The 56,818-nt window shown below is 35.4% G+C and overlaps 4 protein-coding genes, 1 long non-coding RNA gene and 3 other non-coding genes across 9 annotated transcripts; 5 read left to right on the top strand and 3 right to left on the bottom strand.

Moving 5' to 3' along the window:
• Positions 1–6,056: 6,056 nt before the first annotated feature.
• On the top strand, positions 6,057–8,105 carry LOC110790090 (reticulon-like protein B4). Its single transcript, XM_021994836.2, has 5 exons — positions 6,057–6,473; positions 6,840–7,020; positions 7,127–7,271; positions 7,381–7,450; positions 7,543–8,105. The coding sequence occupies exons 1-5, from the start codon at positions 6,155–6,157 to the stop codon at positions 7,710–7,712; spliced, it is 885 nt and encodes a 294-aa protein (XP_021850528.1). The 5' UTR covers positions 6,057–6,154; the 3' UTR covers positions 7,713–8,105.
• A 651-nt stretch (positions 8,106–8,756) lies between these two features.
• LOC110790097 (golgin candidate 4) lies at positions 8,757–19,540 on the bottom strand. Of its 2 annotated transcripts, XR_002533708.2 has the most exons (16): positions 19,000–19,460; positions 18,738–18,836; positions 15,412–15,540; positions 14,876–15,055; positions 14,426–14,564; positions 14,286–14,350; positions 13,303–13,467; positions 13,083–13,160; positions 12,859–13,005; positions 12,106–12,402; positions 11,937–12,002; positions 10,868–11,070; positions 10,090–10,144; positions 9,781–9,966; positions 9,325–9,686; positions 8,757–9,006 (listed from the first exon to the last, which is right to left on the bottom strand). XR_002533708.2 is itself a non-coding variant. In XM_021994850.2 (15 exons), the coding sequence occupies exons 1-15, from the start codon at positions 19,213–19,215 to the stop codon at positions 9,375–9,377; spliced, it is 2,337 nt and encodes a 778-aa protein (XP_021850542.1). In that variant the 5' UTR covers positions 19,216–19,540; the 3' UTR covers positions 9,135–9,374. The 2 variants fall into 2 exon arrangements, 1 of the variants encoding a protein (XP_021850542.1); XM_021994850.2 differs by lacking the exon at positions 8,757–9,006 and having other exon boundaries at positions 9,135–9,686; positions 19,000–19,540.
• Positions 19,541–23,009: 3,469 nt separating this feature from the next.
• On the top strand, positions 23,010–26,980 carry LOC130468066 (uncharacterized). The gene is made up of 2 exons (XR_008928425.1): positions 23,010–23,169; positions 25,931–26,980. It is a non-coding gene; the product is annotated as an uncharacterized lncRNA (long non-coding RNA).
• On the top strand, positions 23,830–23,922 carry LOC130468203 (small nucleolar RNA SNORD24). Its single transcript, XR_008928623.1, has one exon. It is a non-coding gene; the product is annotated as a small nucleolar RNA SNORD24 (small nucleolar RNA).
• LOC130468423 (small nucleolar RNA snoR145) lies at positions 23,967–24,111 on the top strand. The gene has a single exon (XR_008928812.1). It is a non-coding gene; the product is annotated as a small nucleolar RNA snoR145 (small nucleolar RNA).
• Positions 26,981–27,006: 26 nt separating the features above from the next.
• LOC110790106 (U11/U12 small nuclear ribonucleoprotein 59 kDa protein) lies at positions 27,007–33,776 on the bottom strand. The gene is made up of 8 exons (XM_021994866.2): positions 33,392–33,776; positions 32,958–33,303; positions 32,765–32,848; positions 31,669–31,734; positions 31,170–31,242; positions 29,833–30,215; positions 28,249–28,289; positions 27,007–27,868 (listed from the first exon to the last, which is right to left on the bottom strand). The coding sequence occupies exons 1-8, from the start codon at positions 33,559–33,561 to the stop codon at positions 27,790–27,792; spliced, it is 1,242 nt and encodes a 413-aa protein (XP_021850558.1). The 5' UTR covers positions 33,562–33,776; the 3' UTR covers positions 27,007–27,789.
• Positions 33,777–33,866: 90 nt separating this feature from the next.
• TRNAL-CAA (transfer RNA leucine (anticodon CAA)) lies at positions 33,867–33,950 on the top strand. Its single transcript has one exon. It is a non-coding gene; the product is annotated as a tRNA-Leu (tRNA).
• A 12,104-nt stretch (positions 33,951–46,054) lies between these two features.
• LOC110788945 (probable membrane-associated kinase regulator 6) lies at positions 46,055–47,278 on the bottom strand. Its single transcript, XM_021993586.2, has 2 exons — positions 46,938–47,278; positions 46,055–46,849 (listed from the first exon to the last, which is right to left on the bottom strand). Exons 1-2 carry the CDS (start codon positions 46,971–46,973, stop codon positions 46,220–46,222), a joined length of 666 nt encoding a protein of 221 aa, XP_021849278.2. The 5' UTR covers positions 46,974–47,278; the 3' UTR covers positions 46,055–46,219.
• Positions 47,279–56,818: the final 9,540 nt, after the last annotated feature.

Below are 56,818 nucleotides of genomic sequence, written 5' to 3' on the forward strand. Positions count from 1 at the left end.
TGCCAAAATAAATTAAGAACAAGTTGTTGACTTTATTTTAAAACATGGTCTACAATAAATTTAATGTGGACCAACTCCATTTAAGAATGGGTGGATGTTTAAGCGTTTTTTATCCTTTGTTTTCTCCTGATCAAGCATTTTTATTTCCTTCGTATGCTCTAGGTAGTATGGTTGCATCTTACGGAGAGTATTATTTTATGAGTTAATGTTTTATTATTTAATTCACTTATTTCATTGAGACATGGTTACGAGAAAAAGAGTTGACTTTGAAAAAAGTTAAGAAGTTGAGTATAGGGGAATTGTGACAAGATTAGACCACTTGATCGAGCTACTAAACAACAGGAAACTGAATATAGGGGAATTGCTATAGAACCTCTAAACACTAATCTCCAGATCTCCCATCTCCATTTTCTTCATTTCTTTAATTATTAACTTGAACTTTTTGAAAACTCACTTTTCAATTCCTCTATGTTTTTTAAAGTAGTCAGACCAAAAGAGAAGGAAAAATAGTAATTGTATTAATGTGTTTGATTAATTAGCTACAAAACAGATAGAAGAGTATAAATACAAACTAATGAGGGAGCTAAACTAACTTCCTACAAAGTGATATTACCCTTGTACCCTTATATTTATTTACAACTCCCATAGTTTTCAATCAATCTTCAATCTCAGGCAAATGTTTCTACTTTTTGTATTCATATCTAACAAATTAGTTATTGTTTGGTTAGTTTCAAAGAGTGGATTTTAAACCAACCAGTCTAGACCTGAAAATTCCAAGTTCGACATTAACCTCAAGTGTATGTGGGGAGTATTGAACTCATTATACAATAATGGTACGTATATGGGATTTGAACTATATGTATAATGTATATCTATTATTTGTAGTGATTTAACTTCACCCATTCTTATATCTGGAACTCGCACATTTATCTATCTATATATTGTACTATATTTAAAAAAAAAAAAAGTGATACATTAATGTGGAGCCGGAAAATATTACTCTCTAATATGTCTCTTTTAATATAAATAGTTAAACTTTTAATATAAATATTAAAAAAAAATACATCAAATATTTTTAGTTACTATCTTTATTAAATAATTTATTTCTTATTTACACGTTAGTTAAATCAAATCCACGTGATCTCAAAAATTTATATACTATACCAAAAGAGAGAAATCAATATGGTGATGAAAAATGTCACCCTATAATGCGTCTCTCTTTTAATTGAAAAAAATAATTCAAATATTTTAGTTCAGGAGAAATATTACGGGGTATTGATTTTCATTATAAGGCGGTTCTGTTCGACATATTTTGACTTATTTCAGACAAATTCAATGTTCTTACTTAATTTGTTGGATTTTTATGATGAAAATTGCGAATTTCTTTAGATTGTTGATTTTTTGGTGGTTAAGCATTTACAAACATAATTCCCTTGTGCCATATACCTATATGATTGCTTGTGAATGGTGAGGTGAAAACAAGAGGCAAATGAAGCTTGATAAAGATTTTAAGTTTTTATATAATCCCGCATGCATCGCGTAAATATAAGACTAGTATCATATAACATACCCTATCTGGCTATCTCATATGATATTATGCCCTCTATCCTGACCATATATACCTCCTACATGCTACTAAATTGTAGGGAAATAGAGAGAATTCGTCTTGTAATTTGATCTCCGCCCATATCTTAATACAACAAGTCCACAACATACCTCTTACTGATATCCCCGTCAAATCCGCTGAATTAGTTCATGTCTCAAAATATTTTACCGTCTCGATTTACTCGCTCCACTTTTCTTATAAAGTTGTCTCAAAATACTTACAAGTTGCGACACTTCTTATAGTGTAAATGCGAAATATTTGTTGAGGAATGGAAAATGCATGATATAAAATTATGCGGTATGCACTAGTCATTGTGTAAATGAGACGAGATTCTCTATAAACCATTCGAACTTAAATGCATATAAAGCATGTGTATGATTTTATAAACTCCATAATAAATAAAATTGAACATGAACATAATATACACTTTCATTTAAGTTCACGGGCAACTCGTTTACTTATATGAACAAGGAAGCCTATTTATATTCATGGAAAAAAACATTTTGGAAAAATAAAATAAAATAATTATATTATTAGCATTTTACCCTTGTACAAATTTTCCTTTATAGATAAAAATAATATGTTTGCCTTTTAACCTCCTAAAACATGAAAGTGTAAAATAAAATCACAAATTTGACTTTTATGATTTTCAAAAGTTAAAAGTCAAAACTCTTTTTTTTTTGAAAAATCTCGTGTATGGAACTGCGCTTGATTAAGAAACGAGTCGTTTATGATCTGGATTCCCGAACACAAAATATCCTTGACAAACCGAGTTTAAACAAACTTAGAGCATGAACTGGTTTTCCAAACACAAAAAAATATCCTTGACAAACAACAAATTTTAGAGCACGAGATCGAGTTCGACTCAGATAAGCTGAGTTAATATCTAACATGGAAAAGGTATTACTTCCTCCGTTCCGCAAAGGATGCATCATTTCTATTTGTACGTATGTCAATACGCTTCTTTAAACATTAATATCTCTAAATGTATAAGTAAAAATTATAAAAAGTTGATATTTGGAATCCTTGCATTAATATGAATTTAACAAGATCTCACTTGACTATGTTTTTTCTTACACAACAATGAAAGAAAAAAATGATTGTCAAAGTAAATTGATAAATAGTGCGCAAATGAGAAACGAAGGAAGTATTAGGATGAGTAGGCTCCGATCGACTCGTTTACATACGTAGCTTTACTTTTGCTAGCTAGACAATAGGCCTTATTTTGGCTATTGGACATTGGGTCTCGGGCTCTTGGCTACTAGGCCCAACAATCCAACAAATCCTTTAACCCATAACAAGTCCATACTCCCCTATATATGGCCATCTCATTAGAATGGAACCCTTAACCATGACACCGTACCGCGGTACCGTCCGTTCCTAATAGCCTAATTTGGTGGCCTAAGTTGTTCAGTATGCCTTTCATGCACTGTCTGACTCCGGATATTGATAAGCTACGGGGTAGTTTAGTACTCCTCCGGCCCTTTTAGAGTTTAGTGATCCGTAATTAGTTTTACATGTATGTTAGCATAATACTCTAAAAGGGCTAATGCTAATTATAAAGATGATTCTTTTTTTGTGCTATAATTATGAAAACAAGTAGGGAACTTGTTTGTTATTTTTTATTTTTGGTGTTAGCATCCGGTTCACTTTAGGGTTAATCCGGATTTGAGGCGAGTTTTGGGTTGATAGGTTTCAGTCCCCTCCCAATTATTGTTGCGGGGGATCGAACACGAGTCCTCCCTACCAAATTCAGCCTCAATCACTTGTTTGTGATTGTCGTGTGAACAAATGTGTATCTCGAATTTCCTAAAAAATGACATTTTATTGGGCGGTTTGGATTATATATTTGGGTGCATAATATTCAACGTGCACCTTAATAAACATTCATTTAGCACCTAATGAATATGGAGAATGATTTCAATGTATGCGTACAAGTGAAATATTTTTAATATAGTTCTCGATTTGAACTATATATTCACTATTTGTTCTTTGAGTATATACAATATGTTATTTATATTTGTGCTAAATGTTGTTCGTTTAAAAACAGGGTGCACGGGGAGCATAGTGCACCCGGGTACATAAACGACATTTTGCATGAGTTATGAGTTTATAGACCTTAACATTAGATACACGAACTTGTTTTTGCTTTTGCATCAAAATTATTATAATAGTTTGACTTCTGCCTTATACTCCCTGCGCCCCGGAATACTTGCACCGCTTTCTTTATAAAGCCGTCCCAGATTACTTGTACCGGTTCTATAAATGGTAATTTTTTATTAATATTATATCAACTACCCCCTTCACATGTCATTTTGTGGTCACATGCACTCTCCCCCTTACCCCCTTACTCCTTTAAAAAGTTGTCACATATCCCTATCTATATTAAAAAATACCCCACTATCAACTACTATCTTATTAAATAATAATATATTACTTTGTATTAAATTATGTGCCGGTCAAACCGGTTTAAGTATTCCGGGACGAAGGAGTAATATATTTATTTACTTCCATTGCTCTTTAATAATATTTGCAATTTAGATTGAACAAAAGCAAGGATAACAATAGAAGCATAGAGTCATTGTTGTTTTTATGGATGTCACATTGAGTTTGGCCCATATCTTCTTTGGAAGAGTTATAGACTTATAGAAATAAAAGGTACTCCCTCCCGGTTATTGTTAAGTTCCTTAAACTTGACTTTGCAATCATTCATATACACTAGGTTTGAATTTAATTTTTATTTAATATATACTTCCTCCGTTTCAGAAAGTTCTTTACGCTTTGGAAAATGTGTCCAAAGTATAAAAACTTTGACCGTAAATTCTCACCATTATATACATCAAAACGTTACATGTAAGATCTTGTTAGATTGGTCTTGGGATGTATTTTCAGAATATCAAATTTTTATAATTTTTTCACATACGAAATTGGATATATTAGTAGTCAAATGTTGCATTGGAGTTCGTGCAAATAGTAACTGTAAAGATCTTTTTGAAACGGAGGTAGTAAGTATCAAATGTTATTAGGTAAAATGTTGTTTGATCAGCCATAACGATTCACAATACTTATTTCATAATATCAATTTTTTTATAATTTCATGAATAGGAAATTAGAAATATTTAATAGACAGATAATTCACTGGCAAATGTGTCGGTCTAATTGATGCTTTAAAAAAAACAATTAGAGTTTAAAATGAACAAAATAACAGCCCCACGTACATTTCAAACCTCAACCAAATACTCTGCAAAATATACAAAAAAATAAGTTCTCCCTATGGAGCAATCTTATTGTGTGTCTCGTAGTATGAAGACTATGAACATAGTCCAAAAATAGAAATGATGCAATAATTGCAAAAATTTCAAATAATAGAAATGGATAGTTAAAGAATGGATGAAGTATGAATTATGGAGTAGCGCCCATGGTGCATGGCACAAGGGCGTGTTCGCTGGCACTCATGGCATAACACCATGGGCGCTGGCACCATGGACGCTACTCCATATAAACAACCAAATGTTTGATCACATGTTTTTATTTACTCCGTATATAAGATTACTCAAAGTAGTCTTGGTTATCTTGAGCTCAATCCATACGCCCGATCCGAAAATAACGAATTTGGATAGATTTTTGTAGGATAGAAAAGCGACTTAAAATTTGTACCAGCCCGACACGATGGAATGCTATTTAAGTTACGTCGCGACTTGTACCTACTACCCACCCCTCCTTTTGATCCGGTCTAGTAGAAGTAAATGTTTGGATACAAATTTTTGTTACCAAATTAATTCCACTAGTCAACTGATTATAGCTAGCAAATGTGTCGTATTCGTGTTTGGTTTCGTGTCGGTTTTGTTTTGTTCATAATACGAAATATGACAAATTAATCTAAACGTGTCATGTACCGGTTGATTTTGTATCTTGTAGTACCAACTTCATGTTTATTCTCAAAAACTTAATGTTCGTGTCTTGTAGTTGACGATCGTGTTGTCGTATCGTGTCAGAGACCGACAAACTTTTTTTTAAGTTTTATTTTACTTTTGTGGTAAAATTGGATGTCGACCATTACGAAAGAGTAACAGCCAAAATGTTACGGAGTACTCCGTAGTCCGTACTGCTACTACAAGTAAATAAAGCACCCATAGGCCATTTCCACCGTCCACGGTCGGCACCTCCATTACCGTCAATTTCAATCCCATCAGGAAAACATCCCCATTTTCATACCATCGCATATAAGTTATAACGCCGTTAAGTTATTGTCTAAAAAGGAAATTCTCTGTGTCATTCGTTTCCTTTAACTTTTTGAAATTTGAATCTGTTTTCCCTCACTACACCCCACTCTACCAAAGTAACCAAATCACAAGATTCGACTCCCTTTGATTTAATCCAACGGCCATAAATCCTCCTCATGACACCCATCTCGTGATCCCCAATTTCTTTATAAAACCCCCCGCTTTTTCTCCCTCCCTCCCTTAAAACCCTCATTTCTTCTTTCTCACTTTCCAGAAACTTCAATCAATCTCTCTCCTCTTTTTGAATCTTCTTCTTCAAGCCTCAATGTCGGAAATCACAGACAACGGAGCTCCACATCCAGAGGGGGGAGAATCGTTCATGGAGAAGATCGCTGAGAAACTTCACTTCCATGACAGTCACGATCAAGAGAAGAAGCACGAGGAGGAAGAGAAACACGAAGAAAAGAAGCATCACGATTCATCATCGTCTTCCTCTTCTTCTTCCTCAGATTCCGAATCTGATAAGCCTAAAAAGACGTCGTCTCCCTCTGCTGCCGCTGCTGCTGTTTCTTCTGCTCAAGCTAAGATCAATCGTCTTTTTGGCCGTGAGAAACCTGTTCACAAAGTTCTCGGCGGTGGAAAACGTACGATTTTTCTGTCCCCCTCTCTCTTCTAATTTGATTTTGAAGCTCGTTTATCATGATTTACTTCTCATCTGAGCTTTAAACTTTGATTTTTTTTATTATTATTGCAAAAAGTATACTTCATGTAGTAGCTTACTTCTAATCTGGGAATACTTCGTACATGATTTACTTTTTGACTTGATGTCAGAGAGTTAGGTTATATTAGTCGATTAGAAATTGTTCATGTAGTAGCTCGTGTTAGATTAATTTATTAGTTAATGCTATAATCATTATTTGAAGATACTTTAATTAACAAAAAAAGAAATCTACGAAGTATAAAGTTTTGATTAATTAGAAATGATGAAATGAATGAGAATGACGGTGCAGCTGCTGATGTATTCCTGTGGAGGAACAAGAAGATCTCAGCCACTGTATTGGGAGGAGCTACTGCGATCTGGATTCTGTTTGAGTTGATTGGATACCATCTGCTCACTCTCGTTTGCCACCTCTTGATTTTCTCACTTTCAGTCTTGTTTTTATGGGCGAATGCTTCCACTTTTATTAACAAGTAATCTCCAAAGGCCCTCTCTTAACTACATTTTGTGTTCATGTATTCAATTATTTTATTGAATAGTTTGATTAGTGAAGATTAATGATTCGAATGTGAACTGTAGGTCATCGCCACCTCATATTCCAGAGGTTGCTCTACCAGAGAAGCCTATCCTTGAGATTGTTGGTGCCCTTAGGGCTGAGTTGAATCGAGGACTCTCGGTATTGCACGATGTTGCTACTGGAAAAGACTTGAAGAAGTTCCTCGCTGTATGAATCACTCAATCACTCACCTTGTTTATTTGTTAATCCTTGTATTGGAGGAGCTAGGAAAGTTTGTCAATATGAGTTTGATGATTGTATCATTTGTTGTTTGCAGGTCATTGCAGGATTGTGGTTTTTGTCAATTGTGGGCAAAAGTTGTGATTTCTTGACCCTCTTCTATATTAGTAAGTGATTACATTGGTTCTCATTGCTGTTGGTTTGTGATTATGATTCGAGGAACGATGATATTAAGCATTGCCATTTGTGTTTGTCACAGACTTCGTATTGTTGCACACCGTCCCTGTTCTCTACGAGAAGTACGAGGACCATGTTGATGCTTTCGCAGAGAAGGCGATGGGTGAGGCCAAGAAGCATTACGGTGTGGTGAATGAGAGGTACATAAGTAAGATTCCGAGAGGACCTTTGAAGAGCAAGAAGGCAGAATAGATATGTTAAAACAAGCCTTAATCCACAAACAAGTGTTAGGTTTCCTAACTCTTGACATACCCAAAGGGGCTACTCACCTTTGGCGTTTTCATTTTGGCTATTTGCATTTGACTTTTGGGGGCCTTAGAAGTGTTATTGCTGGGTTTAGATTATTGGAGTTGCCAGTTTTTGTAAGCTTTGTGGGCGTTGCTTTGTTCTTGGTTATTAACAATTATGGCACAGTAGAGTTACCTAATCTTGTTTATTCGTGGATATGGTTCTCTTGGCTTTGATAGGTAATAGGTTTTGCTAGAGTTTATTTGTGATGTATTAGTCACATAACATTGGTCTTTTGTTACCCGTGCTAAGCAAAATATATACTCCGTACAATTGATTTTGGTACTTGCTTATTAACATTGGTATCTCACTATCATACTCCTTTCCCTTCTGCTGTGGTTAAAGTCGCTCTTGGATATTGTGATTTGAATGTAAACTGCTGCATTTCGACAGACTGGGGACTTGAAGCAAATTTAATGGCTTCAGTGTCTCAAAATTGGCTGGTTATACGTCACAATCTCGGTAGGAGCCACCATCGGACACTGGCCTGTGGGTGTACAACGTCCCAAGGAGTGTGCCATGCCCTATACTTGTGAATATTACGGAGTAGTTGCTCAGTTTTTCTCTTTGATGTTTACTTGTGAATCATTTGTCCTTGTCTGTATCCTATTCATCAACATGTCCTTGTACTATCCGAATGTACCTTGTGTTGTCACTAACTCGACATGTTAATTGGTCTATCTATCATCTCAAAAAAGTATATTCACAGGTACTCTCCGTCTCTCCCTCCCTAAAAAATTGCTCCATGTACTAAGTAGATGTTATTAATTTGTGGTCCCCACATGTTTCTCATAACACACTACTCCTATTTGCTTTTGTTTATACTCAATTCTTAATGAAGTGGATTTTATGACAATCTTTTAGGGACAGAGGGAGTACGGGGTTAGGAGTCTGACAAAGATTATCAATATCAAGTCTTAGTCATTCATTGGCATAATGTTTGGACTTAGGAGTCTGACAAAGATCAGATCACAAAACGCCTATACCAAAACAGAGCTCAAGTTACTCCGTATTGAATACCAAAGCGCTGATGCTGATATACACAACGCAAAACTGGTTTGACACTTTCTTAATACAACCCAAAGATTTGACAATGAAAATCATCCCAAATTGGATCATGGTTTACAACTTTACATGCATGCTCTATCCTTGAAATTCAGAAGCGTTATATTTCAAACTAAATTGGTCATTTCTCCAACTGCATAGGAAATCATAGAAGAGTTTAGTTTTACTGCTTTGGACATGAGTAATATAAGACTCTAAAATGGAATAGAAGTCCAAAATGGGGTGGGGAACAGTTTTAGTCCTGAAATGCAATTCGCATACTTGGGGATAACCACTCTATGAGACCTTATTGTGAATAAATGAAAAATTGTGATACAAATCAGTTTGAAGTTTGGCTATATCATCTACATAAGAAATATAATGAGGATCTATTTGCAATTGAATCAATATTATAAATGAATTAAAGATTACACAACCAAAACAACAAAAAGAATAAAACAAAAACTTTTACCTTTTGGCTAATTACACATGACATTTTGTATTCAGGCAACAGCTTCGCAGCTAAGGGAACTGCTTGCCTGAAGGTGTAAGAGGAACTGTGGAGAACTCAGAAGCAGGATTATCATACGGTCTAGAGCTCTGAGCGGAATATAGTGATCTTGATGTATCAATAGATGGATTTATGGGAGAAAAGATAGGAGGTCTTCCGCTAGAGCTTGCTCTTCGCTCAGGCAAAGCAGAAGGAGCAGCTGAGGTGCTTGGACTGCTACCATTAACATCTCCCTTCGATCCTTCAGTAGATTCTGTGGATTCTCTCTTCTCTCTCTCTTCAGATTCTTTAAGAAGATAATCAACCCATAGATCTGCAAAGGACTGAGGGAAAAGAACAAATAGCATTAGCAAAAGCAAAAGCAAAAGCTTCAGGTCTGACCGGTAAAACATTTAGTTAAGAGTCAACCAGCTTTACCTGATTTTCTGAAGCTGTATTTGTAGGTGTCCCTGGAGAACCTCCACCCATAAACCCACCAACAAAGCGGCCTGGCAAACCCAATACACCACGAACTACACCTTTTCCAGTTCCTTGCTGAGCAGCACCTATCCGCTGCTTGTCATCTTCTGAAAATCCCAGCATGCGAACCATGAGATCAAGAACCTGCTCAGAGTCAATGGTTTTCACTATCAGCAATCAAAACAAGAATTTTGATAATTTCAATTCGTGTCACACCACAGGCCACATTAAAGATTGAGGTCGTGAAATAATACTGTACGGCTGTACCTCTTTGCTGTGGTTTCTCTGAAAGTATGTCACAAGCAACTTGATGACAATGCGCCTGAAAAAGATCATAAATGACATTTCCTTGTTATTTCCTTCTCAAGAAAATCTTCATAAAAAAAATAGCAGGATAACTAATTGGCATACAAAAAAAAATGGAGTTGGATGGTTTGGTACGTAGAACATTAGTCATGAGGTTAGAAATGTCATTTTCTCGTGCAAAAATGATGACAATCTTGATAAAAATCAGTTTAGTGTCAAGGCACAAGGGGGGGAGGGGGGGGGGGGGGGGGTCAGTCATAAAGAGACACGTGACAGAATCATACAGCTCATTCTCAAGCTTTTGGATGAAGAAAATCGCCACTTCAGGTCTATACTGTTGGTTGCATATCCATGATTTATTGAAAAGGCAAAAAATAGTTTACTCCATCATAGCACCCTCTATTGAAGGAACATGGGCGAACAGAAGACAATGATTCCAAAGTTTGTCAAAACCATCCTATCCACGTTGAGAATTGATCTTGATGGAAGTGAGAAATTTTGTGCAGAATGGAATGTCTAATTAGCAAAATATATGTCCAACATGATTCCAAAAAGGCACACTAAATATGTTAGGCCTCTGAAACTGGCATGTTTCTATGCATCTAGTTGGTTTCTAAAAATACTGTTGCCACATACTACGTACAATACTTTTTGTATGCTTCGTATAATAGAGGAAAGATCTAGCGTAAGATTGAAATTCAGTGCATGGAAAAGTAGTCCACATTTCCCAAATGCTAACCTGTCGACTAGAAAGTCAGAATCCACAGACATCCTATTGAGCCTTGTCATACTTTGCTCTAGTGCACGCCGTAGTTTCGCATTGTCTTCCTCAAGCTTATTTACCCGATTCTTCCATTCTGCTACTAAATTGTCTGCTTGTGCAAGCTTGTCTAAAATGTCTTCCTTTTCCTTGTTTGATACTTCAACTTGCCGCTGTGATTCCTGCAGACATGGCATGTGATTTTGTGGAAAAGTTGTAGAGGTTCTCTTCTCTATTTACTGAGCAATACTGGGCAGCACGAAGGATTAACAACAAATATATACAGACAAGTTGTAGAAAGAGCAAGTTCAACAAGTCTGAAACCCCTTCGGAATACCTACATATGCGGTCAAATGATACATACATTGAAACATATAGGGGGTGTTAGGTTATGAGAGGTTTTGGAGAAAAAAGTGTTTTTGGAGGTGACTTAGAGGTTTGACCATTCAAAAAGCTAATGGGAGTGTTTGGTTATGGAGGTTTTGAAAAGTGTTGAGGGATGAAAAAACTAATTTTGAAAAAGCTCAATATAGGAGCTTTAATTGGTGTAAAATGACAATTTTGTCCATTATTGAATAAAGTTACGACCCTTACCTATCTACATCATTTTACGTCAATGTTCTTAATGGTCATTTACTCATTAACCATCTAACAACTAATTTACCAAACACTTTACACAAACAACTAATTCAATCAGCTAGTCAAACTAGCAAACATCTATAACTAGCCAACCAGCTAACATCTAACCGCTAATTGCTAAACAAAGCCATAATTTTACAAGTATTTTCAACACGTGATTTGAATATAGTATAATGTTAAAATTCAAACCGTAGAACACGATAGTGAATTTATGAGTTTCTTTAAGAATTATGGCAAAAAAGTGTTTTCAGGATTCAGCAACATAACTTCAAAAAATTCCATCCATCAGGTTTCGAAAAATTAACTAAGTCTGAGTAGGGGGGAAAAGAGAGATACATAGACTATTTATATGCTAGTTTTACACATGAAAGATGCCAACGTAGGAAGCTTCCAATATGAGAGCCCATACCTGCAAGCATTGTGAAAGTTTTGAACACTCCTCTCGGGATAGAGATAGGTCGCTTTCCAAACGCTCCTGTAATTTTTTTTTTAACAAAGTAGGGCATGAGAGGTCTTCAAACAATGCATTCTGAAGCACATAACCCAAAATCAAAAGAAAGAAGACTACAAGCGAAGACCTTAGCTTCGATTTCGGCGTAGTATTGTCCAAGAGCAGTTTGCAAGTTCAAAATTTCTGTGTTTTTGGCATCAATGGCACTCATGAAGCTAGCAAGCTTCTTCTTCAAGTCCTCAATTATTTCTTTTGACTTCTGTAGTTCATGATCTTTCATCATCTTGATCTCTTCCTGACTTGTACGTGCTTGCCCCAGAGCTCTTTCAAAATTTATGATTGTAGCTTTTTGGTATTCAACATGCTGTTGAAGCTCCTCAATAATTTTACTATCCTCATCCATTTTTTCTGATTCTTCCAATTCCTAAAGGGTGTGAAAAAATACATAGCTTTAATAATAGCCACATAATGCCAGATATTAACAGGGGAAACAAAGTTGCATGATATATACTAGATTTCAGCTCAGTGCACTAGAAGACTGACATACATTTTTTACACCCACCTAAAATGAAGGGTTCTGATTTTAAAAAAATCATGCTCAAGTTGGTTAGAGAAGGCAGAAAAATACTGCAAAACTACCCTTGACTAAAGAAATATACTTGAACATGTATCCAATAGATTGTTGTTTTCTTTTTGACTTGATGAGTATGATCACCAAAAAGTAATATGGAGCGAGTCCAGACAAAAGAAATGTGGAGCTAACCAAAGTACTGGTAGTGGTCAAACAATGCTAAAAAACTTAGAATAGCCTCAAAATATCATTCAAGTACTACCAACAAATAAATTCATATTAAGAGGTAAAGATTCTGAAGTTCACAACCTTATCTAGTAGGTGTTGCTTAAGACGAGCAAGCTCCTGCTTGGCTTTATCCCTTTCTCGACGTGTTTCTTTAAGTTCCTTCTCAATCTGTTGAAGAGAATGCTCCAATTCAACTTTACTAGGTAAGCTTGCAGATGCATGTCCACCCTATATGTATAGAAGTATTAGTTTAGGTGAGATAGCATCTGCAGTGAAGACCTACATGGAATAACAACAATATTTACCTCACCCAAACTGCTAGACTGCAACTTCCCTGCTTCAGAAGTATGTTTAAGTGCAGATTCAAGCTTTTCCTTCTCCGCCTAGAATCAATTTGAAATCAGTTCCCCATTTGCTACTAACATGATACTCTGTATGTACTATATGCAATTATGCAAACAACAAGTAAAGATGACCATATACTATGTATGTACTATATGAAAGGAACAAGTAAAGATGACCAACCTTTAGCTCAATATTTTCCTTCTCCAGGTTTGATATTACTCTTCTCAGACCGTCTGTATCATCTGTTCCTTCATTCTGCCTCCTATGAAGCTCCATTTGTAATCGTTTTATTTCAGATTCTTTTTCATCCACCTCTTGGCGTAGCTTATTCGCCTTGAATGATGCCTGCCAAATCACATACATTATACCACAATAATAAATATTAACAAAAAGATAAAAGTCAGATAAGAAACATATGTGGCATATGCCACAAGACTAACGGACCCAGTTGACTAACATCTAAAACCTTTCCACATAAAATGATATTTAAAACCAGCTCTATGACTTCTATACATATATCTAATCTGAGCAGCCAAAATAAGCACTATAGTTTACGTTTTTTAGACCTTCCAATATAATAGAGATAATTTTCTAGGCAATGTGCATGGGATGATGTGAGAGAAGGAGATTGTCATGACAGACAGAAAGAGAACTTCATTGTTTTGAGCTGCCATTGTCTTAGAGGGTGACACAAATAAGAACTGGAAATGGAGCTGACTGAACGCCATAACTTTTCATTGAGTTAATATAGAGGAATCAGAGGAGACTTTGAATGTGATGAAAGGAATAAGTAAAATTTCACTTCAAACATGTCTTTGTCTTCAATCTAAATTTCTAGATATAGTAGATTAAAAAAAAAATCTAAGGATGCAGGTTATTTGCTCAAGGCTCCAATATACATCCTCACCATCGTCTCAAAAAGAAAAAAGAACACCACCACAAGAAAATAGATGGACCAATAGCAACAAGACGCAATAGTGAAAGAAAAGCATTCTGTCACGTCAACAGATATTCCACAGAAATGCTCAAATTTAAAGCTACACCCGCACAGGAAAGAATTAATCTAATTCCACCTCAAACACTTACTATTCAAAGTCTATTTTCGAGAAACGGAAACACATTTATATTTATCAACCTGAATCAAAATGGAATTCATAACTTACTTCATTATGTCCCGATTTCAACATCTTGAGCTTCTCTGTTAAAGACCCACTCATCTTTACTTCATCTGAAAACAACAGGAATGATTAATGCAAATTAAGCAACAGAGGAGACGGAAGGAGATTGTACATGCAGAAGAAACCTTGCAATTTGATTTTTGTATTAACCAATGCTTCATGCTCTTTTTCCAATTCCCCTCTCAATTTTTTCATCTGTAACTCGTGATCATTCTGCATAGCAGCCAGCAGCCTGTTTTTCTCTTCTAACATATCTGCAGGCTCCTACAAGTCATTCATTCTTTGTCAAGGCTATTTCCCAGTACATGATATAACAGACAGAATAATCTCAAAATGAGCATATGGCTATTGCCAAGATCTACAATCATATTACTAATGTGCCATACTTCTCTACAATGCTGATAATTAACAACAAATAGATTGCAGAAAAAAATACAAGAATGGAGGACAGCAAATCAACTAGTTCCGTATTGTTCATTCACTTTTCAAGTTACCATTGTGAGTGCGCTTGTGTAATTTGCAAGTTTGCTTGTGCATGAGTTCTTAATAGGAATGCAGAACAGAAGGTGCATTACCTTTTCATGACCTGGAATTGGATATTTGGATGCTGAATCAGCTTGATTTGTATGTAAAAAACCATTACTGTTCCCATCCTGTTTAGTGACAACGCCATTTTGCCACTGGTTTCCACTAGTACGATTTCGTGCTGAAGTTCCATGCTTGTTCTGACGGTTGGGAGATTGCTCTCCACTTCCCTACGATTAACAAACCAGTTGGTACATTAACTACAAAAATAAAATGCATAAATGGAGAAGCAGACAGGTGAATCATCTACCACTAACTCAAATGACACACAGTACCATACTGCACTATGAAGTTGAAGCGTAGAATATAATCAAACAAGATATACCACTCCCCAGACCTTGAACGTAGAAACATGGGATGTGGAGAAGTAAAAGGCAAAAGATGCTCAGGAAGTGACGAACAAAAAAAAAAGAGAAGCATTCAAATGTAGCAAATTTAAACAAGATTCTCCTATTAGAGAATAATTACGATATTAGGTTTCCCAGGTTTGCATTGGAGAATTGGTGAAGAATGCTTCAGACAATACCTTCAGCATGTTCAAACTACTTGTTGATGCTCTGGAAGCTTCACTACGTGTTGTACTCAGGGCAGCATTTGTTACTTCCAGATTTTGTTTTAATGAGCCATTTTCTTGATTCAGTCTGACTATATGACCCTGTTAAATCAGTTAGAAATTTTCATTTAAAATCTCATAGGGACATGTAAATCGAAGTATAAAAAAGAAAAAGACGGCAATATTTCCATACAAGGGGAAATCATATAATTATATAAATTCACATAAAGATAAAATCCAAAAGGGCAACAAAGTCATACGTAAACAATACAGAAAGGAAGATGAGCTGAAGAAATTACTAGAAGCAGCATCCTAGAATAAAGACCATGTGGCTCAAAGAATCGAATATCCACAGTACATTGTTTGTCGGTCACTTTCACGGTTAAACGGTCGGTCAGCTGACAACATTAACTCATCGGTAAAAAGGAGGCTATGGACTATGAAGCTTTCAAAAAGAATATTCACATATAGCCTGTACTATATGACATACTGAGCAGACACAAAAATGGTGATCAGGTTGATGAAAGAGAAACTGTAAATTCAACCACTTGGGACGAATATCTGACATCATCAGTTCTTACACATAATAATGATGAGCAAAAGCAACAAGAATATTTGCAAATATATGAAGAACTTTAAACATTCAAGCCCCTAATATTTTTGAATTTTTACGTGCCTTGTGTATAAATGTTCCCTAAAGTTAATTACACTCCAAACAATCCATAAGAAAAAGCACCCCAAAAAAATCATCTTTTCCTCAGTAGTTATCACTTATGATATAATAGGATTGCTACCCTCACAAGATTTTTCTTTCTAGGATGGTGCCTGGGGGAGTGAATAAAGCAATTACCCCATAGTTCAAAAACAATGTGCACACATTCACATCAAATAGTTATGAGACTTTTCACAGTGAAGAAGGGATCCTTCTCGATGGTCTTGATTACAGGACTAGATTGGCTTAATATTGCTACAGAAAAGGTTGAAAAGTTCTAAAACTTGGTTTATCATATGTTTACGGTCGCTACACAACACACAACCTCATTTCAAAAGTAGATGCGGAAAATATAACTTCACATGTTTTCATACGAGCCACCAATCACCATCTGCTTTTGACCATTCGACTTCTCTAAGCTGCACAAAAAGACTGGTGCTATGAATTAACATAGCGTGAGCACCACTAACGGCAGAAAATAGGGAAGAAGATGATGGTTTGATTGATAAACTGAAATTACAGCAAATGTGGATGATAATTCAACTTTTGGGAGTTGGATTCTCTCCCAATTTAGCTAGGTAACCCAAAATACTCAATATTCAACATGCCTTTACCTATCTCTGATGTGCTCTATATGTAGGACTTGGTTCCCTAACCAGCTCCAAAAACTATCCATACCTAACTACTTCGTATAAAGATTCTACCTGAAGTGGCCCTCTCCATAATATAGATCCGTAGCAACTTGCTAAGTGGAAAACTGATAAACATGCCATCGCTGGCACTAGCTGAACTTCTCACTCAGAATATTTTACAAGTTAAACACTATCAGCCTGACGTACAAAATTAATCACAAATATTCACTCAAGAGGAACTCCTTCCCTAACAAATATCGAAAACCCAAAACCTAACAAGTAATGATTAGTTATGTAATACTTCCTCTGTTTCAAAAAAAATTGCAACACTTTGATTAGCACGTTTGCCAAGATACAACTTTGACCATAATTATCTCTAATTATCTTGTTCTAAATGAATTTTAAAATTTAATATTATGAAAGTATATAATGAGATCAATCCAACGACATTTTATTTGATAACATTTGATTTTAATAGATTAGTAAAATACATGGTCAAAGTTGGTATATGAATAGTGGAAAAACTAAAAGTGTTACATTTTTTTGTGAAACGGAGGATACAACTAAAAGTATTATTTCACTATTCTACAACAAAAACAGTAAAAAAACAGTAATACTTTTATTTCACTATTCTACAACAAAATCAGTAAAATAAATCCATTCTATCAAATGCTGACCTGCAGCAATTTTTAACACATGTCAGGATACCTCCAAGCATAACTATTCTCAATAAAAATAGTACACACCAAATACCAATTGCCTAAACCTCAAACACAATAAGGATTCACTTTTTCAAAAAAAAGAAAAAAGGTGGGAAAATCCTTTATGAGTATCAGTAAGTACAATGCCAATAATATGTGTACCCTTGACACAGCAGAGTAACACACTCCAAACCACTTCAAAGCCCCATGAAGCATATAAATATCCAATAGTTTTAACTCAAAATATCTGCCTTTCTTCTCCAAACCTAATCGTACAAGTAACAACCAACAGTTCGGGTACTTTTAGGTGACTTTCATCTTATTCCTAAATATTCCCTCCATACCAAAGTCATTATCCTAGCGGGCTTATCACACACTACACATGCCAATAAGTATATGAATGAGCAAGACAACAAATTAACCTAATGCTTCATGAGAATTATACAAATATTTACATATGCATGTCAAGAAGTGTACAACTAAGAAATAATATGAAATCTTAATGAACATGATGATCACAATAACATAGCCGCAAGAGTGAAATATAATAAGCTGAAATGGCAATTATTTGGTAAATCGAACGTACGGAACTCACTCTAAAACACGAAACTAATCTTTTCTTTCTCTAGAATTTCTCAAATACTCCCTCCGTTTTGAAATCATGGGAACAGTTTATCTCTTCACGCTTACCTATGTAAATGTTATCTCTATTTTTGTATTCGTAAAAATTATACAAAGTTGATATTCCGAAATTGCACATCGAGACGAATCAAACAAGCCCTCGCACGACATATTTTCCTTATCATAAATCATCACAGATGATAGTCATATTGAAATTTGTGAATAGTGTCGAACTATTTCAAAACGGAGGGAGTATTGATTATGATATAGGAAAAAAGAACTAACTAAAATTTAGTCATGAACTCGACATTTTTATTCTGCTATTACCAATTGCTTGACATCAAACTCTATGTCTCGGCATCTTGCACAGGACGGATCATTCTGAGGGTCATTCATATATCTTCCGTTCTAAGGCTAAATCACTTAAAGATGCAATTGCATTCTAATTTCAACATTGACAGGTTTAAACTTAGCCAGTAATTTAAGAACTGACGCGATATATCCAGTGAGGACGATAATACGAATAATGCTATTAAAATTGTTCCAATTTTAATAACAAATATTACTTTGGAATCTAAAGAACAATATGTGCTGAGTGTAATTGGCGATCGAAGTAAAAAAAAAAAAACATACCTCTTTTTCTTTCAGCAAAGCTGCATAATTGACTGAGAGTGCCTTAATTTCCGCCTCAGAATCCCTAAGCTTCTTAATCTCCGTTTTATACCGCTCAATCTACATGCACATTATCAATGAGAACAAGATGATCAAAAATCATAATATTTCAGCAGGGATTGAAGTCGTCGACTATAAAATTTAAGAATTAAATCAATTACAGCGAATTCGAGTACTGAGCTCAACAATTGAAAATTTGAAGTGAAGAACAAAACTCAGGTACCTCGGAAACGTACGGAGAATCGTTTCCATTCGACATAATCGGAGAATCTGAAGGCGGTTTGGAATGAGCAAGACTGTGTGAACGCCTGCGATCAGAGTAGGGAGAATCGTAGCCATGGATCGAGAGTTCATCTTCTTCGTCGTCGTCGTCGTCATCGTGGACATCAAGTGCAATTTTATTTAGGTTTTCTTTCAAATCAGCAATCGAACTCCACATCTTTTCGAGTTCAATCAATCAATTGGATAATTCGATGGCATGAAATTGGAAATGCGTTTGGGAATTGCAGGGGAGTTTGAATTTGGTGTGAAGAATTTGAGGAGAGGGGGTGATAGATCTGGAAGAAGTTGAGGCCTGGTGGTGGTGGACTGGCGGTAGGAGAAAGGTGGTACGGACTATGAAGTAAAGTAATATAATTTGTTGGGTTTAATGAGGGAGAAAGCACGTTTTAGTGGTTTGGACTTTGGGACTAGGCAATCACTTGGCCAATTGTCAAATAGGCATGGTTACTCGACATTTTGACAACTTGCTAGTTGGCCATGTCGGTTACAAAAAGAGTAAACGGGTTAGGGTCCCAAGTTATCAGGTCAAAAAGTAGATATCAGGTCCGGTTTAAACTACATACGCTTTCAATATATCGGGTTAAGTGGGTCATGTAATATTTGAACTCGTTTTTTTTTTTTACCAGGTTGGTTGTTTACACGTTCAAGATTTCATTTGCATCATTGCATGTGTGTGGGATTCAGACTTGTAATAAAACTAACACCTTGAACTTTTAAAGGGTTTTTATGGGTTTCTCCGTATTTGTTTAGTTATGTTAACTCAGGTGTTTGCCTTGATTAGTACAAGTAATTTGTTCGCCATTTGTTGTTCACATTGCCTACCATAACTAAGCATGAGAAACGCTACATACTCTGTATTCATTATACAACTATCAACTTAGATCATGTGAATATTCACTCCTACAATAGTCTTTTAAGAAACCATCAATTTTCTTTGTCTTTTCGCCCAATATCACACTATACTCCATACTCGGCAAAATTGTTGTAAGCAGTGTTTTTAAAAAAATGTCTATTATTTTTAAAATTAATGGACAAGACACTAGACAACATATAGCAGAAGAAATACGTCGGTTATTTTCGAATTCTGGTTTATACCAATCCATATGTAAAATACAATACCAAAAAAAGAGAATCGTATACATATCGACGAATTTGAAACAAATACTTGCAAAATGACCAGAAATCGAACCCGATGAAAATAATTGTTTTGAAGTAAATTAGAATACCACAAGAGTATGAAATTGTATTTGTATCGCTAGAAATCGAACCCGATGAAAACAATTTCATCACTAGAGAAGTAGCATTGTAGATTGTTATACTTTATACCCAATTACCAAAAATTTCTCCATGTCTGGACAATTGATTAATTTTAATAAGTTTTCTATAGTATTCTCAAAATTAGTTATTAATTTCAGGAAAAAATAATTGGCAAATTGTTTAAATATGACCCCTATATCATTTTTGGGTCGGTACTTAGGTGTCTTGTTTAGTTCTACGTCTTTCACTAAACATTATTTCAACATCTTATCGTGAATGCAGAACAAAAAATGGATAGTTGGTCCTCGAACTTAGGTTCAAAGCAGGCAAAATTGTTTCAATTCAAAGTCACTTAGAGGCTTTTCCCTCTTATGTTATGACTATTGCGTGTCTCTCTAAAACAATCACCGATACTTTAGATCAAGTAAACCGAAACTTCTTTTGGAAACAATCATCGCAAAAAACAGGTATTCTCATTATACCGTGTGGCAAAAATTGTCAATATAAGAGCCAACGAGGTTTAGGGTTGCGGAAGACAAAAGTCGTTAATTCTTTTTTATTGGTTATGTCGGGGTAGACCCGATCAAAAGGCGGGCGACCCTAGGGAATAAACATTTGGCCATTATGTCGGGTCGAGCCGGGCCAAGTTTTGGACCCATATTGTGTACCCAAAACCCGCTATTCCGGGTCAAAATTAGCGGACTTTCGGGCCATTTTTGGGACTAGCCAAATTTATAACTAATTTTGTTGTTTTATGTTGTCCAAAATTCGCATTTTTTAAAAGAAATGTTCAGACCGGGCCCGAAAATCGGGCCAAAACATTATGTCCAAAACCTGCTAATTTTCGAGCCAAGACAGGTCGGGTCGGGCCCATGATGATCAGCTCTAATTCTGGGTTTGAAAGTATTTTGCGATCACAACAACTTGTGGGTACAATCTATTCGTGTCAAATACAAGCAACTTAATTCTTTTAAAAAAATGTAATCCCCAGTCTTAAGACTCATGTATTTGTAAGAAAACTGTACAAATACGAATTCCCCTTCTTAAAGGACTTTGATGGAAAGTAGCCAAGTAGGGTCTGGATCAAATATGCTTTTTATTGTTAGATGAATGTGTTCCTCGCCCAATCTGGTTACTTAAATTTGGATGCATATGCCATCCAAAACGCGCACTATTGATCATTTTATTATTGACAATTGATTTTGGGATACCTAAGCTCTTTCCTTAATACTTAATAGTGCATCGATCTTGAAAATATGATTAAAGAATCTTTTTATTTGTGAATGAGTAGTAGATGAACCTAGTTGTTGGAGTTTTTAAAATAATGGGGAACTACAGAACTAGTATTCGGTCTGGGCAATGCCCCAAATTATTATGTGTATAAAAATTAACTATTATATTCTTTAGTTAAATTATGTTTTAATTTTTTTTCACAAGATAATTATTTAATATTATATTAATAATAGTTTTGCAAAGATAACATGAAAAAAGTTATAGCTCAATTGGATAAAGCTCTTGCGTTTGAAACTTGAGGTCGCAGATTCAAATATTATGCAAACCATATTTCTTATTTTTAAATGAAAGTGTATTGATGGCATATACTTATGGATTGAGGGGAGAGCGACACATGGCATGTAGACGTTTGTAGAAACGCTTTTTAATATATACTCCGTAGTATAGATTTATTGTTAAATCTTCCACTTGGTTAGCCCACAATTTGTATTTTACCTTCAGACGTGATTCTCTTGCATTTGAAAACTAGACATTGCTCCAAATATCTAAATATTTGCGTGATAATTACTTCATGCTACGTGATCCTCCTGCCGGTGTCAATTTGACTTATCGTAATATTGACGTACATCTCTAATGAATCCCCCTACATGTTACTCAAGTATAATCACAGGACCGTTTATTGTTGCAGTATCTAGTAACTACATAATACTGGAATACGAATACGTTGTCCGTTGGATGGAACACCGTATTCATTCATCCACTATCCTTTCTCTTTCCCGCAATGTTTGATGTGATGTCAACATTCATGTAAAAAAGATTACTACTTCACTTTGGAAGACCCGTAAACTATCTTATATGAGTATTTATACTGGAGCTCTAATTATTTTGAAGGAATGGGACACCCATACTTGATTTGATTCATTACATGTTGATGTTAGTACTCATGGTACTTGTACTCCTCACCCTCATAGCAACCATCAAGATTGCATGGTCGCCCCCGACCCCTGATTCTGTTATAAATATTTTTGACAAGTATGTTTGCAACAACATTGGATTAGCCGATGTTGTAATGAGAGATGGTATGGGTAACAATATCGTTAGTCATACGTACAATCTCGACAAATTGTCTATGATTCTTGTAGAAGCAATAGTTCTTTGCAATAACTTTTGTTAGTTATTGAACATAATATTCGATAACTTATTAATTATTAATCTTTTGCATGAAATAAATCATAATATTTTTTTTTTACAATAAGCATTATTCTGTTAATAATTTTCTCTCTCTCATCTTAAAAAAAATTAAAAAAATCCATTACCCTAAATCTGATTAGGCCTCCACAATTCCACACTCAGAAAACTGGGCCTGTGACAGAAGCCCAAGGGTTATCTGACCTTCACTTCCTTCAGCAGTTCAGCCCCTATATAAAGCATCACCTTCACTCCTCAAATCATCAAATCATTTTCAGTCGCGCATTCCACCACATTTCGCTTTAGGGTTTCATCTCGCCGCTCTTTCAGCAGGCTATTCCTCCATTAATCTTCCGAGAGGCTGCAGTGACGAGAAAGATTACAAAATCATTTGATAATCTCTTTTGTTTATGTGATATCTCAATAATCTATGGTTCGTATTCCCTGAGCATCTCTCTCAATCTTCAATTTCCATTTTCATCCATTTTTTTGAAAACATTTTCTTTCGATTTGATGTTAAATTTCACGAAGGCACCTATAGGAGGGCTTGCTAATGAATTGCATTCATCATCCAAGTTAACCTTCGAAAATCTAACTTTTTCTTGAAAACAGATTGACGGTTCCGAGTTTTTCTTTTGTTTCGGTTCCGTCTCATTATTTTCATACATTTTTTCTTGATTAATATTTTTTAATAATTATATTTTGTATGCCTAATATTGCAAGTTCGCGGATCTACCATGTGATTTGTCGAACCTATCCTTAGGCTAAATTGAAACATCCAGTATATGTATTAATATGTATATTGGACTCCCTTTAGCTCCGATTTTTCTTCCTTCAAATTATTTTTTGTCGGCGTAGGATTTTTCGGTGACAAGGTAGATACATTCCATATTTTTGAATCCTTTAATTTTATTAATGAAATGCATAATGATAAATGATGACCATTAAAGACGGATTCCCACTGATGTTTTTTTCACAGTTTATTCTGTGAAAAAATTGATTAGAACATCTTTCCTGATACGTTATGCTATTTTATCAATATACCAAATACTGATATTTACCTTATTTTAAAATTGAAGTCTAAATAAATGGTGGCCGGTGATGTATGATAATATTTGCTACTCTTGATGGCATTTCTACGGAAATGTCACTTGATGATTTATTATCCACCAAGATCTCTGAGGTCATAAATTTTATTTCTAGAAAATGAACGTGTTAATTAATGTACAACGGCGAAGGTCCCAGCAGGGAGGTGAGAAACTCTGTAATCGAGACCTCTCTAACACAATTTTTAACCTTCGCATATGAAATGCCGAAATATAAGATGCCCAGATGTTTAATGTTTGGATCATCTCGAACCCTCGGCTAAATTTTGAATTAATTCTGATTTCAAACTGTATTTTCTTGGATACCTGGCATTGGAGATTGGTGAGATAGATTTGATGAACACATCAATTAAACAAATAAGTTAGTATTGACCATTGAATGGCAGAACTTGGTACGACAGCAACACTGAATTTTATCACAATCGACTTATTTTACAGCTGACGAATTTACCCGTTAAGTCAAAACCTATTACATAAAACGAATTTACCCCTTATTGGAACCGATGACATGAATCAAGTTCACTTTTAATAGAAACTGTTACTTTCGACACCGATGTACATGAATTTTACCGCCTTACATGAAAGACCATTTTGATTGTTTAACTAATTGGTTATATTGGTTAACTAATTAGCTTAACCAATTGATTTTATTGCTTAACGTATATGACATCAAGGTGGTCTTTTGTGTAAGACCAAAACTTGAAAATTGCTATTACGTGGACGTGAGGAGTCCATGACACTAATTTACCAGTAAATGAAACACACATGACAAGAACGAATTTAATTACCTTTGAAGGCGATATGAATTGAACATGAATGTACTCGCAACTGAAGCTATATTATGAACATGAAATTAACCGTAATGAAATCCGATAGGACATAAACTTAGTTTACAAGCAAATGATCTAAACACAGATTTGAGATTCTATGAAATACAGGATATGAGGACATGAATGACAAGCTGTAACTTGAATGAGATCAAAACTGTGGGTAGGCTATTAACTTGGTCCAACAAACAAGAAGGGGTACATAGAGTTTTCATCAGAATTGATAGAGTTCTAGCTAATACTCAGTGGGAGGATATGTTCCATTGTTCCCCACAACTTAGGCTGCTTTCCTCTCTGAGGGGGATTATGATCACTGCCCTATGATTCTTAGTTGCTACAGAGATAATGCTCAGAAGAGGCCTTTCGGGTTTCAGAACACGCGGGTCACTGCTGAAGGCTTTCTACTCATCATTCAGGCTAATTGGGACAAAAATGTGAGGGGGTGCCATATGTTTAGGTTGGTCCAGAGATTAAAATGGACTAAGACTGACTTGAAGCTCCTCAATCCTCAATCCTCAATCAGAAGGGTTTCTCCAACATTGAGACTACTAGTATTCAATGTCACCATGAGCTACTGCGGGCTCAAACCTTACTGCATAATGACCTTACTAATAGCTACCTCGCTACTATAGAGATGGCTTGAGCTTGGGGATGAGAACTCTAAACTCTTCCATATGAGCATCAAACATAGAAGGAAACATAATAGAATCAACTTTATTCATGATGCTTATGGGGTTTGGATTTAGTCAGTTGATGGGGGTTCAAAAGGCTTTTAATCAGTTTTACTCTTCTCTGTTTGGTGTGAAAATGGACAACATTACATCAGTGAAGTCTATAGTGATATATCAAGGCCCTAGACTTTCAGTGGCACACAATGAATATCAGGTTTGCTCTATTCAAGATAAGGATATCAAGCTGGTCTTGGATTCTATCCCTGTCATCAAGGCACCTGGTTTGGATGGCTTCAATAGCCAATTCTTCAAGTCAGCATGGCCTATCATTGAAACTGAGTTTTATCAAGCCATTAAAGATTTTTTTGCAACAGGGAAACTTCTGAAGGAAATAAACGTCACATCTATTTCACTGGTTCACAAACTGCCTGTTCCTACTTCAGTTAGTAATCTAGAACCATGAAGTTGGTTGCCTCTCATGCTCTCTTTAAATTTCACACTAGATGTATGTCAGTGGCTCTAAACCACCTGGTGTTTGCAGATGACCTGCTCCTCTTTTGCAATGCTGACACCTCTTCTCTTATGTGCAGCTTATGCTTGAAGGACTAAAGCTTTTCTTTGCTACTACTGGTCTCCAGGTTAATCCAGCTAAATCAACCATCTATAGCTGTGGATTAGATAAGCAAACTAAGGATGAGATGACTAGTATTTCCGATTTCAATTTTGATCAACTCCCATTTAAATATTTGGGAGTACCTATCATTGCTAGAAAAATCAAGGCTGGTGATTGTAATTTTTTGGTGGAGAAGATGGTGGCTAAAATCAAAGTGTGGAGCTTAAGACACCTCTCCTTTGCACGGAGAATGAAGCTCATTAATTCAGTCCCGATGAGCATCATTATTTATTGGGGGCAAAATTTTCTTATTCCTAACTCCATCATCAAGAAAAATAATGCAGTGTGTAGAGCCATACTTATGGTATGGGGTCTATGATGACAACAGACCAGGTAGTGTAAAGTGGGATAAACTCTATATGGAGAAAGACCAAGGTTGACTTGGGTTCAGAAATTTGGCTCTATGGAACCAGGCATCTGTTGGGAAATTAGCCTGGGCTATTGAACAAAAGCAAGATAACCTCTGAGTTAAATGGATGCACTATGTATAAATCAAGACCAAATACTGACAACATTATCAAGCCCCTCTTGCTGCCAGTTGGGCTGTGAAGTATGTTTGTAAGGCTAAAAAGGCCTGCAATGATGCTATGCACTCCTCTTCTTGGCTTAAAGAAGCTAGATATTCTATCAAGGGGGTGTAGAACCAGCTCAAGATCCAAGCCGACAAGACTCAATGGAGAGCTAGGAACTCTGATGTGTGGGAACATACAGTGCTAGCTATGACTACTCTGTTGTACACCTTACAGTTTGATGTTAAGCACATAGTCCTAAGTATAGTGACAAGAAACTAAGTGATCTAGATAGAAAATGGTTATTAGCTTTGTAATCATTCCAGTCTCTTTAGATTCAATGTGTTGAATCTGTTGGTTTGCTCAGGCTGGCTCTTAGGGTGTTCTTGCCTAAAAAACAAAGAGGCAGGGTTTCCCATTGCGCAAGCTCTAAATCGTATAATATGGGATCATGTTCAGTCTGCAGTGTACTAGTATGACGACGTATGTGCAAGTTATCTGTCACTGAATTATTTATTTCGAAGTGCAAAACAAAAAAAACAACGGCGTAAAAACGAAGATGTCGAAGACAAGTTGCAGTTGCCAGGGTGTATGAGCTTGAGAGGCCAGTGAACGAGATACCTAACTAACAGACATCCTACATACTGTGGAGTCAGAGTGAAATGTTGTACGTAATTCCTGAACCAACCAGCAGACCATGATCGTACCAGAAGGAGAACCATTCAGCAGACCAGCGGAGTCAGAGTGAGTAAATTATTCAAATGTACACACTTTGTGAAATACAGAAATATGTGAATTCAATTGAAGTATGTACAGTTTAGCAAATCAAATTACCAATTATAGGTCTAACACACGAAAGATGACCTCGCGATGGGTCAAACTGGCTGGACACCTTCAAGGAAGAATATCTTAGTTATCCCCTGGGAGAGCACTTTTGGATGTAATCGCTAAAGCGAAGCTTTTTAATGCTAAACTTGACCCATGGGTGAAGACAGAATCAAGGTGGTGGTGGTGTTTGACATGCTGGAGAGCATTTCATCTGCTCTCTCTCAGTCTATAGAGATCGTATTTCCTTATCATCATTGTTATTTGATCTCCGTCCCAACACAGAATGCATCAGTACAATTATCCATATTCAATGGAATCTAGGCAGCAGCAACAACAAGATGATGCTGATGCACCTTGCTGTTTATCAAGGATGAGAACAATTGAATATCAACAGTTCTTCAGAAACTTGCAGAGTTGCAGGGCGACTAATATTAAGATATCATCTTTGCTGCACAAGATATGATGCCCATACTTCGTCTGCTGGAAGGGGTGGTTGAATCCAGTGACCAGGAATCCGACTGAAACACGTATAAAAATACAAGTCACTGTGAGCATGCTTGAAGAAACACAAAAGCAATAAATGAAAACCACTTGAAGAGAAACTTTGCTATCCATCGCTTGGAAGAAGGTGCGGCATTGGAAATGTTTCAGTGCTAGTGATACTGTCAAAAACTAAGATAGTTGTACCATGTATTCTTTTAAGTGAATTCGTCAGCAGTGTCTGAAAATGATCTAAGATCCTAAGTTATACGAAGTATTTAGTAATCTTTCCCTATTCATCAGCGAAAGTTCTTATCATTCTCAAACCATACTAATTAAACATAGAAGACAAAAACTGAACCACAAAGTTCCTTAACATAGAAAGCACCACAAGTGTAGGGTGGAGGATAGTTCTTACCTTCCCCCAGGTCTTAAATATGCATCCCATGTTCTCCGAACCTACAAAAAATGATTAGGGCCCGAATAATGTCAATAAAAAACACCATTCTTAAAAAAGGAACACAAAAAAGTAGAACAAAAATAATCCAGCTTTTTATGCAGTTATTGATAATCCTTGAAGCTCGTTACAAAGTAATCAAGGTGCAACACGAACCAGGTTGATGGAAACTCCAATGCCAAGAGTTGGAAAATCTCTAATGCTAACCGGACCTATGTATTAGAAATTGGATAACTTCAACGACATAAACAGGAACAGTGGACTAGTGGAATTTAGCACAAGCAAACAAGCAATTACTGGCTAGGTCTAGCAGAAGCAGATGCCCAAAATCCTCATTGTCCTCACATCTATGACCAAGGGAAATTTAATTTACTTCCCTTGATCTCTAACCTTTTTCCTTACTTATTGGGGAAGACTCTGAAAGAGTCACAAGTCAAACATAGGCATGCCACTGGTCAACAGACTCTTGATCCCCATGGGACTGTAATAATCAAGTGTAAGGGAAAGGGCATAATAGGTAGTGAGTAATATTAGGTCGAAGACAAGTTAGGTAGATGTAGTAGAATGGTTATAAATAAGAGCATATTAGGTTATGAGAGGCATGTTGAGAATATGGTAAAGCTTAAGCTTTGGAGAGTGGTGACCACAAGTCACTAAACTTGGAGCCTCAAGTCACTAGTTTTGAATCCCATTTCGTGTTCGTTCATCTATCAATCAATTGTTACATAATCTGCCACTAATTTTCTGCTCAAAATTATCAGTTCTTAACAGGGACCCTGTCTTATCTTTGTTCTAGAAGCCATTATTAACCTATGTGACCTTGGGAACTTCGATCCTGTCAGCTTATCTATAACGAAATTCATAGTAACGGCATAAAATTATAAATATTGGTTCAAGACAGAGCAGTTGAATAAAGGGCACACCACATTCCTGTGAGGGTTCCTAAAAAAATACACGCATACAATTATGCTGGTTTCTATTTTTTCCCTAAACACGGCTCAATGATGGATCTCAGATTCTCAGTGCCAGTCAGGTTCTAAGGTACCTAACATCTACCTAGTCTACATTACCGATCCTTGGCTCAGTGATATCTCGTTAATACGGCCATAGGCTTTGGGCTTTAGCTCAAGTCAGTGTGGCTATCATATTAGGGGCCTCAGACATCATCCAGGATCCACATCACCCAAAAATCCAACATCAAGATTCAACAAACTTGTCTGGTACTCTGGCATGCCTCAGTCAGTTGTAAGCTATGGCATGTCAGAAACATTCCATGAGCATAGTAATTTTGGGTCACAATGGCTGTACAGACTAAGAACAACCTATAAAGATCCCTATTCTGACCCATGCACCTCTTTATCAAAATTTCACCTTCGGATATTAAATCCGAGGGTTCCTCATAATCCATTCAAGTATTCCACATACGCATTCACACGGCCTACTACAAAGGGTGATCTTAAAATATTTGTTAAGAGAGAGCAAGAAAGAGTTGCAACAAAATCTATGCAAAACCTAGAGTGAATTTGTAAACCAATTTTAGATTACCTCAATGAGAGTACCCATGTCAGTATTACTTCCATGATAATAGTGATAGAACTCTGGGGGTAAATTAGCCACATAGTCATAAGCACCATGGCTTTGTCCATCAGAGCCTTGCTTTTCAGACTCTTTGCTAGTGGATGCCAGAGAGCCAAGTCCACTTCTACTTTCAGCTCTCTGCTCTTGATTTTCTTCATCATCATAGTTACTTCTTTCATCCTTTGAATCTAACTTGGCACCCTGGGAAACCTTTCTAGATTCTTCAGCAGCTGCAATAGCATCCTTGGCTGCATCTGTGGCTGCAGCAGCCTTGGCTTGGCGCTCTTCCTCTTCAACTGCAGCTTGAATTCTCTCAAGAAATTTGTCATCTTCTTCGGGAAGAAAGTGCCCTGCATGATTGTGACGTCAATAGTGTCAGCATAAATTATCATGAAATCATGGAAGGGGAAGCTTTCTTCAAGGTAAAGTAAAGGACTCAAGATTTAAGAAAGAGAAAGGCTTGGTATCAATTGCAAACTTGCAAGTTACACTTGTCATTTCTTCATAATACTAGATTGGGTTCTCTTTTTTTCAATTTCTGAAATCCCAAGTTAGGTAATCAGGTTCAATAGATGTTTGAGGTCTAACAGCCAAAATTTCGCCCCACGGATCTGTTTGATATAGTATTAGGAAAATATTAGGTGAAGTCTGATTAATTTGTTAAATCTACGAAAAGTCAACCAGAATAGCGCCAATGGGGACATCACAAGAGTGCTGGGGTTATGGATAACAGGGGAGATGGCGATTGTTTATTTTTTCACGTCTAATACGGAGAGGAGAGAATAATCACTAAGGATTAGAGTGATCTCAATCTGACCAAGTGGTAAAAAGGCATGAACAAAATTATAAACCAAGCGCACAGTGAGAGTGACAGAAGTTCCTTAACACCCATTCCATTCCTTCTCTGACAAACAACTCCTAAGTAGAAAGCAAAGCCTGACTTTTGAAGTTTATGCCATGAGGAAGTGGCACAGATTTACAATATAGATACATAGAAGGCTAGTAACCTTTTTAAGCATGGTCATAACGAGGAAACCTACAAGTTCATGATAACCTACTAGCACCTCTATAGAGATATGAAGACAAACAAAAGTGGAACGACCCAGCAGCTATGTCTAAAATTAAATTATTTACATTACAAGTTGAGGTGCATTTTCAACACGCAAAGTCGCAAATATCATTCTTGCATAAGTGTTAAGCTTGTTGGTGTATCGGGTTATGTGAATAATCATTAGCTCACTAATTTTGATATTTTGCTGGGTAATTGAAATATGTAATCACTTGCAAGAAGTCCTAGCACATACCTTGTTTTTTTAACTTCTGTATCCTGACAGACCGCAGTTCTTGCAACTTCTCAACCATCAGAGCCAGCTCAAGCTGAAACATGTTTGTTTAATGATTAATTGTCAGAAACAGAAGAATATATCTATAACCAAAAAAGTTCAGAGTTATATGCTACATGTATGCACCACATAGATCTCCTGATAGGTCTTGAAACTGGACATTTCTCAGAGAAGGCTCCACTACCAAAATGTTTGCATATTACTTCCGTACTTCGTATTATATATTGCAACAAATGCAAATAAAATTATTCCGAGAGTTGAGTGGAAAGGCAAGAAGGTGACCAGATGACAGACAGAATAAACAAATAGCTCATATACTTTAGTTAAGCTTAGAAATCACTGGCAAATTTTACTTTGATGGAGATGGAGGATATGTTGATATCAAAGTCACTCAGCTTCTGAGCATTTATTTAAGCTTTAGAACGAATAAAACAATGCTTCTGAGCAGGCATTTTCTCACCTCAGCTTCCAATTTCTTCCTTTCCTCCTTAGCCTTCTGTTTTGCAATCACCTTCATTTTTTCAACCTGCATTTGGAAAACCAGCAAGAGAACCAAATCAAAACACATAACAAATGACAGGATGAACAGCCAGTCAGCCACTAACAAAGTTAGGGGATCAAGTAAGCATTGGTCTCTCTGTTCACAGAAAGCATAATATTCCATAAGACTATAAAGAGTGCAACAAGAAGAAAAAAATGGCGGTACGGCAGGAAGGTGGACATTATGTGAAGATGGCAAGTGTTCCAAACAATTTAAATACATCTGTCAAGTAGGACTATTCACACAGCTAAGACATCAACAAAGTATCTAAATCCATCTACGCAGAGATTAACTCAGCTAAACCTAGAGAATGAATGCAAAAGTTACGACACAATTGATATATACTTATCATAGACAAAGACAAAGATGACTAAGAAGCCGAAAGTTTAATTTAAAAATTCAATAGAAATGACAGAAAAGTAAAAACTAGAATCAAGCAACTGAAAATAAGATTCATGGTAGTTCCTCTTAGTCAAGCTGCCGTGTCTCCTGTGATTCTTTCAATGAAGTGGCCAGGGAAGTGAGATTCAAGCTATAGAACACATAGTCATATGCACCGTCCTCCAATTCAATAATATTTATTGATCTCACAGCTACATTCTGTGATATTATGCTCAACACGAAGCTTCCAGACATCCGTTATATCTAAACTGGTACTGGGCCTACTGGCATAGTAGCATATGCGCCATATACAAGTTCTAATGTCAAGAAATACAGGAGTATATACATTGAAACAGAAAGAAGCAGAAAAGCTGAAAAACAAGACTAAACAGGCAGTTCACTACCACTTAAGAACTACCATGAAATACCAATACCATGCTCATAGTGCCTCATTCGAGATGAAGTTCACCATGAGTGCATACACTTAACCAATTATCTTAAGGCATTCTGTTTAAGCATCAAATGCCACAGCCCTCAGAATTTGCAAGTCACAAAGACAAGTAAACGCAACACATGCTATCAACTACGAGTAACAATTAAACTTAAAATAGCAAGTTAATGCAACACATGATACCTTTTGTTGCGCCATATCCTTGGCAATTTCTTTAGCCCTCCATTCATCAGCTTCTCGATCGAATTTCTGGAATTGCTCGCCTGCCTGTACACCATAAGAAAATCAGCTAACAGAAACAAACTCCAAGGCTGACAAATCAGGTCAAAAGCTTGAAATGATCAATTGAAACAATAATCAACAACATAAAATCAACCTTAGCAAGCACTTCTGCAACACGCCGTCTCTTCCTCTTCCTCCACAGCTTATTCCGTTTGGACTTGTTAACCTTGTTACTCAATCTAACAACAGCAGACTTCTCCTCCCATGGGATCCCAGCATCAGTAACAAACCTAAAAGGCTCAATCAAAAACCTTAATTTTGACATCAACCCATTTGCAGCCTCCACTGAAATCAATTCTTGAGCACCCAAATCAATCCTATTATCTTCAAAAAACGTAGAAAATTCATCAACTTCTGAGCTATTAATTGAACAATCAACATTTCCACCATTACCCCCCTTTCCTTCCTTAACCTTCATCAACATCTCCATCTCTTTTTGCCTACCATATACAACCCAACCAAAAATTAAGTAAATTAAACACAAATTTACAATAAAGAATAAATCAGGGAAATAAAAGCAAAACTTACAGTGCATTTGCGAGAGAGAGAGTTTCATGTAAGTCTTTCAAGCGGTGTTGGACATTAAAGGGGTTCCAGAAAGTGCTTGAAGGAGGTGGGTTTGGAGGAATTGATGGACCCCATTGTTGAGGAGGGGGAGGATGAGGAGGTGCCATTGATTGATACTGAACTAGGTTCATTGCTGTAGAGAGGAGAGAGAGAAACGCAGTGATCAACCACCAATTTCGGACCAAGTTGCTTGAAATGAAATGTGCAGAAGATGTATTCGGACGGTGGCGCTGAGGGTGGAGGACTGGAGGTTGGGTCGGCGTCGCCGAGTCGTCACTCAGGGTGAGTTAAAAACTTAAAACGTTCTGCTGGCAGCTGGCGGGGTAGATGACCGATGTACCCTGATGCAGTGATGTTAAAACGTTAAACATGAATGTAGGCAAAATTTATATGTTAAAAGATTTATATAATTCAGCATAACAAAAGTATCAAAAATGTCAAGATGGCCGAGTGGTCTAAGGCGCCAGACTCAAGTTCTGGTCTTCGTAAGAGGGCGTGGGTTCAAATCCCACTTCTGACAATTTTTTCAACTTTTTGCGTCACATTTTTCCTTCGCAATTATCATAAACTTCTGCAAACTATCCACCAATAAATAAAACGTTCGCCTTTTTCATTCTTTAATACACGGTTTTGGTTATGGGTGATGATAAAGGTCGCAAGTTGCGACAACATTTACTTGTCGCAATCTTACGTGTTCGAATCTAATCGGTACATATAGGCGCCACGTAGGTTTGCGTCATCACAATATTTTTGCTATCAATGCAATATTTTTACTATGAAAATATGCAAATAAGGAAATCGATATAAAGAAAGAAACAAATTATAATATTAAGATTTTCCTACTTTTTTTTGAAATATATATAATAGGTTATATAATTTAAATATTTTAGTTTCCAATTTAAATCACGACACATAAGCATGACATGTCATCATTGTGACAGGGCTTAAAGGTCGCATGTTGCGACCTTTATCATTTTCGTTTGGTTATACATAAAACCTACCCCTACAATGCCATACTTTTAACGTTGTTGCAAGACTAAGATTCAAAACACGGAAGGAATGTATTTTATATGGAAGATATGCATAGTTTTAATCATTTACAATGAACCAGGAAAGTTCAAAATACATAAGCAAGGGGGCATTTAGTGACCAAGGTGATTGAATCAGTCAATCAAAAGGTGACAAGGAGCATGCTAATCAACTAAATCATGCCAATAATCAAAGAAAAATGGCCACCTAGTGAAGGTCGAAAACCATATTCATCCAATAAGACAATGCAAAGACACATATGATTCCAGATGATGATGTATAGCAACAAATGTATCAACAAGGTGATTTCACATTTATACTAGTGCAACAATCACCTAACGTACAGTTCTGAACATATTGGACCTCGATTTTTTAGAAGCATTCAATAATAATGCACAAAAAGATGCCAACAGATGTAGATGCAATGATGGAGGAAATGCATGATTTATTTTATGAGTTGGAGCCTAAAACACTAAGTAAGTAATGTGTGGTTTCCCTACAATATGTTTGCAATCAGATATTAAATACGGAATGGTCAATGTAATTTTTTATTTCAGAAAAATATTTATAACTTGTATAGGAAATTAAAAAATACTTTTACATTATTTATATAGGAAATAAAATTAAAATTGTTCTTCAATGGGCGAACAAAATTTTTCCCACAATCAAATGAATACACCTGCACTTGATTTTTATAAAAAGAAAAAAAAAATCAATTTTTGCTAGTAATTAGTGTGTATCCGAATCACCTAAATTAACTCATGATTCATGAATATGCATTAACATGGTACAAGGAATATGAACTTAGAAAATACGGAGTAATATTATAAATTAATGTATATTCATGAATTTTATACGGAGTAATACATTAACTCATGAATTTTATAATACATGAATTTTATTATACATTAATGATTTTTTTCGGAAAACTAACCTAATATGGAGTCCTTAAAATTAACAATAATATTATGCATTAATGTATTATAAATTAATAAATTTTTATTTACAAAAATATATTGTTAGATTATAAATTAATGTATTTCTTTAGTTAAACAAAAATATATTAATAGATTATAATTTTTATTTTATAATTTGTAATTTACAAGATAAAACGAAATACATAATTACTATACATATATTGATATATTAAATATTTGTTTCCTTCTTTTGTATCGACTGTATTATATATATACTTAATTCCCAATTTTCATACGGAGTAGTAATAATTTAGTATTGAAGTAGTTTGATGACTCATGACATATGTGGCGCCCATGTGACACCATTAAAAATATGCCACGTAGGATTGCGACAAGTTTCAATTGTTGCAAATTGCGATCTTTATCATCACCGATATAAGTATATATAAACATATTGACTAATTAATTGACTCGTTGATGGTCCTAAAAGCTTGGGTTAATTGGTAGGGCAGAAACATTAATTGGCTTAGTGCGAGCTTCACGTGGACTCGGCATTCATCATTTTGACTTTACATCACATTTGAAGCCATTATGTGTTTATGTCGTGTACAATACAACCTTTATTAACTTATTACTCCGTAATAGGCTGTGGCTTGTAAACTGAGTGTGCATGGAGAAATTAAACCGGCTTATAGGGTATAAATCACAATGGTAATTGTAAGAATGAACCCAAAATCTACCATTGTTTTGGCCTTGCTTTAAGGGGTAGTAACAATGATATTTGCTTGCCTTTAATTTCCAACATGTCCACGCACCCTTGCTTGTCCCTGGTCCCCTTCTTTGTCTTCGTTTGTTTTACAAATCTATAAGGATAGGTTAAAGGTGCATTTTTTTTTTCATCTAATAAGACATGAATTTATCTGGATTTATTAGATTTAACTGAAACTTGTTTATATTTGATTAAACTTGATTGCATGAGAGTAAGCTGATTGAAATTGGTTGAAATTTATTGGACATTAATGATTCGGTTGGACCCGATTGAAACTTATTGGACATTAATGTTCACGTTGGACCTAATTGAAATTTATTGGACATCATTGACTTGATTGGACCTGATTAAAACTTATTGGGCTTTATTAATCTGGTTGTGTTGACCCTAAAGTTTTGATGATGACAAAGCAAACTCCTGACAATTGGTTAAGTTATGTTGCATAATAGGTTCCGAGATCCTTAGAGGGATAATGCTAAGTTAAGGAGATCCTGAGTTGGATAAACTAAGCAACGTGGAATATAAGCAAGTAATTGATCCATGTCAGACACTACATTGAAGAAATAATCATTAAGCAAGACGAGATCCTTAGGCGAGTTCCTAAGGCGAGATCCTCATATATTATGTGGATCCTCGATGTTCCAGAGAAGGAACAAATTGGGAAGTCTTCGAGTGAAGCTTCTAAAGGTGCAACATGAAGACTACAACGTATGAGTTTATGTTTAGGATTTATGTAAGTATTTAATATTGTTTATACGTAATTTGGAACGAAAGGAACCTAAGTATTTTGGTACGTTTTAAATGAAATATGTTAACTGTAATTATAAAAGAGTTTTAACTTGGAAAATCTTTTTAATAAATAAAATGAATTTAATTAATAAATGAAACATAGGATTCTGATTTATTATCCTTGTTTCTCAAGTAAAAGATTTTCCATGTTCCTTGAAACTCTCCCCACGTATTTCTGTTTAACGTACATTTAGTGTTTTGATTTAGTCTCCCTTGTTTCTCTCCAACTATGCCCATGTTACTGAGCAGTAACTGTTAGTGGGTAGTTGAGGAGAACATGGGTACCCAACCTTAGGTAAAACTCTCCTATAAAAGGAGAAGAGTTTTGGCTTTTCAAAATACAACTGATTTCTACAAAATCTATCTTAAAGAGCTTAAACGTTTTAAAAGAATCAGTTGGCAAAATAGAGTGTTCCTTGAGTTCCTTATTATTATAAGCTTTATTACGTACTAGAATCTATCTATCATATTGTATTTTGGGTTTAAGGATTGAGTGATCCTTGAGTGACTTAGAGTTAAGTCAAAGAGAGAAAGAGCGACTAAGAGTTTAGTCAAAGAGAGAAACAGTGACTTAGAGTTAAGTCAAAGAGAAAAGGAGCGACTTAGAGTTAAGTCAGAGAGAGAAAGAGTAGCACAGTAATCGAAGGGGATTGCTGTGGGGAACTCGTGTTCGAGAGGAACTCGAGTTAAAGAGTGTATTTGTAATAGAGTTATTGCATTAATACAAAAGAGTATTGAGGTTCTTCTTGATTAGGGTCAAGAAGGTTCCTCCGTTTTATATCTTTCTTCGCTCATTGTTCTCAGTCTCTTTATTGTTTAAATTCCGCAAGAAACTTACTCAAGTTCCCAAGAAACAATTCACCCCCCCTCTTGTCAAGTGTTCCTACTGAACTATCAGTTGGTATCAGAGCCGGATCTCACAAAAATACAGGAAACCCTGTTGAGAAAAAGTTCCTGGAAAGTATGAACGCTTACGAGAAACTCGAGGAAGGTTATTCCACTCAAAGACCTCCAATGTTCAACGGAAAATTCTACACCTACTGGAAGAACAGGATGGAGATCTACATCAAGGCAGAGAACTATCAAGTCTGGCGAGTCATAGAAGTCGGTGATTTCGAGGTAACAATGATCAATGCTCAAAATGAGGTAGTTCCTAAACCCATGTCTGACTTTACTAAGGAAGATTTTGAGAAATTTGAAATCAACGCAATGGCTGTGAAAATCTTGCATTGCGGCCTTGGACCTCATGAACATAACAGAGTTATAGGGTGCAAGAGCGCAAAGCAAATCTGGGATCTCCTTCAAATAACTCATGAAGGAACTAATGAGGTCAAACGTTCAAAAATTGATTTATTAATGTCTAAGTATGAACGTTTTGAAATGCAACCAAGAGAAACAATACAGGAAATGTTTACTCGTTTCACTAATATTACTAATGAACTAGTTTCTCTTGGAAGAAATATTCCCTCTGATGAACAGGTTAGGAAGATCCTAAGGAGCATGCCACAGGATGATAGATGGAGAACCAAGGTCACAGCATTGTTCGAAACAAAGGATTTCACCAAATTCAACATTGAACAATTGGCGGGATCCTTGATGACTCATGAATTACATCTAGGAGCAGCTGTTCCTGAGAACCTAGGCCTTGCTCTCAAGGCTGAGGAACAGGAGGACTCAGAACCTGATGAAGATGAGGTTGCTACGTTGGTCAGAAGAATGAAAAGATTTTACAGGAACTCTAAACCTGGAAATCTAAGAGGAAGGAACTCAATGAGAAAACTAAGCGGTTCCAAGTCTGACCAAGGATGTTTCAAGTGCGGTGATTCTGACCATCAAATCAAAGACTGCCCTCAGTGGGAAAATGAAAAAGGGAAAGGCAAGGGAAAGGATCAATATAAGGAAAGATTCAACAAATCCACCTTTGCCAAGCCCAACTTCAAGAAGGCAATGATCGAAGCTTGGGAAGAAGCCACTGACTCGGAAGAAGATGAGGATCAACCAGAAGAAACAGCAAACCTTTGTCTTATGGCAAAGATCGATGAATCAACACAAGATCCATCAAGTGAAGTAAGTTCCTCAACTCTTCAATCTCTGTCTGTAAATAAATTAGTGGAATTATTGATAGAAACTCTAGACATTTTTAAAAAGCTTATCGTAATAAAGGCTCAAAGTGACAAGGCAATGGAACTTAGCAAAGAACACACAACCTACCTCGATAATGTTAAATCTGATGTACATGGTAGGTTCTTTCAGTTGCCTGACAGGAACACCTCTCTTAAAGACTCTTTTAAAAGAGTTGAAAATGTACATATTATGCTTGATGAAACTAATGAAGTTCAGGAACAGAAGGATTTCGAAAATGGTTTGATTCACTTCACAGATAACAATGAGGAAACTTCTCCAGCTAGACAACATAAAGAGACAGTTGAATCAGGAGTTCAAGAAATCAAAGTGAATCAGGGAGTTCCTACTCAAGAGGAACAAGATCTTAGAGTTCATGATCCAGAAGTTCCTGTTCCTGAGGATCACCCTATTATTCAAGAGGAACAAGGAACTCGAGGATCTCAAGGAACTCAAGAAACAGAAGTAACTGAGGAAAGTTTGAATATTCTTGTGGCTCAATCTCAACCTAAGCCATGGAAACATCAGAGTTCCTCTCCAATGGATCTGATCGTCAGCGACATTGAAAGAGGAACTGTGACAAGATCTGAAATTAGGAACTTCTGTACTTTCCATGCGTTCCTCTCCATAATCAAGCCAAATAACCAGAAGGGGATAGAACTCAAATGGATGTACAGGATCAAGCTTGATAAATGTGGAACAATGGTCAGGAACAGAGCAAGGTTAGTTGTTAAAGGCTACAATCAACAGGAAGGTACTAATTTCGAAGAAACTTTTGTTCCTGTTGTTAGATTAGAAACTATAAAAACTTTAATTGTTTTTGCAGCCTTTACAGAAATTAAGTTGTACCACATGGACGTCAAACGTGTCTCCATAAATGAATTTTTTAAAAAGGACGTCTGTGTGGAACAACCTCCCCATTATAAAAATCATGAATTTTCAAATCACATCTATAAGCCTGACAAAGCTCTCCATGGGTTAAAGCAAGTTACAAGATCGTGGTGCGAAATATTATCTAAAATCCTTCTGAAAAATGATTTTAAACGAAACAGATATGACAAAACTTTATTCTTAAAATCAAAAGGAACTGACTCACTAGTTGTACAATTTTACGTTGATAATATACTGTTTGGTACAACTAATGAAAATTTGTGCAAGGAACATGCAAAGTAAACAAGCAGAAAGAAGCACGGGAAAATGAGATTGGACCTCGGGATGATCAAGCTGAGATAAGTAAGCAGGAAAGTTCCTCACAAGGTATGACTTTTATAGATTTATGCATAGCTACTATATACCATTATAAATACATGTGCGTGAAGCATAACTGAAGTTTACCATTGTTAAGGAACAACAAAAAAATTAAAATTAAAATATGTATTTAATTAGTCAAGCAATATGAGATACGTAATTAAAACAGTTCCACTAAAATAGGAGGATCATGGATATATTCTTTTTGTTACAATTTTCTTCCATCTTTTATTTTTCCACAAATTATTTTTATTATTTTTATTTCTTTTTATATATCCATATTTTTATTTATTTTTTTTTCATTAAATTTTATTTTTTCCAAAATTAAAAGCTAATGGATCACACCTATGGATCTCTCATACCCAATTCCACCACCAAATTCAAATTTCACCAATTCAAACAAAAGAAACCCTAAAAATCAAAAACCCCCAAATTCAAACCCTAAATATCAAAAATCCCCAAAATTAAAACACCAACCACCACTACCGGCGGCCTGACTCGGCTAGCCATGACCACCGGCCAAGTCTCACTCAGCCCAGCGACCGGACTCGACCCGGCCAACCGATCGAGCCCAGCCGCGGAGCCCACTGTCGCGTTGCCAGCGAAACTGACCCATCCCTCAAAGAAACGCGAGCCACCAGCGTCGGTGACCCACGTCCCTTCGCTGGTGGCGGCTGATGACCCAAACCCGGCTGTGTCCGACGCCCACCTAGCCACGCCGACCATCGTCCCTAAACCACCCTCCAATGTCAACCCCTCCTCCAGCAACGATCCAAACGCCGAGGTGCCTCACCGACCCGCCAAAAGGCAGCGGTGGTCGTGGGGGGTCCTCAAACCGGTCGGGGAATGGGGATGTTCGTTCTCAGGGGGAATTACACCAAACCGTGTTTCTTCGGTTGAGGATGCATATTTGGTGAAAAGCTTTGCAGTTTATAAACTTGGTGTGAAAAATTGAGGAATTCGTTGAAATACTAGAACATCAAGAATGGGTTATGATGTATATATTAAGGGGAAGACGTTGCTTTATTTTATTTAAAAAAAAAAAAAAAAAGAAAAAAAAAAGAAAAAAAAAATAGTATGAAAGGGTTTAAATGGTGGTTCCTAAGGTGAACAGTTCTCTGTTGTTTGTTGATATATATTATGATAATGAGAATGATGATGAGAAAGTGGAAGAATGAAAAGACGCAATTGAGAAAGGATATGGATCTATATGCAGTTGAAAAAGGAACAACCTAAACTTGCTACATACCCAAGCCATCTTTCCTGATCCTATCCATTTGTGTTACATTACGTTTTTTATTTTTTTGGAACTTTTTATTTTATTTATTTTATTTTTTTTGTATGTAACCATCTGTTGGGAAACATACAATTTCTCTTCCTTTATTTCTGTGGAACTCCTAAAAGATCGTATCTCTAAAAACTTGGCTTGTTAATTATTATGTTTTATATTCGAATTTAGTACGTTGGAACTTAACTTTGAGGCTAACTTAGTTTGCCAACCGTTGATCGGAGGGCGCTATAATCGGTATATATTAGTACTGTATTTTTCTACTTTTTGTTAATGCCAACAGGGGGAAATGAATGCAAACTTAACTTAAATTGATCACTTGAGTCCGTCTCACTACTCTCTTCTCGATGTAAGTTTATAAAATTTTATTTCTCGTTTTAAATTTTATTTTCGTTTATTAAAATTAATTTCAATTTTCCTTAATTTCATTTAGGAAATTTAGATTAATTTTTATAAAAATACTTTATTTAATTTATTGCTTTATATTTATGCTAATTGATTATTGCTGCATTTAATGAAAGTTTGCTTTTGTTGTCATCACCAAAAATGGGGAATATTGTTGACCCTAAAGTTTTGATGATGACAAAGCAAACTCCTGACAATTGGTTAAGTTATGTTGCATAATAGGTTCCGAGATCCTTAGAGGGATAATGCTAAGTTAAGGAGATCCTGAGTTGGATAAACTAAGCAACGTGGAATATAAGCAAATAATTGATCCATGTCAGACACTACATTGAAGAAATAATCATTAAGCAAGACGAGATCCTTAGGCGAGTTCCTAAGGCGAGATCCTCATATATTATGTGGATCCTCGATGTTCCAGAGAAGGAACAAATTGGGAAGTCTTCGAGTGAAGCTTCTAAAGGTGCAACATGAAGACTACAACGTATGAGTTTATGTTTAGGATTTATGTAAGTATTTAATATTGTTTATACGTAATTTGGAACGAAAGGAACCTAAGTATTTTGGTACGTTTTAAATGAAATATGTTAACTGTAATTATAAAAGAGTTTTAACTTGGAAAATCTTTTTAATAAATAAAATGAATTTAATTAATAAATGAAACATAGGATTCTGATTTATTATCCTTGTTTCTCAAGTAAAAGATTTTCCATGTTCCTTGAAACTCTCCCCACGTATTTCTGTTTAACGTACATTTAGTGTTTTGATTTAGTCTCCCTTGTTTCTCTCCAACTATGCCCATGTTACTGAGCAGTAACTGTTAGTGGGTAGTTGAGGAGAACATGGGTACCCAACCTTAGGTAAAACTCTCCTATAAAAGGAGAAGAGTTTTGGCTTTTCAAAATACAACTGATTTCTACAAAATCTATCTTAAAGAGCTTAAACGTTTTAAAAGAATCAGTTGGCAAAATAGAGTGTTCCTTGAGTTCCTTATTATTATAAGCTTTATTACGTACTAGAATCTATCTATCATATTGTATTTTGGGTTTAAGGATTGAGTGATCCTTGAGTGACTTAGAGTTAAGTCAAAGAGAGAAAGAGCGACTAAGAGTTTAGTCAAAGAGAGAAACAGTGACTTAGAGTTAAGTCAAAGAGAAAAGGAGCGACTTAGAGTTAAGTCAGAGAGAGAAAGAGTAGCACAGTAATCGAAGGGGATTGCTGTGGGGAACTCGTGTTCGAGAGGAACTCGAGTTAAAGAGTGTATTTGTAATAGAGTTATTGCATTAATACAAAAGAGTATTGAGGTTCTTCTTGATTAGGGTCAAGAAGGTTCCTCCGTTTTATATCTTTCTTCGCTCATTGTTCTCAGTCTCTTTATTGTTTAAATTCCGCAAGAAACTTACTCAAGTTCCCAAGAAACAATTCACCCCCCCTCTTGTCAAGTGTTCCTACTGAACTATCAGGTTGGACATGATTGAAACTTAAATATTGGGTTTTATTGAACTGGTTGGACCTTATTGATACTTATTGGACTTTATTGACCTGGTTGGACCTTATTGGCATAATTAAACTTTATCCAATAAACCTGATTGAAACTTATTGGACTTTACTAACTTGGTTGGATTATTTAATTGAAACTTATTAGACTTTATTAACCTGGTTGGACCTTATTCACATGATTAAACCATATCCAATAAATCTGATCGAAACTTATTAGACCCTTTCGACATAATTGAACCTTACTAAGCGTATTTGACTTGACCAATGTGTAAATAGCACCTCTAAACGCATTCTAAAATGAGAGTATTGTTTTATCCCAAATCTCTAAAGAATATGTAACTTTGTTGGTAGTCCCTTATAGTAGTGGCCTTATCTAAGTTAGCCGGTTGGTAAACCGCCAATATAGGGACAGCAAACTAAAAATAATAGCTAGGGGACAGAAAGTGAGGTTGTGTCCAAGCTAAGATGTTCCTTATAACTCCCACACAATATCTCTATTCCTCATCTAATTGGCTCCCTTGGGGTTACGTTGTTTTACACTAACATAACAATAGCTATTTAGCTAAGGTTGTGGTCACCACCCTAGCCAAATTATACTTGTGTTATTTAAACTAAAACCATATTCATTTCATAAACTAAACACAAGAAAAACACGAGAGCATATAATAATATGTTACTCCCTTGTTTTGCATATAATTTTTGAAACATTGCAACTCCTTATAACCTAATCTATCCTGTTTTTGCCACCTTGGAATCTTCCTAATTGTTGGTTTTACAAACTAATTAAAGTATTTGAAATTCTAGCTTCTTTAGGAAAAACCAAATTACTCTACGAAACTCCTTCATTTGGTAAGCTAATTAGCTAATTACTTTACTCTTAACAAAATAAAATTTATGTTTAATGGGTATAGACAACTTAAAAGTAAAACCATTAGGTCATACATTTAAGTGGATGCATTTATCTTCTTCATTTGGTAAGGTAATTAGCTCATTACTTTACTCCTAACGAGATTACAAAACAATTTTTTCAGGAGTATCGATAACTTTTCAGTTTTTGGTGCGAATGAGCTACAAAAGGCAATGTAAATTACAAATGAGGGCGGAGGGATTCGAACCTGAGACCTATTATGCACAGACCCTCAGTCTTAACCACTAGACCAAGACAATTTTTTCAGGGGTATGGATAACTTAGGTCGTCATACGAAATATATTTAAATTGATGTCTTTCTCCTTTACCAAAAAGAGTTTGATCCATGTAAGGGAGGTTAGAAGAAAGTTTTGTTTATATTACCTTTACGCATTATCTTTATATTCTTAGAGTATATATAAGAGTTGTGGTACTTGTATACTCTGTTTAGGTTATCCTTTAAATAGAAAAAGTCATTTGAGTGTTAAAGAAATTATTGTGATAAGGTTGTATGATGCATGTATGCGAGACTTGATATTGACAATAATTTCATTTTTTCATGCATTGTGTACACCATTGTAGTGAGTTAAGTTTTTATCTAGCTGTATTTTGATGATGGTTACATTACTAGTCCAAATAATAAAAACTATACATGAAATGTTATTTTAAAATATCACAATTCTTAAATTATTTCGTGTATAAGTTGAACAAGTTAGTGCAATCAACCTCGAGCCTCAACTATGAAAATAAAAACATTTAAATTATCAATTTTACATGTATATAAATTACTCACAAAATAATTATATAGCATCGTCAAAGCTTTACTGACGAGGAATCAATACATTCTCAAGGGAAGTAAGTCATGTATTCCGTATTAGAGTTATGTAGTAGTTGTTCAGCTACATACGTACTCCTAATGGATACGGAGCAGTAGTTAAGAAACTCTCCTATGTACCAATATCATATACGCACTACTAGAATAATTGAGGGTTACATCCTAATGGATTAACTTGGTAAACCAAAATGAAAAGTGATGTTCATTATTTGCAAGATAGACATAAGCCCAACATAATGGCTAAGAATTAAGATGAGGCTTGCTAAATTACAAGCGCCTTCTGTTCAAATTATTAATAGTGCGCGCGCGCTCGAGTGGTGGACCCGCCCAAATCAAAAGCTGCAATGTTATTATTGCAATACCAAATCAATTGCTGCAATTTTATTATTGCATTACCAAATCAATATCTGCAATTTCTCTTTGCGGGGCCTCTTCAATTAGATAGCTTCAATCAACCATTTGAAAGAAATCATCTCCTTCTTTCAACAAGTTTACAAGCTTTGATTATGCTATTATATATATTGGTTACTACTTACTAACATTTGTAAGTTAGTTGATCATGAGTGACATAATATAAAACTAATTTTGGGGTTTTTAAGCTTTTTGTTAAGTTGGTGCTCTGACATGGTATCAGAGTCAGCGTGACGCAAAGTTTACGGGTTCAAATCTCATCCACCCCTCCTTTTAAAGTGGAATATTTCGCGCTGGGTACGAGGATGCTTATGTTGCATATACACGCTCCAAGCCCAAAGAGCTTTCATGTGAGGGGACGTGAAAGAGTATAAAACTAATGATGGGGCTTTAACCATCAGCTTAACATTTTGGTTGAGTTGGTGCTCTGACAATGAGTTATACTAGGATAAGTTTCAAAAACTACATGATTAAGTTTCAAACATGTAACATAAAAAAAAGATCGTGACTAGGCAAAATATATATATTACATGGTTAAACTAAAAAAAAAAAAGAGAAGTTAAGATTGATTAATTAACATAAACCATTACCAGATGTTTTACAGTAAAGAATAGCGTCACGAATGGAGGTTTCATCAATGTCGCTCCAAGCAGAACAATAAGGTGAAGTTTCTCTGATAGGAGAAACAACTTGAGGAGTGTTATTAGTACTCCAACTCTTTACTTCCCATGCTATCCTATTCACATCATCAACTCTTCTCCTTCCACCCCTGCCAATTGATTCCCTCATCGGAATCAAGCATTTTACATACTTGCTGATTATCTTCCCTGGAACAAATTTACTCCATTTTCCAAGGAACATCTTTCGAAACGACGAAGGCGATGGATGATGATGACGAATAATTATGGGATTAACAACAAGCAATGGAGAAGGTGATGAAGAAGAAGAAGAAGAAGAAGAAGGGTTTATGTCGATGGATTGAGGTAGGATGAGGCCGTTGGAGAAGAGTTTATCAGCATGAACGAGTGATGAGGGATTGGTTTTCGACATCGAAATATCGAAATCGAAGTTGTGGTTGGGTTCATCATGATCTTCTGGAAGGAGGACAGAATGGTTAATGTTTGAGAAGGATGATGATTCTGTTGCTAGCCAACTGTATGAGAAGCTCTCTGTTGCTAGTGGTTGCTGTGAAGTATCCATTATCTTGATTTTTAAGGGAGAACTGAAAGTTAGTAAATGAATAGAATTACAAACTAGAAAGTCGAGATGATGATGAATATAAGGGGTGTACCGTGTACTGTGTACAGTTAGTTTCAGAATGTTCCATGGTCGACGTGTAGATGGGTCAAGGAAAAGACATAGATTTTGTCATTTCTTGGTTCGTGAGTTGACATTTATTGGAGGACCCTAGAGAGTTTAGAGTAGAGATCGAGATTTGGGGACTCCAATTTATCTCATTGGGTTTTTATCTCACAATTATGGAATACGGATCCTATAGTTCGTGTTTGGATGTAGAGATTTTATTTGAAATTATGGAATTGATCAATTCTATTGTTTGGATGACTTGTAATTTGAAATTACAATTGAAACCATGTCATTTCAATTTCTGGAAATGAAATTCTAAAGTTTTTTCAAACAACACGGTGGATTTGCAATGATTGATTTAGAATTCTATAGTTTTATTGGATATGAGAATTTCAAGTTTTGTATTTGAAATGCAGAATTTGAAATGAAATGGTCATTCTCAAACACAACCTTATTTATTTTAGGCATGTTGAAAAATATTTATGAGACTAGATTTTTTTTGTTTCTTTGAGACGATTATATTTGTTTATCCTACATTATGTGATAGATTAGACTATAGTTGGAATAATTAGGGAGATTCTAGAGTGGGTTTTGCCTAAAATAAACCAAGCAATTGAAAAGGGGAGAGGGAAATAAAGAAAACAAACATGGTAGCATCTTATCTGCAATATGTTCAATTCTTGGGAAATTGCGGTATGTGTTGATTTTAGAAGGGGGGTTTCTTTTATTGGCTTGTTGAAATGAGATAAAGGAGGAAATATTTTAAAGTATACTTCTTTCGTTTCGTTTCGTTTCGTTAACTTATAACTTATGTTGTCTGGAGCCTTAAACCCTTCATTTTATCTCAAATATTCATATCAGTTTTTCGACACTCGGATATAATATTAACAAACTGACATTTCACTCTTTATTAGTTTGTCACTTTGTTGCAATGAGAAATAATTTTTAAAAAAGTATAAAATAATACTCCATACAGGTTGTCACGGAAATTGGCAAAGAGTTTCGGCAGATATGTTAGTTTATGTCGAATGTCTTAAGGGAAGAATATTGAGGAAGCATGTGTTATAGGGCCCATTATTTGCATGAATGGGGAGATAGTTTAGTCTAAGGTAATTATATGTTGTCTCATCAACGTAACTTTAAGTTGAATGAATTATGAGTCGGGACTCGGGAGTAGCTAAAGGAAACAATAGGGGGAAAAAAGAAAGATAAGGAGAGCAATAATGATGATATACAATTTAATATGTTATCGAGATGAAAAGAGGAAAATGATGGTAATTTGGGGACCAATACAATAATCAAATTTTAAATTTTTCAGGTATGAAAACTGAGCACTTCCTCTGTTCATAAATAATTGTTGCTTTGATTAATTATTTCTATTTCGGAAATTGTCGGTTTAAAATATAAATTTGATGTTTAATATTTAATATGGAATTGAGTGGTAACTTTAAATACATACTACCTCCGTTCTTCAAAGTTTTTTGCATGTACTGGTTACACGGGCTACAATATAATATTTAACCACTAAGGGTGTGTTCTCTTCAACTTAGGTTGAACTTAACTTATCTGAACTTATCTAAACTTATTTGAACTTATAGGACCTCAAAGAAACTTATTTAACTTATAAGACCATATATATAGTTTCAATGTAGTAAGTACTCTTATGGTGGATTTGATTGTTTCAGTGTAGTAAGTACCCCTATGGTGGGTTTGTTTCAAGTTAAGTTTTGGGTGTTTAGTTTAGTTCAGGTTGTTTCTTTGGTAAAGATTTATGCGGGATCGAAGAGGATGTCAATCTTTCGACTACAACCAGACGAATCAGACGAAAATCATATTTGTCACGACTACAACAGATCTATAGACTCCCTCGTCAATGACGGCTGTAAATCACAACGATATAAAAGAGGTATACCGTATACAGAATGTTTGATATATTACGATCGTAGCTATGGTGAAAGGAAATTTTTTTTTGATTCGATGTTATGTATTTGTTAGATTTTAATCTTTATATAGATGTCGTATGATTTTTTTATCAATGAATTAATTTGTTTATCAAAAAAAAAAAAAAGAATGTGATTATCATCAAAAATATATATATATATATATATATATATATATATATATATATATATATATATATATATATATATATATATATAAACTAATAAACAATTAATATTTAGTTCTTATATTAATAATTATGTTTTATGTTATTATTAATAATATATAAGTTATTAATCTGTAATAATTATCTAAAATTTATAAAATCCAAGTACGTATTCGATCGATTTGTAACAATATATTTGTGATTAACTATTTAATAAACGGAAATCATCTTAGGGACCGACCCTTTCTCTCTCTATCTTTCCTCTCAAAGAAGGAAACCCAAAAAAACTTCAAACCCTAGCCGCCGCCATCGCAGGCTCGTTGGTGGCCGGAGTTTAAGGTCGCCGACGAGCCTGCCTTAGCAACCGATCAAAACCATCGCTTGATTCCTCTTGTTTGCGGTGGTTTCTCCGGGAGAGAAGAGGAAGACGGAGCCAAGCTTTCCGCCGACGATTGCTTCTACCTCCTCTTAGTTTGCTACTCTTCTCGTCGGATCTTAGTGTAATTAGTGTTCAATTCAACCGGTAAAGAGCTAGCCATCGTGTGTTTTGGGAAGGATTGCTTGTTCGGATTTTCAACCACCATCACCTAATTCAGATCTATCCTAAACGCCGCCGCCGATAATCTCGTCGGTAAAAAGTAAAAGTTTAGGGTTAGGGTTTCTATTTTGGATTAGGAATTGCTAGTTTAAGGTGTTGATTCGAATTTCTAGGGATCTTTGGCTTAACTTTAAATTATTCGGTGTCGCCGCCGTCTTGTAGTGTCGGAAAATGCCGATCTAGACGGTAAAGGTAAAGATTAGGAGTAGGTTTTGCCCATTTTTCGTATCCCTTTGGCTTTAACTTCAAATTATTCCTTGTCGCCGCCGTCTTATAGTGTCGGATAACACCGATCTTGACGGTAAAGGTAAAGATTAGGAGTGGATTTTGGCCAAATTCGTGTCCTTGGTAGTCCTTGCCTTGTTGTTTATGGCTTTCTCTGGTTTTAGTATGTTAAGTAACTTTTGGGTTGTTTTGTTTATTTTGATGAAATTAGTTTGTTGGTGTCTCTTTGAACTGGTTAGCAAATTCCCTGTGGTAGTTATGATTTTTGGTAATTATGGTTTTTGGTTATGGTCGTTGTGGGGATGCTTTGAGGAAGCAGTAGGGTGGAAATAGATTGCAGGAGGATGAAGGTGAGGAGAATAAGTGTCCTCTCCTGTTCCAAATTAGGGTGTTTAAGTTTTGGTGAAGTGCGTCTTTGGTTAGTGGTCTTGGCATTGGTGTTAATCTGGTTAAGGGAAGGAGGTTTGTGTGGAAGTAGGGCTTGTTGTTCATGGGGTTTGGTTGTTAGTTGGTTCTTGAGAGTTAATATTTCAATTAATTCTCATTTTAGGTTAGCGGTTAGATTTATTCTGGTCGCTTTCAAAATCCTTTATTTAAACGCTGCTCCTCAATTTTTGAGGTTTCATAGCATGCTTTCTGAGTCATGGGTAATGACTCTTTTTTGTGAGCAAAGTGTTTCGCTTACAATGTTGTCTCAACCAACTCGTGAAGGTCCTTTTCTTCTCCTTCTTTTCTTGTCTGTCAAGTGTCACAGGTTTCCAGAGATCTCTCCTACAGTCTACCATTCCAGCTTCGGGTCTGTCCTCGGCGAAGAAATGACAACCAAATGTGGAAATCAACCACTGGTTTTGAGCAACCAGGGAATACAAGGAGAAGCAACTAATTTAGTTGTGTTAATTAGTTTTTGTATAATAGCTACTAAAGCCCAGTGTAATGTTTTGGTAGCTTTTAGTTATAGGTTGTAATCATGTTTTTAAGTTTTATGCAAATTTAAGCCTATGTCAAAAAAAAATAAAAAAAAAATAAATAAACTATTTAATAAACCTCTTTATACTCCGCAATGGAACTTTATCACGGAGGGGAAAAAAACTCTTTGATACTCCCTACGAGTACTTCACTTAATGCATTGATGTAAAGAAGTAATGTTATGATTATTGAAAGACATTACTTTCAATTAATGCACTGATGTAAAGAAGTAATATTATCATTATTTGTGTCTCACCTTTAAAGATCGTTCGTTGATTTGTGATGTACATGTTATTTTAAAGTGTTTATTAACTTACAACTATACAGATAGTAATTAGTAATAACATATTAATTAATACTTACGTATCATTGGAAATTATTGTCAATTATATAATAATATAAATATAATTTATTTAATATAATAATGCAAATAATCATATTATATTCTTGGTTTTGATTTTCTAAAGAATGGTCATTCAACTTAGTTGAAAGTAAACCAGTTATCATTTCGAAGTGGGCTGTAATGAATTTGGGGAGTTTGTATTATTTTTTGTAGAAACACTGCAAAAATAGATGACACCCATATTTGCATGCGCCAGGCGGTATAGGAGAAGGAAGGAGGAAGAAAAAAATTGAAAAAAAAAAATCAAATTATAACAAATAGTTGAACGACACGTGTATAGGTTACCTGTCATATCGAGTTGGTGACCGGTTGGATGTAATAAAAGTTAAAGGGTTGTAAAATAGTAAATGTTGGATTATTTAGAAATATATGAAACTGCCCTCATCATCAACTGATGGTGAGACCAGTTCACACTTGCGAATTTAGGTATATATGTTATTTCTATAGTTTAGACACGTTACTTTTTTTTTTTATAATTTTAAAGGAGGTACTTTTTTTAGTTTAGGTATGTTACTTCTATAGTTTATACATGTTACTTTTTTTATACGGAGTAGTTTTAAGGGAGATACCTTCTTAGTTTAGGTATGTTACTTCTATAGTTTAGACATGTTACTTTTTTTATAATTTTAGAGGAAGTACTTTTTTTTAGTTTAGGTATGTTATTTCTATAGTTTATACATGTTACTTTTTTTATACGGAGTAGTTTTAGGGGAAATACCTTCTTAATTTAGGTATGTTACTTCTATAGTTTAGACATGTTACTTTTTTTAAAAATAATTTTAGAAGAGGTATTTTTTTTAGGTTAGATATGTTACTTCTATAGTTTAGAGTTTTAGACATGTTACTTTTTTTTATATAATTTTAGATGAGGTATTTTTTTAGTTTAGGTATGTTACTTCTATAGTTTAGACATGTTACTTTTTTTTTATACGGAATAGTTTTAGGGGAGGTACATTTTTAGTTTAGGTATGTTACTTCAATAGTTTAGACATGTTACTTTTTATTTTTTATTTTTTAGAGGAGGTACTTTTTTAGTTTAGGTATGTTACTTCTATAGTTTAGATCTGTTACTTTTTTTTATAGCTTTAGGGGAGGTAAGCTATTGGTTTCGCGCTCGTCACACCATCAAGTTGATGACTGGTCTCACAGGAGACGCGCTGGTAATAAAAGTTAAAGGGTTGTAAAATAGTAAATGTTGGATTATTTAGAAATAATTTTCCGTAGTAATCTATGAGAAATATCATTTTCAAGTGGATTTCAACAATTAGAAATTATTGAGTTGATGTCATTAGTTAATGTATTTAGTTTTAGGGCAAAGAAAATAACCTTGCTACATCTACTCACTTGATAGATAATTCACTACTAATCGACATTAAAAATAATTAATAATGCTAAAATAGATTCTATTACCACTGTAATAGATAATTTGCCAAGTGGGTAGACAAACTAAAGAAAACTAGCTTTTGAGCCCGTTCAAAGAACGGGCGGTTGTATAGTGGTTATTTAGTCTATCTTTTTAAGTTATAATTTTATTGAGCTTGTGATTTTAGAGAGAATATATGATTTAAATAGAGGTAAAATCTGAAAGTCGAAACAATACATAAATTAAATCGTGTATTAATGTTGAGTGTTAACTAGGAATATGGAGTGGAAAATGTTGAATGAATGGATTGGTGAATTGATGTTGTATGAGGAAGATGAAGTGGGAGAGTCAACCGCCGTATAATATATCAAACAACAAAGAAAACAGAAAATAAAATAATAAAATTGACGGAGGAAAGAATGGATGACATGTGTCATCTGATCAAAGTGGTGACACGTGTCATCTAATCAAATGTGGTTTCGCTTTTTAAATACTAGGTATAGATGTGCAAATGCTAAAGCGAAGTATCGAAAAGCATATATTGATGAGACATTAGTCTAAGGCTCTAAGAGCATCTTTAATGGTTAGCTAATATCATTGTAGCTTGGTATGCCACATCAATTTGGAAAATTTGGTAATATTAATCCAACCTTTTGCCGATTTTCTTTTATTAAGCCCACCTACGACATATTTTTTAATAATCCCACCTTTACCACCCAACGTCTTTTATTGGGCCCAACACGTCATAAACCTATTGTCGGCGGTAATATATCCCTACGTGGAAGTACTCTCTCTAGATGTATTCAGTCATCATCATCAATTCATCACCATCTCGATGATTTTTTCACCAGTTATCGGTCACTTAAGCCCAATAAAAGTCGTTGGGTAGTAAAGGTGGGATTATTAAAAAATATGTCGTAGGTGGGATTAATAAAAGAAAACCGGCCAAAGGTTGGATTAATATTACCAAATTTTCCCATCAATTTTTCAAGCAACAATATTTTCTAGCCATAACATGCTCCAATGGTTAGCAAGTAGCTTGATTTTTGTTTAACTTCTTTTTTTAATTTTTTTAATTCTATTTTTACGTTTACATTTCTAATAATTAAGAAAAAAGTGGTTGTTTTTTCCAAGCTAATTAGCTTGGTAGAGCTAATTTGCTTTCTCTAGCTAATTTAAAAAAATTGCTCCAATGGTTTAGCTACTTACTTAAAAGTTTTGAAAATTGCAAACAAGTTCCTAAATGCAACCATTGAAGTTGGTCAAAGACATTAACCTTTGTCCTTCACTCCTTTGGTAATAAACTCTGAAATAATTAAAGCCCATCTAGAACAAACTCTCAAGCTACTTTGGGCCTTCAACAATTGGGACCAGCTAAGAAAACTATACATGTATAAATAATAGTATGGGCCGTATTGCAAACCTGAAATGAAGCCAAAGTAGAACAAGCTCAGAACTCAGAAGCTCTCAGCCTCTCACTTTCATTTTGTTGACAGGTCACGCTCTCAAGTCTCAACTATCAAGTCTCAAGTCTGAATTCATGCCTCTTTGAGTCTTTGCTACGAAGTTATGAATGTCTATTACTCCGTAGGAATTACAACTTGTTGGACCAACAACCACAATAATAATATCTTAACCCAAAATGATTTTGGAGTTGGATAACATAAACAATAACCGTCATAATAAGCAACTCATCTGAAGTACACTCGGGTGTATCATGTACCCTCTCACATTTTTCTCTTAAAAATTTGAAGAGAAAACATGAGAGAGGTCGCCAATAAACCCAAATACTTTTGGGCGTTCGGAGCACACAGACACACTTAAGATTTTTACATAATGAACCGTTTGGAAATGTGAAACAAGAAAAGTAAAAGTGAATATGCAAGAGAGTAAACACGCAAAAGAATGAACCAACGACTTAACAATGATGTCTATATATTTCGTATATGAGTAGGAATGTAGTACCCTTCATTTTATATGGAAAGACGTCTGTGAAATTGTAGTGCATATTATCAGTTAACGACATCACAACATATAACACTACAAAAATTTGTATCTTTTATGACAACCTAATAACGACAGGTAAAAATCCCGTTGTGAAAGGGCTTTTTCGACGGGATAACAACCTAATAAAGACGGGAACAACCATCGCAAATGTCTTTTACGACGGGTTAATGACGGGATTTTCCATTAACGACGGCCCCCTTTTATGACGGGTTCGCGACGGAAAATCCCGTCGTTAATCAACAATTATTGGCCTTTGGCGACGGAATTTTCCGTCGTTAATAATACAATTTCTTGTAGTGATAGTAAAATAAAAAATGTAGAAGACATAATGAAAAGTAGATTCCTTAGTTGTAACTTGTAAGACTATTCTGAAGTTGCATATACTTAGGGTCTTAGGTCTTAAGGAAGCAGATTGAATTTTGGTTATTGCCTCCGAAGTTTTACGTACTCAAAAGTCAGAAGTCTAGTTAAATGTAAGACTACTGATAAGTTAATGCCCTTTTAGGTACTTAAGTCTTAAGGTTCCTTGTTTAATGACAAATAATTTTTGACCTTACAACATACTCCGTACTCCAGAATAAATTTATAATAGGGGTTATTTTTGCAAAAGATCTTACATGTACAAGTCAATAAATTTATTGTACATCAGAATAACTTTTACCTTATTTTTTGTAATTTTTAATAGATTTTGATTAACTTTTATGTTATAAAAAAAAAAGTTGATCGAAAAACATTTTAAAAGAGTTAAGTGATTAATTTTATACATTATTAGTGATTTTGAAAAAAAAAATTATTAAAATGAAAATTTAATCAATAAAAAATACGTAATAGATAACATTTACATATACGGAGTGTAAGGTTAACCTTTAAGCATTTTGAATTTACTTTTATTTTGGTGTACACCACTTCGTATGTAAGAATTTGTGATATTTTTGTACGGGTAAGTATCAACATAGTTGGTGTAGTTGGTGGGGAACTCACATTGTGACTTGGAGTTCAGAGTGTCGTGCCCCATCAACTGCGAAATATTTGAAAGTTGCTCAAACAAAGACCTGCGTAGCTGGGATGGTTAACCTATGCTAGGTATTGGTTCAGTAAAATCTCTTCTTCTAACCTATTAAAAAAAATTGTTTGGTAGAGAATAAAATTCTCCTCGTATTGTAATCCGATTCACATTAATTAGTATTTGAAGTTAATTTTGATATAATCTAATAGTCTCAATGTACAATCCAACCAACTTCCTCGGTGAAATTCCCGAGAATACATGCATAGAGCCAAGAGAGTGAGGGTTAAAATCTGACCCATGAAATATCACGTGTGAGAGTCCCACATTGATAAAAGAGAAGAGAGTTAAACACTTAATAAGACCAAGGGGCTACTCCCCTTATTGCCATATGGTTTTAAGGTGGAACCTCATTTGGACTTGTTAAGTGGACTCTCTCTCTTGATTACGGGTGAGGCCCAGACCCCGTATTTAACAGTGAGAGACGAGCACTTGTATATATGCACTGATGGACACTTCCACTACATACTTCCAACATGCAATAGGCCGGGTGTGATATATTGATCGGTATTGTATGTGTATACATTTTTAACACACAGGCACAGTGGCACCCAACATGTCCAGATATGATGCGTACTCATGCACGATTTCTACATTTTTATGTAAAAGAATGATTAAGGGTCGATCGTATGGTTAGACATAATTAAAAAAGATCCTTTGTCCGTTTGTCGTTGAGGCTCCGTTTGGTAGGACGTAAAACGTTTTCGTGGAAAACGATTTTTTCCTTTTTAACCATTTTACGTTGTTTGGTTGGGTAAAAGATGGAAAACAGTTTTCCATTACTCTCTCAAAGATGGAAAACCCTTTTCCATTTGAAAGGGAGGGAAACCACTTTCCTTCTTTCCTCCTTACGTCCCTCTCCTTTCTTTCTCTTAATCTTCACCATCTTCTCCCATTTTCCTTTAAGTTACCAAATAAAGGAAAACTAGTTTGGAATTGTATTTACCATTGAAAACTGTTTTCCATGAAAAATCGTTTTACAATGAAAACGTTTTACACCTTACCAAACAGAGCCTGAATGTCTAAAAGGATTTCATATTTTAGGAAGTGGTGAAAATTCTTTAGTAAACACACGACTTGTATGATGTTCCATTTCTTAAGTGTGGGGAAGCTCCGATCCATTAACCAAAAGGGG

This window comes from Spinacia oleracea, chromosome 2 (assembly GCF_020520425.1).
Source record: "Spinacia oleracea cultivar Varoflay chromosome 2, BTI_SOV_V1, whole genome shotgun sequence".
Taxonomy (NCBI): Eukaryota; Viridiplantae; Streptophyta; class Magnoliopsida; order Caryophyllales; family Amaranthaceae; genus Spinacia; species Spinacia oleracea.

What these genes read in the sequence shown, in the direction of transcription:
- LOC110790090 (XM_021994836.2), top strand. Translation starts at nt 6,155, where the DNA reads ATGTCGGAAATCACAGACAACGGAGCTCCACATCCAGAGGGGGGAGAA. An exon ending in GCTTCCACTTTTATTAACAA is followed by an intron (nt 7,021 to 7,126) that starts GTAATCTCCAAA and finishes TGTGAACTGTAG; the next exon opens with GTCATCGCCACCTCATATTC. An exon ending in ACTTGAAGAAGTTCCTCGCT is followed by an intron (nt 7,272 to 7,380) that starts GTATGAATCACT and finishes TGTTGTTTGCAG; the next exon opens with GTCATTGCAGGATTGTGGTT.
- LOC110790097 (XM_021994850.2), bottom strand. Translation starts at nt 19,215, where the DNA reads ATGTGGAGTTCGATTGCTGATTTGAAAGAAAACCTAAATAAAATTGCA. An exon ending in CAATTCCAGGTCATGAAAAG is followed by an intron (nt 14,565 to 14,875) that starts GTAATGCACCTT and finishes AATGACTTGTAG; the next exon opens with GAGCCTGCAGATATGTTAGA. An exon ending in AGTCTAGCAGTTTGGGTGAG is followed by an intron (nt 13,006 to 13,082) that starts GTAAATATTGTT and finishes CTATACATATAG; the next exon opens with GGTGGACATGCATCTGCAAG.
- LOC110790106 (XM_021994866.2), bottom strand. Translation starts at nt 33,561, where the DNA reads ATGAACCTAGTTCAGTATCAATCAATGGCACCTCCTCATCCTCCCCCT. An exon ending in ACAGAAGTTAAAAAAACAAG is followed by an intron (nt 30,216 to 31,169) that starts GTATGTGCTAGG and finishes ACAATCATGCAG; the next exon opens with GGCACTTTCTTCCCGAAGAA. An exon ending in ACATGGGTACTCTCATTGAG is followed by an intron (nt 28,290 to 29,832) that starts GTAATCTAAAAT and finishes CATTTTTTGTAG; the next exon opens with GTTCGGAGAACATGGGATGC.
- LOC110788945 (XM_021993586.2), bottom strand. Translation starts at nt 46,973, where the DNA reads ATGGAACATTCTGAAACTAACTGTACACAGTACACG. An exon ending in CTAACTGTACACAGTACACG is followed by an intron (nt 46,850 to 46,937) that starts GTACACCCCTTA and finishes TTAAAAATCAAG; the next exon opens with ATAATGGATACTTCACAGCA.